Source organism: Phocoena phocoena, chromosome 4 (genome assembly GCF_963924675.1).
Source record: "Phocoena phocoena chromosome 4, mPhoPho1.1, whole genome shotgun sequence".
In the NCBI taxonomy this organism is placed as follows: Eukaryota; Metazoa; Chordata; class Mammalia; order Artiodactyla; family Phocoenidae; genus Phocoena; species Phocoena phocoena.
Window position 1 is genome coordinate 73,017,231 of NC_089222.1, and position 71,765 is coordinate 73,088,995.

At 47.7% G+C, this 71,765-nt stretch overlaps 1 protein-coding gene across 1 annotated transcript; it reads left to right on the forward strand.

Moving 5' to 3' along the window:
- Nucleotides 1-19,658: 19,658 nt before the first annotated feature.
- BDH1 (3-hydroxybutyrate dehydrogenase 1) lies at nt 19,659-54,440 on the forward strand. Its single transcript, XM_065875839.1, is given in 10 exon segments — nt 19,659-19,717; nt 20,272-20,621; nt 26,394-26,520; nt 35,165-35,219; nt 35,222-35,239; nt 35,917-36,027; nt 52,452-52,484; nt 52,486-52,601; nt 53,950-54,331; nt 54,333-54,440. Coding segments are annotated over 10 exon segments (1,359 nt in total).
- Nucleotides 54,441-71,765: the final 17,325 nt, after the last annotated feature.

Below are 71,765 nucleotides of genomic sequence, written 5' to 3' on the forward strand. Positions count from 1 at the left end.
GGGCACTTCTACAGATAACTCTAGATGATTCATTACTAGAAATGGAACTGCCAGGTTGAATTTTAGAGGATACTGCCAAATTACTCTCTCCCTCAAATTTAACTGAAACAACTATTGTATGAATCTGCCTATTTCCCTATATCTAGCACCTCCCTAGGACCAGGGCCAGAGGATCCCTGCCATGGGCCCCAAGCTGTAGAAAGCTCCATTCTGGCTCTCCTCTGGTGGTGACCTTCGCACAGGGCATGGGCTCTATTGGGTCAAGGGGGTGTGCCCACCTAAAGCCTGCACCCCTCCCCCTTCTTGACCATGCTCTGGGTATCTGAGACCCTAGAATTTCTTTCCCAAAGAGCCCTAAGCCTACCTCTGGGGACTGCATAGGCCTCTTCCCAGATCCATCTTCCAGAATGCATATGGCTGATACACTCATCCTTAGGCCCTAAGGTGGCCAAGGGGTAACCATATATGGAGTGTAGAGGGAGCTTGGATGTGTGGGCTGGATGTACGTACACACACACACACACACACACACACACACACACAGCGTAAGGCATCTCACAGTGGAGGATGGAGCTGGGGTGGGAAAAGAAGGGGCAGCTATGAACTAGGGGCTGGGTGCCATCTTTGGTGCAGAAGTCTGAGGAGTGTAAGGAGTCTAAACTTGAACCTGGCCTTTCAGATTATGAATGAGATATATTAGTTAAGGTAAGAGAAAAAAAATATTTGATGGTTTACTTGTAGTTTGTTTGTTGCATTTGTATTGTTGCTTTAACCCTGCAAATGTTAAGGGTGGGTCACTTCCAAGTTTTTAATCTCTGCTAAGCTTTTGGGGTGGGGCAGGGGGGAATGGTATATACGATGGGCATGTCTTTAAAATTAGTAATGATGAGCACATTTACATGTTTCTCAGCCATTTTTCTCTGTGAACTACTGTTTTATATCTTTGCTCCTTTCTTCTTTTCTTTCTTTCTTCCTTTTTCTTTCTATCTTTATCTTATCTATTTGTAAATGTTCTCTTGTGTATTAAGGTAATTAGCTCTTTGTTACCTGTGTTGCATATGTGTTCTCTCTTTTTGTCATTTATCTTTTGATTTTGTTTAGGGTATTTTCTTTTTTTTTTTTTTGCCAGTGTTTAAACATTTTCTGCTTTCATATGTATCTATCATTTTTCTTCTTTTCTCCTCTCTTTTTAATGGCTGCTGTTTACATGTTATTTATATGTTTTTCCAAAACCTATCTTACTCTAAGATCTTTTTTCCACAAAATGCTTTATTTACAAAACATATATACTGAATATTATACATCAGGCCCTATCACCATGAAAACAACTCCAAAGCAAAGGCAGGGAGGGCTAGCGAAAGTGATGCCCGTAGAAAGGGCAGAGCTCTGTCTCTTGGCCAGCCTTCCACTTCAGAAGGAAAACTTCCCATTAGCGCCTGGGAGCGTGTGGTGGGCTTAGAGTCCACAAAGACTGAAGGCCTAGAGGGGAGTGAGGTGAAGGGGGGGACTGGCTGCTCTGCTGGGGCTCACGAAGCAGATGCTGCTGGGAACGGGTGGGAGGAGGAATGGACACCCAGTATCCGGCAGGGGGCGCTGGATGAGTGCAAGCTGGAGGGGGAAGCAGCAGCTCACAGGGTCTTCCAGGCCCAGAAAGTTATGAAGATCAGGGTAAGGGGGTCAGGTCGTCTCTTGACACCAGCAAGAGCATTTGCTTGAGCTGGTAGCCACTCTGCCAGCCATGTACCACCTTTCCCACGCCAGAGAGGAGCTCCTGCTCAACCTTGTGTAGCTTCTCAGCAGGGCTGTAGCTGCACACGGCGAGCAGGTGATGATGAAGCCGATCCACCTGCTTTTTCTTCTGGACGTACATTACCACAGCCCCTACTGCCCCAACCAGGGTGATGAGGAAGAAAGGCTCCCACACACGGCCCCCCATGGAGTCACTGTTGACCTGGGGAGGCATTGGGACTGCGGTGTTACTTATGACATCAACAGCCAGAGGACTGGGTAGTCAGCGTGGGAAATAGTGCCTTGGGAGGGCGCCCCCACTGGGCTCCCTTCTGCCATTGCAGCCCCAACAAGAATGCCCTGGGTTGGCTCCTGGACCTAAGATAAACAAAACAAAAAAACTACATATGCTTTTTCCCCCAGCAAATTTGGACACATACACTGCCTCCTGAGCCAGTCAAAGATCAGCTTCAGAGAGAAGAGATGGAAGGCAGAACAGAGAAAAGTATTTGAAGAAATAATGGCCAAAATTTTCCCAAATTTGATAAAAACTATAATCTCACAGATCCAATAAGTTCAATCAACTCCAAACCATAAGAAACATGAAGAAAACTACACCAAGGAACATCATAATCAAATTGCTCAGAATCAATGACAGAGAAAATCTTAAAAGTGGCCAAAGGGAGAATGAATACAGGATGACAGCAGACTTCCCACCGAAAAAAAATGCAAGCAAGACAGCAGGAGAGCATCTTTAAAGCACTGCATGAAAAAAAATCAAATCTGTTAACTAGAATTCCATAACCAGCACAAGTATCCTTCTAAACAGAGGTGAAGTAAAGGTTTTGTTTTCAGACATACGAAAGCTTCAGGAATTCATTACCAGCAGACCTGCACTACAGGAAAGGTTAAGAGATCCTTTAGGCAGAAGGAAAATGATACCAGGTGGAAATACAGATCGACACAGAGAAATGAAGAGCACCACATGGGTAAATATCGAAAATCTTTTTCCTTATTATCTAAATATCTTTAAAAGACAATCGAGTGTTTAAATAAAAATAAGAACAATGTAGTGTAGGTTTTACAGCGTATGTAGAGGAAAATGTAAATAACACAGCAGAAAGTTCAGGAGGAGAGAAATTAAAATAGACTACTGTATGGTTCTTATATGTGTATTATATCACTTGAAGGTAAATCGTGCTAAGTTAAAGATATATACTATCAACCTTAAAGCAGCCTCTCCTTAGCCTTTCAGTTTACTTTCTACAAACTAGGCACGTTAATTTAGTGATCACCTATTTTTACTTGGAAAAAAAAAGAACTTTTGTAAACAGGTAAATGTAATGTTTGAGCTATCTTCCCACCAACTTGCACTGTCATTGGCTTCATCGATACAGTCCTGTAACAGCTAACTCACAATGTAAAGGCAGTGCTTATTTACTGACATCAGGAACTAAAAATGGGCAACTCACTTTGCTTCAGGTTTAATTCTTTTTATCTCCTTGTTTCTCTTGTTTTTTTTCTGTCTGTTTTTCCCACATAGGGGATTATAGAATCTCAGCCCTCTGGGAGATGAGTGGCTTCCAGTAGGTGAAGTGTTGGCTCAGGTGTCTTGAGTTCTATTTGTGGGGTTGGAGAGACCCTGGAGGCAGGAACAGCCTGAAAGTCATGGGTGAAGGTAGAAGGTCCCAGGGAACAGACCAGGTGGTGTGAACTGCTCACTGGGGCTAATGGCAGAACAGCCAGACATATCAGGCTGAAGATTTAATTGTGGTTTGGATTCTCACTAATATGCCTCCTGCTCTTGTCAAGATCACCAAGGATCTCCAGGTGTTACATTCAGTGGTCAACGCCCAGCCTCATGTTTTGACCTATCAGCAGCCTTGGAAGGCTGATCACTTCTGCCTCTTTAACACATTTCGTTCACCTGGCTTGCAGGGGATCGCTCTTTCCTGGCTCTTCTCCTACCTCCTGCCTGCTCTTTCTTCGTCGGTTCCTTCTCTCCTCCCTGACTTTTAAATATCAGAGGGTCTCAGGGTTCACATCTAGGGCCACTTCTTTTCTCTTTCCACATTCACTCCCTTAGTGATCTAACCCAGCTTCAGAAATTTATTTTTTTCCAGCCCAGATTTCTTCCAGACTGCATTCCACACTCCACCTCTCCCTTTGGGTATGTAAGCATCTCGATATTCACATGTTCAAAACTGAACTCTAATCTTCCACTTAAAATCTGCTCTCAAATTTCCCCCCTCATCTCAGTTAATGAAACTACATCCTTCCAGTTATCCAGGACAAAATCCTCAGTCATCTTTGACATCTTTCTCTCTCTTACCCTTACATCCCATCTGGTAGCAAATCCTGCAGACTTTATATTCAAAACATTCAGGATCAGGCCACTCCTCACACCTCTGCCGCTACCAGCCTGGTCCGAGCCACCATCATCTCTCTCCTAAATCATTCCAACTGGCTCCTAACTGGTCTCCCTGCTTCCATCCTTGACGGACTTCAGTCTATTCTCAAATGGCAGTCAGGAATTCTTTCAAAATCCAGGATAAGTCATGTTACTCCTCTTCTCAAGATCTTCCAGTGGCTCACATCCCACCCAATAAAGCCAAAGTGCAACGTCCCCTGTAATCTGGCCCCAGCTCCCTCTGACTGCAACCCTACCCCCTTCTCTTCCTCTCATCGGCTCTGCTCCAGCTACCCCGGCCTCCTCGACATCCCTGTGCGCCCCGAACTCACTGCACATTCTCACGCCTCTCTTGCCCTTGCTGTTCTCTCTGTGCAGTTGCTATTCCCCCAGCAAGGCAGAGTTACTCTTGAGCTAATGGAGTGGAAGCTTCCCGCCCTTCACTTCCACAGGCCTCTCTAAGGCCTGCACCTACTTTTATACTGATAATTTGATGTTGTTTTTCTTAAAAAGGGTCTCAAAATTGTATAAACATCAGGTCCACAAACCTTGGATCTACTCCTGTTCCCCAGACATCTGCATGGATTGCTACTTTACCTACTTCAAGTCTTCGTTCAAATATCACCTTTGGAATGAAACTATTTAAATTGTACCTCCCTCTTTTCCTGTCTGGCAACTACACATCCTCTTTTCCTACTTTATGTTTTTCCTTAGCACTTATCACCCTTGGCAATACTAAAATTTATTTATCTTGTTTATTATCTGCGTCCCTTACTAGGATTTAAGCTCCATGAGAGCAGGGATTTTTATGTGCTTTGTTCCCAAGCATATCCCTGGTGCCTAGAGCAAATGGTAAGCACTCAGAATTTTTTTTGTTGAATGAGTAAAGCTCAATTTTTGGAGTGAGGGGGTGGAATAAGCTAATTTGTATTTGTGGACTCAGAAAGAAAGGCAGCAGCACCCTGGAAGGAGGACAGAGGTAGGAGGAATGGAAAGACAGGTGGCTCTGCATTCATCCAGGGCCTGACCCTACAAGGTTGGTGTTTGGTCTGGATGTGCTGAGGCCAATAGGGTGTGGATACTCTGTGAGGGGCAGATACCTAAAGGCAGGAAGAGGTTTGAGGGCCCATTTCTGCTCCATTGCCTCTAAGGCACCTCCCCCATGGAAAGATGCTCCACTTCTGAGTCCCTCTGCTTCAGAGACTTCTCCCATGATAAGAAGTCCCTCTTCCCCACTAATGCCCCAGGGGCACTTGCTAGCCCCAGGGGATCACTAAACACCTAAAAGGAATGGGGTTGAATAGAAGAAAAGATAAAGAAAGGGTGTCAGCTTTAGATATAAAGGATAGGTAAGATTATCCTGAAGATAGGAAAATAAGACACAGAGGGGAAGTCCAAGACAGGTCAGAGTGGACTTGGTCATGGGTCAAGGTGCATGGCTCTGGACAAATGCCGTGAACCGTGCAAGAGTGCTCAAGGCTCAGCAGAGAGTGGTACAGGCTGTGTGGTGCAGGAGCCAGGAGGCCTGGTGGTGGCAGGAAGCACAGGTGCATCTTGCAGGAGATGCCAAGGCCTAAATCTTCTGCCAGTTGTCCCTGCCACGAAGGACCCATCATCAGCTGACCTGGACCTTTGAGAAGATCACTGCCTTTCTAAGGCAGTCATTTGGCCTGGGTCTGAATCGCTGGCAGAGTCTTACTGATATTTGAGGGAGTATTTATTTACCTAAAATGTTCAGGGATACACTGTTGGATGATAATATTTAATTAACCATCAACTCAACATACAGTTTAATTCTTTCTCAGTTAAGTAGAGAGCTCCACCTCTAGCCAGTCTGGTTCATTGCAGTTTCTCATAAGTGCTGGAACCACTGTTGGGAAGGGTGCTGGACTCTTTCCTGGCTCTCGGGCTTGTGTGCCCTGAATCACAGGTCTTGGGAGCTTAAAAGGGCAGTGAAGGAGTCAGGAGGGCATCACACTGGATAAAAATGTTGGAATATGAGAGCTCTAAGCAATCTTCAGTATTACCCAAGCCTGCCTTATCATTCTATTATGCAGAGATGGAGGTCCAGGGAGGAGAGGTTGTAAAGTCACATGGCAAGATAGTGGTAGAAACTGGAGGCTGGTGTTTTGACTGTAAGGTGTTCAGACCTGCTACCTTGCTAATTTCTTATAAAATTGGAGTTCCGGGACTTCCCTGGTTGTCTAGTAGTTAAGAATCCGAGTTCCAATGCCAGGGACACGGGTTCAATCCCTGGTTGGGGAACTAAGATCCCACATGCCGTGGAGCAACTAAGCCCGTGTGCCACAACTACTGAGCTCGCACACCTCAACTAGAGAGCCCGCATGCTGCAAACTACAGAGCCCACGTGCTCTGGAACCCGTGCGCCACAACTACAGAGCCCAGCACCCTGGAGCCCGAGGGCCACAACTAGAGAGAAACCCAGGCACCACAAGGAAGAGCCCGCGTGCCGCAACGAAGATCCCACATGCTGCAACTAAGACCTGACACAGCCAAAAATAAATAAATAAATAAATGCTCTTTAAAAAAAAAAGTAGCCTTAAAAAAAGTTTCAGTGGATTCATGATATACACATTGTTCTGTACTCTGATCTTTTTCATACTACAATATATCCTGGATCTCTTTCCTTGTCTTTACATATATTTGATGTCAGTCTTTTTAATGGTTGCACAGTGTTCCATGGTGGAAAATCATAGTAGTAAGTGCTTGTTTGGTTGTAAGTGACTGAATGCCAGCCGGAATTAGTTTAAGCAAGAAGGAGAATTGAGCATAATACCAGCCTGTCTCCGGAAATACATGAGAAAGAGGGACAACTGGAGACAGGGCAGGACTCTCTCACCTTCTCTGTTTTTAGGTCTTCTCTGTGTTTCAGCTTCACTACTCTGTTCATACTTCCTGTGGCCCGACCAGTGTATTTGTTGGGTTCACGGGGCAGAAATGCAGCTTCTGGGAGAACTCCCCAACTACCTCCTGAGGTTAATATTTTACATCTTTAGACTGGCTCTCCTTCTTACTTCCAGTTCCAAAATTTCAGAGAAGGGCTCCGATTGGCCTGCCATGGATCAGGTGAGCACCATAAATCAATCAGCTGTGGCCAGGAAAGCAGACTTGTTCTAGCAAGAATCATGTTTCAGGGGATGGAGAAGGCCAGGACATGAGGAAGCATGATCCCAGAAAAGCAGCCATTTGGGGTAGACAATATTTTGGGAATAGGTGGACCATAATTTATTTAAAATTCCATTTTTAGGTTATTTCCCATTTTTGTTTTTCTGTTACAAATAATGTTGCATCAAATACTCATGTACGCACATCTTTGTGAAGTATGTTAGTGTTTTTGTAGAATAGAGTCCTAGAATGGAATTGCTGAGTCAAGGGGCATCATGCATGCTGCCAAATTATTTTCAAAAATGATTGCAACTTTCATACCTGCTAGCAGTGTATGAGGGTGCTGCCTCCATGTGTCTTTCCAATCTTTTAATTTTCACCAATGTGATTGATTAAAAATATATTTATTTTTGACTTGTATTTTAAGTATTGATTATCATACCTGAGTATATATTCTTATGTTTATTAGCCATTTGATTTTCTTTATTGTGATTTATTTACCCTTTGTGTATTTTTTCAACAAGATTATTTATCTTTTTCTTGTTCATATGTAGGAGTACTTTATATGTTGTGGATTTTTAGCCCTTATCTGTTATATATGTTGCAAGTGTTTTCTCTAAGCCAGTGATTTGAATGGTGGCTATCCTTGTATAAAAGTTTAAAATTTTAAGTTTCTAATCTTTTAGTCTTTTCCTTTATGTCTCCTGGGCAACATGTTGGGTTTAGGAAATCCTTTTCCAACCTCAAGATTATAGAAATAGTCTCATATTTCCTTCCAGTATTTTTATAGTTTCAGTTTTCATTTTTAGATATTTAATCTACTTTCATTTTTGTGTGTGTGGTATATACATACATAATTGTCCCTATACCATTAAATAATTCATCTTTTTTGATTGACAGTGCTACTCTTATTGTATATTAAACTTCCATTAATTTGTGGTTCTGTTTCTGGACTGCTTATTTGTTCCATTGATCTGCTTTTTCAATTCATGCATCAGCACCATACTTTTCTAACCAGCTTAGCTTTGTAGTATGTTTTGATCTTATGAGGCATTTTTCAAAATTTTCCTGATTAATTCAGAATCAGTTGGTCAAGTTCTCCCTCCCCACCTCTGCCTTCCCTTGAACCAAAACAGTATTGAATTCTAGATAAATGTGGGGGAAAGATCCATCTTTATGATATTGCCTTCCTAACTGGAAACATGGTCTGTCCCCTCATTTTTCTGTCCATCTTTCATCATTCTCAGTAAAGACATACGGTTGTTTTTTTATAAAGACTGCATTTTCCTGTTGTCTACAAGTAATCACAGTTTTTATTGTATTGTGATTCTCAGGATTTTTTTTTTAACATTACATTTTCTAAATGGGAAAGCTTTTAATTTTCTTCCTATATTTGTCTTATATTCAGCCAAGTTACTGAACCTGTTATTATTTTCATAATATCCTAAATATTCTAGATTAATAATTATAGTGCCTGGAGTAATGGTAGTTTTGACTCCTTTTATTTAAATTTTTTCTTTTTCTTGCCTTTCAGCCTCACCTTTGAGGTATCTGGACGTGGTTTCTCTCTTTGGGACCTGATGCTGAGACTCTGCCTTTCAGCTGCAACCCCTCAAGCATGGGTGGAGTTCTATTATTATTTGTGTGTGGTGGGGGGGACTCATCCCCTGAGTCAGCCTCTACTAATCAGAATACACCCTCTCTGCAAGCACGGCTTTCACCCTTCTCTGTTGTGGCTGCCGCAGCCTCACATCATGCAGAAAAATGAGCAGCCATTCAAGTAAAAACCTCTAAGGATGACCTGGTTGCCCTGAAGGCCAGTAAACAACTGGGCCGCATCACAGCTCACTTCTTTTCACACTGCCAGTTCTGCCTTTCCTTCTAGCTTGGTCAAAACTGGAAGGCTTGGCTGTTCCGTCTGCTGTTCCTTTGTTTCCAGCTCACCCCATATGCCTTTGTGCATCCTCTCATGTCCCGTGCTTTCCTTGGCTCTTCTCTAATTGACCCACTAGGACCCCAACATGTGTCTTCCTTCCTGCACCACCCCAGACTCGATCCAGTGATGGGAGAGAAGAACTAGCATGCTGGGGCCAGTAAACTGAATTCCTCCTGCATAGGAGGCTGGCTGCAGAACCTGGTGAAATGGGAGGGATGAAGAAGCAAGGACAGAAACACTTGGTCTACCTCAAGTAGTCTCCAGCTATGAGGAAACATTGTCCTAGGATCACCCAGAGATACCCCAGCTGGCCAGGGTCCCCTGAAAAAAGACATGTTGCTGCGTTAGTTGTGTAACCTTAAGAACACACCTCTCATCACCCAGCCAATCTTCCATGAATCAGAGGGATGCTGCAAACACCATGAAATTCAAGAATGAAGCTTCCTAGTGTCCACTTCCTCACCCTGCCCCCAGCCATTCTTCAGCCTCACCTCTTCAGACTGTCTTCATTTTTTAAAAAAATTGAAGTATAGTTGATATAGAGTGTTTAGTTTCTGGTGTACAACAAAGTGATTCGGTTAGTGATTCAGTTCTATTCTTTTTCAGATTCTTTTCCATTTAGGTTATTACTATATTGAATATAGTTCCCTGTGCTATACAGTAGGATCTTTTTTTTTTAATCTATTTTATATAAAGTAGTGTTTATCTGTTTATCCCAAGCTTCTAATTTATCCCTCCCTGTTCCCTTTCCACTCTGGTAACGATAAGTTTGTTTTCGATGTCTGTGAGTCTGCTTCTGTTTTGTAAATAAGTTCATTTGTATCATTTTTCAGATTCCACATATAAGTGATATCATATGATATTTGTTTTTCTGTCTGACTTACTTCCCTTAGTATGATAATCTCTAGGTCCAGCCATGTTACTGCAAATGGCATTATTTCATTCCTTTTATGGCTGAGTAGTATTCCATATTGTGTGTGTGTGTGTTTGTGCGTGTATCACATCTTCTTTATCCATTCATTTGTCGATGGACATTTAGGTTGCTTCCATGTCTTGGCTTTTGTGAATCGTGATGCTATGAATATTGGGGTGCATGTATTTTTTGAATTAGCAGACTCTCTTCATTTCTACAAGCTCCTCCTCCAGTTTGGCCACTGGCTTGGGCCACAGCTTACTTCCTGTCCAATTCTGTATCCCCATCCTGAGTCAGGGCCTTTCGAAGTGATCTGCCTTTGGGCATATCCCAGGGCCCCTAGCTGGGGCTGCCCTAGAGGGCAGTCTGATAGCCAGTACCTGACAACCTGGTCCTTCTCTGACTTCTCCCACAGTCTCCTGCAGCACCGGCCACAGGTGGCTGGACCAAGCAGGCTGGATGTGAGGGGTGAAGGGGAGGACATCTGGGGGAATCTCGGGTTTTTGGCCTGGGTGACTGGGAAGGAGAGAGAAGGGAGAGGAAAGAATGTGAGGGGCTGAAGGAAACAGGTCTGAGGAAACACCTCTGAGGAAAATGGCTAATGACAGAACTGTAGAAAATAGTGAAAGAAGAGGAATCACACGAAAAGTAATTGTGCTCCTTTTTATTTGAGATTTTCTCTTTTTTCCAATTAATAATATGTTGTATACTGGGGGGTGCTTGGGAAGGCCCCATTGTTCACAGTCTCTTCCGAGGCTAACACCCTACAGTTTGAGACTCATTTGTTTGGGTCTTGAAGGCTTTTTGGTCTTTGAGACTCTTTTATGAAAAGCTAATATGCCTCCAGAGGCTGTGATTACCCAGTGCCCTCTGAACAGAGGCCAGTGAATATGGACCAAACTTCCCTGACTGTCCCAACGCTTATCCTTCTCCTGCCTACTGCCCACATGCCCCATGCCACAGTGCAACTCCCTGTGGCCACAGCTATTCCCAGACATGCTTGCCTTTTTCACACCTAAGGGACAAAATATTTGCTCTTCCTTATGTCTGGTGTATCCTTCCCCGTCTCAGTCTGTCCAAATTCCACCTATGTAGTAGGTAGAATCACCTATATAGTATGCCTACCAAGAATGTTTAGCCTGGATCCAATCACGAGGAAATGATCAAAGAAATCCAGATTTGGGATATTTTACAAAACAACTAGCCTGAACTCATCAAACTGTCAATGTGATGAAAGATCCTCCCCTCCAAAAAAGAAAAGGCAGGGTATTGTTTTAGATTAAAGGAAACTAAAGAGACATGATAGCTAAATGTAAGCCATGGTCCTTGATTAAGGGAAAAAACTATAAAACTATAAAGGACATTATTGGGATAATTGAAGGAATTTGAGTATAGATTAATTAAATCATATTATTGTTATCAATATTAAATTTCTTGAATGTGACAATAGTGTCATGACTGTGTGGGAGAATTGCCTTGTTCTTTTGAGATACATGCTGAAATATTTGGGAGTGATGTGTTATGATGTCTGCAGTGTATATTCAAATGACTCAGCAAAGTGTATATGTGTATGTGTATGTGGATATATAGAGAGAAGAAGGAAATGTGACAAACTGTTAACAGTTGGTGAATCTAGATTATCGCTATATGGGTGTTCATCATACTCTTCCTTCATCTTTTTTGTGTGTTTAAACTTTTTCAAAATAAAAAATTGGAGGAAATAATATCCTACCTATTTTATAATCTGAGATCCAAGGCAGTCACTTCCTCCATGAAGCCTGTTCATTGGCCCCAATCTGAAGGAATAGCTCCCTCTTCCATCCTTCCAGAGCCTCATGGTTTTGCCTGTTATAGCACCTGGCCCAAGCCACCCTGGAGTGGAGTAAGCTGAGGAAGTGTCTGTCTGTCCACCCCGCAGAGATCTCAGGGGATGGAGAGGGTGAAAAGCAAGCTTTGCCATGTCCCGACTTGGCCTGGGACCAACCCTCCTACTTCTGGCCTGTGCTCCAGGCCCCTGAGCAAGGCCCCTCCCTGCTCCTGTTGACTTCTGCCCTCCCAAACAGAAAGAGGGACCAATCCCAGAATAAAGGGATCTATTTCAATAATGTATCAGGGTCCAATCAGGGAAGCAGACCACTCTGAGTGGCTGTATTAGTCAGGATTCTCCTGAGGAACAAACCAACAGGCTGTATAGGGATGTTAAGAGAGAAAGAGGGCTTCTCTGGTGGCTCAGTGGTTGAGAGTCCGCCTGCCGATGCAGGGGACACGGGTTCGTGCCGCGGTCCGGGAAGATCCCACATGCCGTGGAGCGGCTGGGCCCGTGAGACGTGGCCGCTGAGCCTGCGTGTCACCTGCGCGTCCGGAGCCTGTGCTCCGCAACGGGAGAGGCCACAACAGTGAGAGGCCCGCGTACCGCCAAAAAAAAAAAAAAGAGAGAGACACACACACACACACACAGAGAGATTGATTTTAAGGAGTTGTCTCACGTGTAGAGACTTGGCAAGTCCAAAATCTAGGTTATGCTGGCAAGGTAGAGACACAGGGAGGAGTTGCAATTTGAGCCAGAGGTAGTCTGCCAGCAGAATTCCTTCTCCTTCTGAGGAGGTCAGTCTTTTTCTAAGGCCTTCATTTGGTTGGATGAGGCCCACCCACATTATGGACGGTAATTTGCTTTACTCAAAGTCCACCAATTTAAATGTTAATCTCATTCAAAAACAATTTCACAGAGACATTTGGGATAATGTTTGACCAAATATATGGGCACTGTGGCCTAGCCAAGTTGACACATAAAAGTAACCATCACAGGGCTTCCCTGGTGGTGCAGTGGTTAAGAATCTGCCTGCCAATGCAGGGGACACGTTCGATCCCTGGTCTGGGAAGATCCCACATGCTGCGGAGCAACTAATCCCATGCGCCACAACTACTGAGCCTGCGCTCTAGAGCCTGTGGGCCACAATTACTGAGCCCGCGTGCCACAGCTACTGAAGCCCATGTGCCTAGAGCCCGTGCTCCGCAACAAGAGAAGCCACTGCAATGAGAAGCCTGCGTACCGCAACAGAGAGTAGCCCCGGCTCGCCGCAACTAGAGAAAGCCTGTGCGCAGCAATGGAGACCCAACACAGCGATAAATTTTTTTTTAATTAAGTAATTAATTTTAAAAAATAAAATTAACCATCACAGTTCACTCCCTGTCAACTTGGCACCCATATACATCTCCTTAGACCATACTTATTCTCCAGATAAAGACAATAACAAGGTCATAATTCAAACTACATGATACAACTCTCCTGTATACAGCTAAAAATGCACTAACACTTTCCCCGAAAGAGGACACAGAGTCCTTGGGTGATGTTCACTCTTCTTGATGTCCCATAACTTAAATACTATGATGTGAAGTTAACAATAGTATGATATATGAGTCAAAGTATCTCATGTTACATGATAAGGTGATAAGAGAGAAAAGAAAGGAAAGATATTACACACACACATATTCATAACAAAATAAGAAATACTCATGACAATTACAGTCCTTGTTCTGCAACTGGTCACATGGTTGTACCTGGTATTTATAATTACTTTTTGCCACTGCCCATTCCATATTCCCTTTGCCCTCGGCAGGTCATGGTTCTTTACCATGTATGGGTGGGGTGACCCAAGAGTCTAGACCATTAGTAGTACTGCCTGAATTCAGCTGTTGTAATTTTCCATTGACTTTAATTACAAGGTATGGTAATACTAAGAAACACCCTGAAGGGATCGCCTGTATTGCATACATACTCTTCCTCACCTGATTGTGATGTTTAAGAGGTATGTTTTGGCCCTACCTTCTTGCAGCTGACCCTGTCCAAAGCAATCTTACAATCTTTCTCAGGTCCCGAGTCTGGGTTATGCTCAGGGCACTCTCTGGATAGTTCTCATTCTGTTCAGGCCAGTTCCTATGCTCATTTATGCCCACACATCCTGGCAGGGAGAGCTCACTATGGAGTCAGCTGGAGCTGCCCTTTGGCATCATTTTTTCTTATGCATCCCTAGGCAGTGGCATCCACCCTTGACCCTCCACTTGTCAGAGGACCGAACTCACAGACATTTTAAGCTCAAAACAAAGTTATGAAGCTGAACTTTGCCTATTCAGCGACAAACACACAAACATCAGAACTCTAAATATTGTATTTTATCATTAGTTGGCCTTTCTTATCATATGAATGTGAGAGTTTCCCTTCCCAGCTAAAGATAAGCATTGAAATAATACACGTAAAGCCTGGAGGAGGTTTCCAGGGGTGTCTATTACATCTTATCAACTGAGAATTAAGAGGATTCCAGGTGTATCTGGCTTGTATCTTGCCTGGACCTGCATGCTGATACTGCTGAGGGAGCCTTGCTACAGCTGCCCAAAGTGAGCAAATGCTGAGCGTGCAGACTATCGGCAAAAGGAAAACCTTCCAGTCTTGGGAGGAGCCTGGTGTGAGGGGAGGGCGTTGGGGAGGAACAGATAGGCCTTTTTTTTTTTTTTTGGTGAGCTTTTAAAATTAATTTATTTCAGAACAAAGGTAATTATAAAGTGAAATCCTCTAGCGAGCAACATAGAAACATTGTTCTGCGCTCATTAATTTCTAGATATTAGATATTGGTCTTGTCTCGCAATTTACTGTTAGAGAAATTGCTAGCAAGAGAATATCCTTGTGCCATTTGTGTTGAAAAGAAAATAAGACTAGCAAAGTGAATCTGAAGTATAACCTTCTCAACAAATAGGCCTTTGGAAAGAGGTACTGGCAACCCAAAAATGGGAAGCAGCAGCTTTGTAATTTGATTTCCCTTTTGAAATAATAGGCTCTGTCCCTGGTAGCAACAAGCAGAAAATATAAATAATACACATTCATTGGGGAAAAAAATGAAAAGATATTAATCAAAATAAGCATATGGTTTTAAAACCATTTATATTAACTATACATATTAACTATTATTTAAAAAATAGATTTGAAGTTCAGAAAATTAAATCAGCTTTAAGGGTTGAGAATTTTGTCCCATATTTTTGTCTTTCAAAGTTTATATGTTCAATTAGGACCTATAATTTCTTTCCCTAGTTGAGTGCATCAGATCTTGGCTTCTGTACTGTACTTACTGAAAGGAACTTCAACGTAACAAAGCAATTCCAGCTTCTGTTAGGATTACTCACAAAACAATGCCCAACTGGTTATAAAAATTTCTGTACTCTAAATAGTCTTATAAACTGGGATTTTTATCCGTTTTGTCAAAGCAAGAACCTTAGAACAGTTGGTGGTGTGCTAAAAGAAAGCCTTTGGAGTGGGACAGACTTGTGTGCACTCTGTCTCTGTCACTTCCTAGCTGTGTTGCTGTGGGCAATTATTTGACTTCTCTGGGCCTCAACTTCCTCAGATGGGAAATGGGGATAATCTTAGGTCACTTTTAGGACTGCTGCAGAGATTAAGTGAAAAAATGCACACAAAGCACTTGGCATAGTGTTTGGTACGCAGCGATCAGTCATCAGCTGCTAAATTGTATTACTTGAAGACAGAGACCCCGCACTGGGTTATCACTGCATCCTCAACACAAAGCACAATGCCTGGGATCTACGGTCTTGATCAAGCTAAGCTGCATGAAGGAAGGGGTTTCATGCAGTGCTGTAGCTTGGGGTGGATGGGCAGAGGTGGGGACACAGTTGTTTTTTTTATTTCCTCATACTTTTCCCTCTTCAAAGGTCCCAATTACCTCAAAATAACTTTGGTTAAATTTCCAAACTACTCCCCCCTCTGCAATACACACACAAAAAGAAAAAAACCCACAACTCTGTGGCTTAAACAAACAATCATTTTAGTTAAATACATTAGAGTCGAGAAACAGAAAGGGAGTGGGGATGTGGGTGTCCGATACACCCCTTTTTTTCCCCATAAGGTCCAAGCCCTTGTTCTACTTGCTCAATCACTGCAGGGAGAAGGTTGGGCCTCCACTTCTCATCCATGGGCAAAATTCAGTGTTATAGTCATGTTAGGATCCAGGGCTCTTCAGTACACAAGATTCTGAGCATCACAGTTTGTTTAGAATAGTACATTGGGGCTTTTTCGTTCCTTCACTGTAAATTATAAAAAAAAGCTACTTGACAATTCTAAAATTCTGCAGATTAAGGACATGATTTCTAGCCAAAAAAAAAAAAAAACTTTTTTTTAAAAGAAAATTCAGTTGCATTAAACAAACGGAAGACCTGTAGTGTTTGGGATGGTAAATGGTGTTGTGATTCTCTACCCCCCAGTAGAACTCAGCACAGAGCACTGCACTCGTGGGCTCCTGGAGGGTTCCCACGTGGCTGGCTAAGGGCAGGATTTAACTTGCACCATCTGGTGTTGGACACAACACTGAAGACAGAGAATAGCAGGGGTATTCAGAGATGGGGCAGGGCCAGATCTAGCAGGGGAGGGCTGGGGCCTAGTAAGATGAATGATTAGTCTGAGCTGGGATTCAAGAAGGGTGTGAGCTAGGAGGCAATTAGGAGCTGATAGAGGGACAGGAGCAAACACTGTGGCTCTCTGGACAGGGGTCTGTTTCAAGGGGGAATCCAGACTAAGCCAATGGTTAATCCAAAAGAGGCATCTCAACCCACCTTTCAAGGTCCTTCTCAGCAAACCTTTCCCAAGTTTGCTAATGAGTAATCCATTAGGAGGGGGATCTTTTGAGGGGACTTCATTCTGAGAGTCTTTCAGGATGCTACCTTTCTACGGATCCTGTCCTGAAGCCTCACCAGAACTCCCACTACACTTACAAGTCCCTCTTTTAGAAGACTTACAGGGCTTCTAAGGATTCATTTAGCTTATGTACATGTCTCATTTCCCTTCTTGAAGGCTGGGACAAAGGGCTCTTTCCTCCCAAACCTAGCTTAGTAATTTGCAACAGCATCCTCTTAGTATTGAAATGAGATGAAGTGTGCTAGGTGCCAAAGACCCTGGCCTGAGACCTTGTATCTGGACAGAGGAACTGCTTTTACAGCAGGGGCAAGGGGGAAAGGGAGGGCAAAAAAGAGACGTATTCTGGGCACATGCTGTGTTGGGAGTGACCCGGGTCCCACCCTGTCTCTGCTTCCATATTCAACCCCAGAGCTGAAAGTTTCTCGTTTCAAGGTCAGCAAACAGGACCTACCTTGGAAGGAGGGAAAATGTTTAAGGTAAGGCCAAGAATGGCTTTGTCCAATGCTAACCTAGACCCAGCCCTTCAGCTGGCCCTGTCTCCTGGGAGTCTCTGATACTTCCTGCCTGCCTCTGAGAGTTTATTAATGATGCCCTAAAGGGCAGGGCAGCAGGGCAATTAAAAGAGCAACAGCTCAAACAGAACAAATGGATTCCTCATTAGCAGACTTGGGAAAGGTCTGCTGAGAATGACCCCGAAAGTTGGGCTGAGATGCCTCTTTGGGGTTTTTTTGGGTCTTCTTTGTGTGTGTGTGTTTTTTAATTTATTTTATTCAAGTATAGTTGATTTACAATGTTAATTTCTACTGTTTAGCAAAGTGTTTCAGTTGTACATATATATACATTCTTTTTCATATTCTTTTCCATTATGGTTTATCACAGAATATTGAATATAGTTCCCTGTTGAGATGACTCTTTTGGATTAACCATTGGCTTAGTCTGGGTTCCCCCCTCACCCCAAAACAAACTCTGAACAAGAACTTGTTCAGAGTGCATCCTACCTTCATGATACAGGTAGTTTATTTTGGGAACGAATCCCGAGGAACAGGAGTGGAGGAGATGGAAGAGTCAAACAGTCAAGGCAGGAAAGAGAAAGGCGATCCAAGGGTGCATTATTGAGCTGATCAAGTTGGGCACTACTGTGGGCAGCCAGGGGTCTATCTTAGGTGCTGTACAAAACGTACCTTGGAACTGCCCACTGGAAGAACGAAAAGAGTGGCATAGTTCTCCACCAGCTCCTGTCTGCCTTGGTCAAACGTTGTCCTAGGACGTGTTAATTCCTTTGCACTTCCAAATTTATGCATGTGTCAAAATGGGCTTCGGCTTCCTGTAGGGGGCCCAGGCTACAGTGACAGAAAAGCCCCAAGTGGGGAAGATACCAGGTACAGCTGAGGCAAGGTGCTCTCAGGTTTCACCTGTATGCAGCTGGTTGCCAGAGCAAAACTGGAATAAAAAGTGGGGCTGGGAAGGTGTGAGGTCAGCCACAGGTGGAGTCGGATATAACCGTAGACAGATCAACTGTCCTGTCCTTGTCTTTCATGAATAGAACTTTATTTCCATTAATTCTCAGTCCAAAGTCAGGATCTATGGTTCTCCTAGTGGAAATATTAACTCTTCCTTTAGTTAACTGCTTTTCTAGCAATGCATAACCCTCAAAGTGTAACCTGGTGACCCAATATAAGGATTTATGTTATGGCTATGGCATGCTGTAACAGTGACTATTCTGAAACACAGCGCTGATGCAAGCTTGAGTCGGTCTGTGAAATGGGTACAGAGAACCAAGTGCATCCTACCTTCATGATTCTCCTGGTCTTCAAAGCTCTACATGCCAGGAGCCAGAGATAAGGAAGATACAGCCTCAGCCCTCAAGAAGCTCATGTAACGGAGCTGACAGGTTTCTTTAAAGCCCCACCAGGCCTTTCCTTCCTTCTTGTTTTCATCTGCCTGGTCCCTTTCCAATCAGCCCTTCTCTATAATTTGACCTAAACATAGCTCTGCCACTAATTTTCCCTGATAGGTTCCTTCTCCTCAGCCGGTTTCTCATCCTGGAAACTTGGCAGGGGAGCCTGATCCGTGACAGATTGGCCTCCGATGTTCCGTTGTTGAAACTCTGGGAAGCTGTGCTATTCTTAAATTATTTTTTAAAATCGTAGGAAGAAAATTTTAAATAAATTTCATCTGACCAAAAGACAAATTTAAAAACAAACCAACAAACCAACCCACCCCAATAAGCTCCAAAGACAGCAAGCAGGCGTAGGACCTGGAAAGGCGCCTCAACCTCACCAGGTTTTCTCACTTCCTGGAGCGGCACCTCCACCTCCCTACCCGCAACCCGCGGGGTGATCTCGTTCCCCGCTCGTTCCAGAACCAGGATGGCGGTGGAGGAGATCAAAATGGGCGGCAGTGGGTTAATCCCGGGCCGGGCGCCTAGCGAATAGGAATACCCTCTGCAGGAGGAGGGCCAGGCCTGACGCCGCAAGGCGAAGGAGGCGGCGCAGAGGCTCCCCGCCCCTGCGCGCCCGCCGTCGGGCTCCGCCCCGCGCAGCCCTACGGAGCAAAGCCCCTGTGCGCAGGCGCACCCCGGCAGCTGAGGCTGGAGGCCGCAGGAGTGGGAGCCAGTAAGGCGCTTTGAGAAGGAAACGGCGGTAGCGCCCGGTGGTACAAGAGGCGAGCGCGGGTACCAGCGAACGCACCAGCTGAGCCCTCGGCAGCTGGAGACCCCGCGCCAGTTTGGTTTGGGGTAAGAGGAGGGGTCCGCATCTCTGAAGCTCGGGCGTGATGAGCCGGCGCCCCTAAACCGGCGTGATGCTCGGTTTGGTTTGGACTTGCGCTGCCCTTTACTTGGGTCGCGGGGATGCGAGTGGAAAAGCGGGCACCAAGTCCTGTAGGCTGGGTCCTGCGGCCGCGGCCGAAGTAACGGTGTAAAGATGGACTGATCCCGCCCAGAGCCTTCTCAACCCCAGGTGATCCTTATCCTCCGCCCTCCCAGGCCTTCCGTCCGTGCTCTGGGAGCCCAGCCTGACGTTTGTTATTCAGAAAATGTGCTTGTCAGGGGGAGGCCTAGGTTGAACACGCGCCCCCGAGTCTCCCAGGTGAAACCCTCGACACTTATCCTTCTCTGCCGCCGCATTTTACAGAAGACGAGCCCAGCCCCGAGAAGGGAAGAAACTGGCCCAAGGTCACATCGTAGTCAGAGGCAGAGCCAGGACCGAAGCCAGTAGCCCTGCCTTCTAGCCTGAGATCTAGGCACTGCTCCCTTACCGCATCTCTCTGGGTGTTCCCGCATCCCTCGTCCTCCTGCCGCGTCCTCCACGAGGCTCTGTTTTCGGGGACTTGGTTGGGGGGGGGAGGGGGAGTGCTTCCTCCCCTCATGCTGCGCCCTCGGGAAGGATGCTGGACATTATTCAGGCCGCCTGTCCAGTTTCCTTGAGCACGAGCTGAGCCGGCTGTTAACTGGAGGACCGCAGAGGCCGCAGGACCGGGGGAGGAGGAGGACCGAGCAAGTTGGAGGCGCCGCGGGAGCAGGCCGGAGATGCTGGGTTGGTGGTGGGCCCGCGGCCGGGGAAGGCCCGGAACCTCTACCGCTCACAGGTGCGGGAACAGCTCAACTTGGTCTGGGCGGTGCGGTCTCAGCCAATGGGAGCGTGGCTCGGGCCGAGCCCCCTCGGCTCCCAGCCTCTGGTCAGCCGGAAGGGGCTGCGGGGCTGCCGGCGCGCTTGGCGAGTTGGCGCCGGCGAGTCTCTGGCGTCCCCCGTCTCTGACAGGGCGTCCCTGTCAGAGACAGGGACCCTGGCGGTCTGCGCCCTGCTGGGGGAGGGTTTGGAGCCGCGCAGGACGTGGAGCTCATTTGAGCTCTGCGTGGTGTTTTCCAACCAGTCTGCCAAAATCTGCCCAGAGTCATCTGATACAAAGTCCCCGTCTAACCCTGCCAGGGGTTACAGAGGCACACGTTTCGTTACGGTGGGCTTCCGGCTGCCAGGATCCTTTATGATGCATCAAATATCCTAGCACTTTCTACCAGAGCGTTGCAGCCCGGCCGTGCCCAGGGCATATACCCGTGGCGGGCGAGGAAGCTGAACTTTGAAATGAGTGTAGCTCGCATAGTCTCTCAATACACATTTACAGAGTGGCTGCTTCCTGTCAGACACCAGAGTAGTCAGTTTGGATGAGCCGGAGGTCAATGAAACAATCCAGGTTGAGACTGGTGGTCAGATGGCGGAACAGGGTGCTGTGAATGGTTATAAGCAGAAATACCTCTAATACCACCCGGCCTAGGTTAAGTGCTATTTTAGAGGCACATAAGGAAGCAGTGAAAATGCAAATATGGAGCGCGGCGTCTTAACCACTGACCTGCTAGGGAAGTCCCGCAACAAGAGATTGATTTTTGATTTAGGGGATCGGGAAAGCGTTCTAGAAGGAGGTTATTTGAATCAGTTAGGGCTTAGTGGATGAAGGAGACCTCAGATTTGGTATGGGATGAGCAAGGCACAAAAATTGGAAAGTACAGACAGGGCTTATTGAGTGATGGTGGCAAATGGTATAATGAGTAGATGAGAGAAGTATAGTTGGAGATATGACTTGGAGGGGCCCGCTGAGGACCAGGATGCTGGGCTTGTACGCTCTGATTTGAAATGTGGTAAGTGCTTATGAATAGGATGGCTCCTTAAACTGTCAGTTGTACTAATGTCATTTTTTTACATCTGCATGAAAAATGTTGGAAATATCTTTGATTCTTCCTTCTTTCATAGCCTACATTTAATTGGTCAGTATATCACAGTGGGCTTTACCTTCAAAACACAGCCAGACTCTGACCACGTCTAATTAGCTCCATGGTTTCCACCGGGACTGGCAGCCCTTTTATATATGTCCAGGGAGTACCTCTTCACATTTTGCTCGAGTTCTGCAGTACACAACCTGCATGGCTGTACATTATGGTCCTGGGTTACTGCCATAGCTTCTAAATGGTCTCCCTGCTTCTGCCCTTGTCCATCCTCAGTCGAATCTTAACCCAGTGAGAGTTATCATTTTAAAATATAAGCCTGATACGGTATTCCTCTGCTGAAAACTCTCTTAAGTTATTCAAATATTATGTGCCTCCTGTGTACAGGTCTGACGTGAATTTGGTAGGCAAGCCCTGTTCTCCTAGGGATGGAATGCCTGCTTAACCTGGTGGTTGTAATTATGGCCATTTTGATAGCTCTGGTAACACTTTCTCTTGGGGAAGGACAGATGTTTCCTTGACAGAAGTGGAGAGGGAGAGGCTCCTGTTCCCGTTATCATTATGAGGTCTACAGTGTGGCATTCTCAGAATATCAGGCAAGCTTAAGAATTAATAATGATCTGCAGAAAGAACCTGCTTTCAGTGTGTTTTCACCAATATTGTTTTGGCCGCAACTAACAGAAACAATAAACATGCTTAAATCAACACAGAGAATAAAGACATCACATGCCTTACAGAGCTGAAGACAGGAGGGCAGCTGGGTCTCAGGAGCAGGAGGCTCTGTTGTTGTTTTTTTCTCTCTTCACTTCCATCTCTGCTTCTTTCTACATGTGTGCCTGACTCCTTTCTGTCTTTGCAGATTGGCTTTCTCCATCTCTCTCTCTGGCTTCAGGTTCAAGTATCGCATAGCTGCCCACCCCCCTCCCCCCAACTCCAGCAACCAGATCACATGTCTCTGCCCCACAGAGGCTGCTTTGCATTCTTTCACAGTGCCAGGGGACAGAATGATGGATTCATCTGGGGTCAGGTGTCTCTCCGTGACCCACTCTTCCATGGCCAGAGGGTGGGGGGGAGGGTCTCACTGTACAACTACAGCTGCAGAGGCCAAATCCTGTGGGCAACAGGCAAGTCTGAAAGGGACAGGGATCAGCTGAGCAAGACAGACACCCGAAAGATGGCAACTGCTGAGTGTGGTGTGTTCTCTGAAGAGAAATGGCCATCACCTAAGTCTAGTCTGGTGGCTAGTGTCTGTCAGACTAATCCAAGTGTCTGCATTAGGTTTGCCTTCGCTGAACTGGGCTATAAAGTTAAATCCTTGGCTTTTATTGAAGGTCCCTGTTAGAGGCAGCTATATAAAAGTCACTTCTGCATTTACGATAAAATGGTAGTGGGAACGTCACCTACAATATCATTTGGTGTTCCTGTATAATGTCTTTAGACTTTCATTTCAGAATAGTTAATCTCTCTAAGGGATAATAGGCATCTTATTTGAATAAGGATTTAAAACTTGTCAGGTTTCCTTTTTGCATGGCCTCGAGGAAGCCTCCAATAACTGTAGTTAACACGTATAGCTGAGCTGAGCTGAGCTGGAACGTCTAGGCAAGATTATGCTAAGTGATCAGAAGGGAAATAGCCAAAGGATAATAGACATCTATTTGGTAAGAGATCTCAAACTCTAATGCCCACAATGTCCAGGCAGTTAACAGAGGTGGTGGGTAGGCTTGAGATAGTAAGTGACAACTTTTTGCTATTGAGTTCAAGCATAACATAGCTGCCTCGTTACGTTGCCTTTTAAAACACTAGGCAGGCCAAACAAAATAGCCAAGTAGAGTATGTTGGAAACTGGCTGCCAGTTGTCAGACCTTGGAGTCTCTCACACAGGTTACGGGCTTTGAGCGCCTCAGTGTGGCGTCCCTACACAGGATGGTTCTTAGCTTAAACCCAGCTCACCCTCCCCAGTGAAACAGGACCTCCCTCTCCCACTTGGTAGTACCAAGGCCCTTCCAGACTTCATGTCCAGAAACTTGAATTCTCTTTCCTGCCTAAGTCCTGCCTCCTGAATTCCTATTTGCTGCTGATGCCCTGCCTCTTCTGAGGATGTCAGTACTGGGAGTGTTTGCCACTTGCTGGGGAGACCTTGACCCTGACCCACAGGAATGCAGCCAGCTGTGTCTTCTGCAAGATAGTCCTGTCAGAATGCAGCAAGTGAGCCCAGCATCAAGACAAGGATGCACACAGGTTTTTTTTTTTTCTTTTGGAGAGGGGGTGCTTTCCGCGGGCTACATGTGGGTTTTGCATTGACAATGGAAAGGAGGTGCCCTTGAGAGCAGACCTAAGTGTTCTTAGAATTAGAAAAGTTTCTCCCAGATTCCAGAATAATACATGAACATCTTGATTTTGCGACAGTATCATATAAATTTGGTCACCCTGGAGCAGCTAATTGAATCCAAAGCTAAAGAGGTGGTTCCCGCCCTCACAGGGGCTCTGCCTGTCCCCTTGCAGCGCCCGCCTCCCACGGCCATTTCTGTTTCCAAACCAAAAGGCAACCGAGTGGCATTTCAAGTTTGAGAAACTAATGTTTACAGAGACTAAAGCCCAGCACAAGACATTAAGATGACAAACAGCCCTGAAGAGTACAGGAATTCCACTGCCTATAGCATTGTGTTTGGGGTGAAAATAGCAACATATTTAAGGAATGTAAAAAAGTAGTAGAAGAAAAAGATATCTAAAATTCTAGCATTTTGTATATGAGAGATTACATTGTGAATAGTGCATTAGTAAAGGGGCTGAGTTTTCATGCAATTTAAGCTATTTTGACGCCAGTGCTTTTAGATATTGCTGACTCAAAAGAAAATAAAATTAAAAGCAGCTCTCTGTTTGGAGAGACATTGAGGCAAACACTGAGGCATTCTGTGCCACAAGCATTGAGCAGAAGGGATGGAAAACGCTTGAATTACAGACGACTGGATTTTAAATCACCCAGTGGTGGTGACCTCAGACTCCAGTCCTGGAGGGAGGAGACAGAGATGTCTGTGCTCAGCCAGCCGGTCAGTACTTGGGAGGGGTGCGGGGCACCCACAGCATGGGCCTGTGCCTTCCATGAAGGGCCAGTCTTTGTGTGGGGATGGGGGTGAGGTTCGAGCACACAGCTCACCCCACTCAGCAGGGACTCACTGAGTGCCTCCTTTGTGTCAGGTTCTTCCAGGCATGGGGGATTCAGTGGTGACTAAGATGGACAAGGTGCCTGGCCTCACTGAGCTTATGATCTAGAAGGGGGAGATAAATAAAGAAACAAGGGAATCTTGGATTGAAGGGCAATCTTATGGAGAGCAACCCCTGTGTGTTGCATGGGGGGTTGGGCAGCCACTCTGAAGTCAGAAGTGTCCGAAGGACTCAGCCCTCTATAGAGAGGAAAGGCAAGGTCCACGGCCCTGAGGCGAGAAAGAGCTCCGTGTATGTTCAGAAGGTCAGCGTGGCTACAGAGCAGTGAGCACAGGGGAGGGGGTACCGGATAGGAAGGGAGGCAGAGGCCAGCTCCAAAAAGGCATGGAGAGGAGGCTTTTAGTCAAGGGAGTCACGTACGTACCTGACTGGTGTTGGAAAGACCTTTCTGGCTGCAGTGCTGAGACTGGGGCGTGGCGAGTCGGGGCCGGAGCAGGAGCAAGAGCCTACTGCACAGTCCAGGAAGGATCACGCAAGACAAAAGAGCCCTATTTGTTTTCCTCTCCTGAAGATTAAACAGATGAAACACCGCCACCTACCTTCTGCAGTAAATACTGTGGTTGTTAGCTAGTTAGTGAACTTATCACAGACTCACTGGTGCAGGTGACAGGTGATCAGATTAGGGACCGCAGCAAAATGGCAGGGGAGGAGCTGCCTCTCAGGCAGAACCTTGTTACTGTTAAGGGCAGTAGAACAAACCACAGGCAGGTGTGCAAAGAGAGACTAGGACTGCTCCCCAGGAAAAGAGCAACAGCTCCCAGGGCTGGGATTGCCTTGCTCAGCTCCCTCCCTACCTCCCTTTCCTTCCCTTAGGCCAGGAGGGATCACTAGAGGGGAATTAACCAGAACAGGAGGACAACTAATGCACACACCCATCTACAACTCATGATGCGAAGCTAGGCACTGTGCAGAGTAGCCTTACTGACACATGGCCTTGCTGCAACAAGTTTGATTTAATGTGGAAAGGGAGTGGTAGGGTGGTGGGAGAGACAGTGTGTGTGTGTGTGTGTGTGTGTGTGTGTGTGTGTGTGTGTGTTAATTTAGGTTGATTAGAGTGTGTCTCATTTTGTAGGTTCAGTCTCCATGCTATGATGATTACTGATGAATTCAGCCCCAGAGCTGGACCCTGTGCATGGTGGGGTGGAGAAAGGTGGAGAGCTGAATCAAAAGGTACCTGGCCCAGGGCTGAAAAAGCTGCCTGGAGGCATGTGGGCGAATTGAGATGGATGTTTTGCTGGATATGGGGAACACTGAGAATGGGACTCATGGAGCTGGAATCCCTGAGGGGCTGGGACCCTGGATGCCCCAGTGGTTGCTGCACAGCCTAGTTTGAGGGTCACTGGTCACTTGTGCTACACCCTCCTCATGCTACAAAAGCGTGATGACTCACCCAGGGTTACCCTATGAGTTGGTGGCACAGCTGGAACCAGAACCCAGGTTTCTAGATGTCCCAGCCTCCTGACTCTTTTCATCACATGAGGCTGTAGCTTGAGAGGAGGGTGGCAGGTGGGGACTGCCTGGTGCCTTGACTGAACCTGGGTCAAACAGAGCCTACTTTAACTTTCACAACCTGAAAAGAAAATGGCCCCTTCTGCCTAAACTCCTGAAGGCAGCAACGCGATGCTGAGGACACATTTTGTGTTTCAGAACCCACCCGGAGGAGCCTGGCCATTCTGCCTCTCGTGGCCACTGTGCTGACTGCCCGCTTCTCCAGACCCCTGTCACAGCCCCTGAGGAAAACCCTGAATTTCTCTGATAGAGTAAATGGAACAAGGTAAGAAAATGAAGGGTGGAGGTGACCTTGAGGGTTACACTTTCTGGGCAAAGCAGAGCTCTTCACACATAATAAGGCTTGACTCTCAAAGGTGTCCCTCAATACCCGCTGTCCACCAGCAAAGGACACTCAGAGGTGTTGTCGGAAGACAGAGACCTTCCCATGTCACACAAGGCACCGAAGAATATCTTTCATCAGATTTTTGTTTTAAACTTTTTATTTTGAAGTAACTCTACACTTATACAAAAGTTGTAAAAATAGTACAAAAGTTTCCCGTAACCCCTTCGCCTAAATTCCCCAAGTGTTAACATCTTACAAAACCATAGTGCAGTTATCCAAACCAGGAAATTACCACTGATATAATACTATTAACTAATCTGCAGACTTGATTCAAATTTCACCAGATGGCCCACGAATGGACATTTTCCTAGTCCAGGATACAAACCGGGGTTCCCAGTACATTTAGTTGTCATGTCTCCTTACTCTCTTCCTGTCAGGGGCAGTTCCTCAGTCCTGTTGTTCATGACCTTAATACCTTGGAAGAATGTCTCTCAGTGTGGGCTGTGGGATGTCCTCGTGTTTAGATTCAGGTTTGTGTGTTTGGAAGAAACCCACTCAGGTGAGGTGGTGCCCTTCTTAGTGCATCACATCAGGAGGCACAGATCTCATTACTTTAATCACCTGGTTAATGGCTCTTTTAAAATCCCGCACATGAAACTATAGTTAACTAAAATGTCGTGAGACTTCACTGAACTGGGTGATTTAGAGAAAGCATTAAGTACAAAGTAAACAAGCAGCTCTTCTTCTTTTTTTTTTGCTGTACGCGGGCCTCTCACCGTTGCGGCCTCTCCCGTTGCGGAGCACAGGCTCCGGACGAGCAGGCTCAGCGGCCATGGCTCACGGGCCCAGCTGCTCCGCGGCATGTGGGATCTTCCCGGACCGGGGCACGAACTCGCGTCCCCCGCATCGGCAGGCGGACTCCCAACCACTGCGCCACCAGAGAAGCCCAGCTCTTCTTCTTTGAGAGCTTCTGGAAATTGCCTTTTCCAAGGGAATTTAGTGTGCTCTGCTACCTCATTTTCTTCTTTTGCAGCTAGAGCAAGGAAAAACATAATGCCCTTTCTTTCATATTTGAGAGGAGTGAAATCAAGTGGCAGGTTAAATTCAAAGACCCAGCAGCTAGAAAATTGATGGTTATTTTCTGTGCCAATAAATATATCTAGAAGAACATGCATTGAGATTTTTAGCAGCATTTGCTTAAAAGCATTTCCATAGGATACAGAAGCTTGGTTGGAGGTGAGGCTTCAACTACTGGAGGACATCATATAAGAAGAGTTGATATCCCATCAAAGAGGGAATGGAGCTTGATTCTGTTAAAGGGCTTTTGAAAGAAGATTTGCTGTAATTTTTTTTCAGAGAATGACTCACAGAAATGATAAAATCTGTCTCAAAAATGGCTTTCAGAGATTTCTGGAGATTTTCTTATGGAGGAGAAAATAATCCCAAAGGAAGTTTAAATACTTTTACAAAGATTTTATCCTCAAATTAAAGGGAGTGATACAACCATTCTGTACCCATACAAACATTCTTTTTTTCACTTTAGTACAGTATTCAATAAATCACATGAAATATTCAATGCTTTATTATTTTAAAAAATTAAAGGGAAGTAAGGCATTAGTCAAGCTTCTGGCTCATTTGAAGGGAAAGAAAGGCTATCCCAGAAGACTCTGAGTCTTCTGGAAGGATTGTAGAAATCACCTGGTTAGGCTGAGGGGTTGGGCACAGGGTGGTCAGGGGCAGAGCTGAGTCAGAGTGCATTAGCTGTCCTCCAGGAAAAGTTGTCGGCAGAGGTCAGGGAGGGAGACCCAGATGTGTGAGGTGGAAGGAATGGTGGGTGATCACTGTGCCTGGATCAGACAGGAGGTCTTTGGGTGGCCCGATCATTTTGCTTGAATCTCAGTTGGAAGGGGCCTCATGCTCCAGTCCCCACCTGTGGGTGATCCTTTGATCTCATCCTTAACAAGTGACCTTATAGCCTCTATTTGAATATCTCTGGCCATGAGGTAGTCAGTACCTCTCACAGCAGACCTGTCTTTGGACAGTGCTATTATAAAGTCCTTCTTCATACTGGGCACAAATCTTTCCTCTGTAAATGCCACCCCCTGTTCTTGGGTCTGCCTTCTGTATTCATACTGAACAAGTTAATCTCTTATCCCTGGGGATACTGTGCTATCCTAATACCCCTGACTTCTCTTATTGCATCTGCATGTTTTTTTCATTGCTCATCTCCCATGGTTTTCCCACTCAGCATCCAGGTTTCCCACCTGTATGATGCCCATTTGGTCTGAGCTCTTTCTTGAGATGTGGTGCCCCAAACAGAACACGCCCCTCCCCTCCCCTCCCCTACATGGCTCAGAGCAGCAGTCACCCGGTACACAGCACCTGTCCAGATGAAACCTCCCCAGAAGTGGCTGGATGCGGTCCCTGCCCTGACAACCTGCTCTGCTTCCTGGCTCTATACAGCCCTCAGATTTTGGATTTCTCAAGGCTCTGGCTCCGCCCAGGACACTACTTCCCGGATTCTGGTTACACACACCAGTTGGCTCAGCCCCAGTGCTCAGCTCTGCCTGCCCAGGCATGGCGTGTAATACTCCAGGGCAGCCTGACCTGGGCAGAATGGAGAGTGGCCCTTGCCTCCCTATTCCTGTCCAGCCTAGGCTCACATAGCTTCTTTTGGCGGCCACATCACTTGTGATTCGTAGTTGATCAGACTAATTTTTTTTCACAGGTGCTGCTGTGTGAGACCTCCTTCCTCTCCAGCTGCCCTTGCGTCATCCACATTTGTCCTTCCTAAACCCATCTTGTTAGATTCAGGCTGTCAAGCTGACTCCTGACTCCTCTCAGCAGAAAGCTGGGTAACTGGTTATTGTTGCTGATTTGTGACGGAAGGAACAAAAGGGATAGAGACATAGACTGGAAGGAGGGAAGAGAAGCCAGCATTAATGCCTTGGCCAGCACAGGGTGGTGTCTCGAATGTGGCCCGGTGAGTTCCTGGATGCCAGTGCTCCGGGGACCAGCTGGTTCTTCCACAGGCCTGTGGGGAAATGCTGGATTGCAACGTCTCCACCCCATCTGATTGCTCTTCTAGGTTAGGATGGAAATCAGCAAGCTCTCGTCCTCTGAATCTGGAGGCCACCTCTTTGGGATTCACCCCTCAGCAAGTTTACTGACTACCCTGAGTTTAACTTGTACCACCTGTGAGACTGGCCTAGCTATTAGAGTAAGTGGTTTGTGTGACCAGCCGTTTGCTGCCACCACAAGACCCTCCTGGGGAGAGGTGACCCTCCAGGGCAATGCTCACTATTTTATATTATGGGATTCGGACTTAACCCCTCAGGGGCATTCTTAGCCTTGATAAGCCAATGTATCAGGACTGCATCACAATTAGAAGGGCAAAGACTTCCAGAAGGCCAGGGCTGGAGAGGTATCAGTGGACCCAGGCTTCTTGTCTCCTTCTGCTCTGTCATCCTGATGGTGGCCCTCACCTCAGCTGCCGCGATGTTCCTCCACCTCCAGCCTCAGTCCAGGCAGGAAGAAGCAAAGCAACATGGAAGGAGGGAGGAGCTGCCCCCGCATCAGGAGAGCAAAACTCTCCCGGCAATCATTGCAGACTTCTGTTCGCACCTTATGGACCAGGGGTAGGTCACATGATTGCTGGGTAGGCGATAGTCTGGAAAGAATTGGGCACATTGGTACCCCAGACAACATTTTGGTATTGAGACAGATGAGAAGAATAGATATTAGCAGCAAACAGTAGTGTCTGCCTTGGCTGGGCTGTGGCCTAGAGCTGATTTTGTCCCCAGAGATATTAGGACTTGGCAGTCAAGAGGCTTGAAAAGGAAACCCCATGGGGAAAAAGTCCTTTTTCTCTTTTCCTAAGGCAGCAGTTACAAACGCTGATTGCAAGTTAGAATCACCTAGAGCGCAGTGGGGAAAAAAAATCCCCGTGCCCCACCCCTGGGGACTCGGATTTCATTCATTAGGGGTGAGGCCAACCATGGGAATAGTTTAAAAAGCTTCCTTGGTTCCTTAATTCTTCTTCAACTATTTTGGGAAGAATTTCAATCGCATACAAAAGTAGAAAGTAGTAAATTGATCCCTGGTGTACCTGGGCTTCAACAGTTATCAGCTCATGACCAGTCTTGTTTCATCTGTGTTCCCACCCACTTTCCTCCCCCTCCCTCTACTGGATTGTTTCAAAGCAAATCCTGGACATGATGTTGGTGTTTAGGTATCTATTGCTAAATGGTAAGATCTCTTTTTAATAACGTAAGCACATAATCATGATCGTTTTACCAAGTGATTCTAGTAAACAATCAGGGAGGAGAACCTAAGAACAGCTGCTCTGGACCTACATCAACCAGGCCTTTCCCAGTACTGCCTGTACTGGAATCAGGTGTTGGTTTAACATGCAGATTTCCAGGGGCCACCCCATCCTACTGAATCAGAATGTCAATCAGGGACTTGGGAGCCTGCATTTTAACAAGCTTCCCAGGTACTTGTTAACTAAAGTTAAAGAATTGAGGTGCTAAGGCCTTCCTAGCCCCAAGGGCCCTCTGAACTGAGAAGTAGCCCCAAGCCAGGGATCCTGTAGCACCTGCAGGAGCTGCAAAGTGAGAGAAGAAATAAGAGCAGGATGAGGCAGTCCCAGCAGTGGCCAAAGGAAAAGGCTGAGAAACCAAGTGGTGTCCAGGAGGGCACTCCTGTGTCAGCTGGAGCTCTCTAGCAGTGTTCTTGGCCCTCGCCTTATCAGGGTTCTGCCTCTTGGGGATTGGGTGTGGAGGGATGGAGCCTTGTGCTCTCTGGAGAAGTAGAAATATGCCATTGATAGCTGGGTATGAGCAGTAGCGCCTGGTGTAATACACCCAGAGATAATCAAGTTTGAGTGGATATATTTGAATATGGGGAGGTGGGTTAGAGAAAATCTGGCAACAAATCAGTTTGAAATAATTTTTTTTCTTGCTGTGATCTTTTTGTTACTTTTTAAAATATCAAATAGTGCAAAAGGATGGCAGGGGACAAGGACAGTTCTGCCAGGGACACCTTGTTCTTTTTGTATAGCAAATCCTGGGGTTATGGTACAACAGTGATTGATTTTACATAAAGTCATTTAACTAGTTTTGGGTGTAGTGACCATACCACTCTGCTTACTTGTGACCAGTGCCCCCACCAGGGGTAGTGTCAGAGAAAGCCAAGTAGGGGCCAGGACTTACATTCTCACCCAGTAGTAATAAGGAACCTGCCTGCTTGGGGTGGGGTGGAGGAGTGTCAGAGGACACCTAGTAGAGACGGAGAGCTAGGACTTCCTCCACCTCTCAACAATAATGAGACCACACACCCCCATACAGTGGAGAGCAGTAGTGAGGCACTCCGACCCCTCACAGCCAGGGAGGTATTGGTGAAGACCCAATGGGAAGCCGGAACTCCCATCCGTACCCAGCAGTAACTCCTTCCAATTTACTTTATGAAGCTAGTAATAGCTGATTCCAAAACCAGACAAAGACTGTACAAAACAGAGGACTGCAGACCAATAGCCCTCATGAATATAGGTGCCAAAATTCTTAAAATATTAGCCAGTAGAATTCAGCAATATATGAAAAGAGTTGTAAGCCATGAAAAAGTGAATTTGTTCCAGGGCTGCAAAGATGGCTCATTGCTAAAAATCAGTTAATGTAATCCACCAAACTGAAAGCCAAAGAATAAAAATCACATGAATCTATTATAGCAGAAAAAGCAAAATTTAACACTCATTAGTGATAAACACTCTCAGAAAAATAGGCATAGATGGAAACTACCTAAACTTGATAAAGAGCATCTATGAAAACCATGCAGCTAACATATTTCCTGGTGAAAGACTGAATGCCTTCTCCCTAAGATGGGAGCAGGGCAAGAATGTCCGCTGTCACCACTGACTCACCATAGTGCAATAAGGAAGTGCAATAAAGCAAGAAAAGGAAATAAAAGTCATACAGTTTGTAAAAGAAGAAATAAAACTATCCCTATTTGCAGATTACATGATTGACTACATAGAAAATCCCAAGGAATCCACAGAGCACTCCTAGAACTAATAAGTGAGTTCAGCAGGACACAGAATACAAGATAACATGCACAGGTCAGTGTATTTCTATATCCTAGCAATGAACTTGTGGATATCAAAATCTAAAATAATACCATTTACAATTGCTCAAAAGAATGAGTTACTTAGGTATAAATACAACAAATTATACAGGATTTGTACATTGAAAATGATACAATACTGATGAAAGAAATCAAAGATCTAAATAAATGGAGACCCACACTATGTCAGGGATTGAAAGACTCAAAAAAGTAAAGATGTTGACTTTCCCTAAATTGATATACAAGTTTAGCACAATTTCTATCAAAATCCCAGTCAGATTTTTATAGAAAAAGACAAGATTGTTCTAAAATTTATATGAAAAGGCAATGGAAATAGAATAGCAAAAACAATTTTGAAAAAGAAAAATAAGGTGGGAGCGCATAGCTCAATGAAACAGAATCCAGAAATAAAACCACATGGATATGCCCAACCAATATTTGACAAAGGTGCAAAAGCAATTCAATGGAGGAAAGATAACATTTTCAAAAAATGGTGCTGGAGCATGGATATTTATAGGCAAAAACAAAAACAACCAGCTTTGACTTATCTCACATTTTATATAAAAGTTAGCTCACGATGGATCATGGACTTAAATTATAAAACACAAGACTAGGGACTTCCCTGGAGGTCCAGTGGTTAAGACTCCGACCTTCCAATACAAGGGACATGGGTTCGATCCTCGGTTGGGGAACTAAGATCCCACATGCCTCGCGGTATGGCCAAAAAATGAAAAAACAGAAGAAAACAAAAAAACCAAGACTAAATCTTTTAGAAAAAAACAGGAGAAAATCTTTGGGTTGGGGCATAGGCAAAGAGTTCTGAAACTTGACACCAAAATATGATTGATCCATAAAAGGAAAAATTGAATAATCAGACTTCATCAAAATGAAACACTGTTTCTCTACGTAAAGATCCTGTTAAGAGGATGAAAAGACAAGTTAGACTAGGAGAAAATATTTGCATACCACGTATGCAACAAAGGACTAGCATCTAGAACATATAAAGAACTCTCAAAACAATAGTGAAAGAACAAACACTCCAATTACAATAGAATATGCACAAAAGACATAAAGAGACATTTTAATCAAAGGGGATATACTGATGGCAAATAAGCACATGGAAAGATTTTCAACATCATCAGCCATTAGAGAAATGCAAATTAAGACCACAGTGGATATCTTTTTTTTTTTTTTTTTTTTTTTTTTATGCGTTACGCGGGCCTCTCACTGTTGTGGCCTCTCCCGTTGCGGAGGACAGGCTCCGGACGCGCAGGCTCAGCGGCCATGGCTCACGGGCCCAGCCGCTCCGCGGCATGTGGGATCTTCCCAGACCGGGGCACGAACCCGTGTCCCCTGCATCGGAAGGCGGACTCTCAACCACTGCGCCACCAGGGAAGCCCCACAGTGGATATCTTTACACAGTTACCAGCATGGTTAAAATAAAAAATAGTGATACCACCAAACGCTGGCAAGGATATGGGGAAACTGGATCACTGCTGGGAATGTAGAATGCTATAGCCACTCTGGAAAGCAGTTTAAAAGTTTCTTAAAAAACTGAACATGCAACTACCATGTGACCCAGCAATTGCTCTTCTGGGCATTTCCCCAAGAGAAAAACAGGTTCACACAAAACCTGTACAGGAACGTTCCTGGCCGCTTTATTTGTAATAGCCCTAAATTGGAAGCAACCCAGATGGCCTTCAATAGTTGAATGGTTAAACGAACGGTGGTACAGGATACCATAGAATACAATTTAGCAATAAAAAGGAACAAATTATTGATACATGCGACAATAGACAATCAGATGAATCTCTAGGGAATTATGTTGCGTGAAAAAAGCCAATTCCAAAAGGTTAATATTCTATGACTCCATTCTTGAAATGACAGAATTATAGAGGTGGAGAACAGATTAGTGGTTAAAGAGGATGTGGGAGTGGGTGTGGCTATAAAAGGATAACACAAAGGATCCTTGTGGTGGTGGAACTGTTCTGTATTTTCACTGCATATGTCAATATCCTGGTTGTGATATTTTACTAGAGTTTTGCAAGATGTTACCATTAGGGGAAATTGGGTCAAATGTACAGGGCATCTCTCTGTATTCTTAACTTCATGTGAATCTAGAATTATTTCAAAATAAAAAAACTATCAGGAAACCATATAAAACCTAAGGGTTAAGACGTTGCATTTGCAGAAGGCTTTGTTAACAGAGGTCTATCACTGGAGGGCTCTTCCTACACAGTGGCAAAAATGTCCACTGCAACTGCTGGCCCACTTTGTCCCAGACTAGTAACCTGTAGGAAACAGGCCCTCCTCCTAAGTGGTACCAGCAGGTTGTCCTCAGGGGTTTGGGGTGGGAGTAGTGAGTAGGGTGGGTACTGGTGCCTGAGGGCCTGTTGAGTTGCTTCCACCCCAGAACAAGGTCTGATGTGACCACAGCCTCTGCTCATGGCTTTCTTTCCTCTTGCAGAGGCTCGCTGCTGTTTCACTCTGCCTCCTTTGTCCCTGTTGACCGTCGGACTTACACGCTGCTTCGGTGAACCCAGTGAGTGGCAGCCCGGCTACCTGGGAGCCAGCCAGCTGGTCAGAGCCCTTCTCCCTGGGCTCCCACGCCCTGACCCACCCTCAGAGTAAGGGCTTCTGTGCTTTGAGGGCACTCAGAGCCACTCTCTCACTCGCTGAACAACCCCTGCCCCATCAAATGAAGTTAGGGGTTAAGCGTTTAGACTCCGAAATCTCTCAGTCCTTCTTTCAGTTCCAGATCTATCGCTAATTATGTTGGGCATTTTAAAATGTCTATTTCCTCACTTGTAACGTGATATAATAATCATACTTATTGTATGGAGTTACTGTGAGAATTAAAATAATGCATGCACAGTGCCTTGCCCATGGTAGGTACTCAGTGCTTGATGATGAAGATGACAGTGATGATGGTGATGGTGATGATGGTGATTGTAGATGAGGAAACTGAGGTCCAGAAAGAGGAGGTAACTTCCCCAAGCAATATTGCTAGTTGGTGGTAGAGTCTGGGTTAGAACCTGGTCTCTTGATTCTGAGTCCAAGCATTTCTACTATACCAGGGTGCTTCTCCAAACAGCAAGAGACAAGTGGGGAGGGCCAGGCCTGGCCCACTCAGGAAGCCCTAATTTTTACTGCCCAGAGGAGGCCTGGTCATTCAGCCCTCAGGATCCTGGGTTCCTAATGTCTGACCTTTTAAAACAGGTTGCCAGCAAAGCTGTCTTGGTCACAGGCTGTGACTCTGGATTTGGGTTCTCCTTGGCCAAGCATCTGCATTCAAAAGGCTTCCTTGTATTTGCTGGCTACTTGATGAAGGTAAGAGATGGGTCATCTTCATAATCATTGTCCTTTTTTTTTTTGCGGTACGTGGGCCTCTCACTGTTGTGGCCTCTCCCCTTGCGGAGCACAGGCTCCGGACACGCAGGCTCAGTGGCCATGGCTCACGGGCCTAACCACTCTGCGGCATGTGGGATCTTCCCAGACCGGGGCACGAACCTGTGTCCCCTGCATCGGCAGGCGGACTCTCAACCATTGTGCCACCAGGGAAGCCCATCATTGTCCTTTTATACATAGTCATTGTTTGGTAGGGTTTTAAAATTGCAATCAAATACATACAAAATAAAATTTACCATCTTAACCACTTTTAAGCGTACTGTTCAGCAGTGTTAAATATATTCACATTGTTGTACAACCATCACCTCATCCATCCCCATAACACTTTTCATCTTGCAAAACTGAAAGTCTATACCTAATATAAACAATAACTGCCCATTCTCCCCTCCCCTCCAGTCCCTGGCAACTACCATTACAATTTCTGTCTTTATGAATTGACTACTCTAAGTACCTAATATAAGTGGACTCGTGCAGTGTTTGTCTTTTTGTGACTGGCATAATGTCCTCAAGGTTCATCCATGCTGTAGCATATTACAGAATTTCCTTCCTTTTTCAGGCTGAGTAATATTCCACTGTGTGTATATGCCGTATATTGCTTATCCATTCATCTGTCAATGGACATTTGGGTTTCTTCTACATTTTGGCTATTGTGAATAATGCTGTTATGAACATGGGTGTACAAATATCTCTTCAAGATCCTGCTTTCGATTCTTTGGGGTATATACCCACAGGTAGAATTACTGGATCATATGATGATTTTATCTTAAACTGTTTGAGGAACTGCCACACTGTTTTCCACAGTGATTGTACCATTCTACATTCCTACCAACAGTGCACAAGTGTTCCAGTTTCTCTATATCCTTGCCAATACTTGTTGTTTTCTGGGGTTTTTTCCTGATAATAGTCATCATAATGGGTATGAGGTGATATCTCATTGTAGTTTTTGTGTGTGTGTGTGTGTGTGTGTGTGTGTGTTTTCTTTTTTTTGCGGTATGCGGACCTCTCACTGTTGTGGCCTCTCCCGTTGCGGAGCACAGGCTCCGGATGCGCAGGCTCAGTGGCCATGGCTCACGGGCCCAGCCGCTCCGCGGCATGTGGGATCTTCCTGGACTGGGGCACGAACCCGTGTCCCCTGCATCGGCAGGCAGACTCTCAACCACTGCGCCACCAGGGAAGCCCTCACTGTAGTTTTGATTTGCATTTCCCTCATAATTTTTGATGTTGAGAACCTTTTCATGTGCTTACTGGCCATTCATAGATCTTCCTTGGAGAAATGTCTATTGAAGTCCTTTGCCCATTTTTTAATGGTATGTTTTCATTGTTGTTTGTTGAGTTTTAGGAGTTCTCTATATATTCTGGATATTAAATCCTTATCAGATATGTGATTTGCAAATATTTTCTCCCACTCTGTTGGTTGCCTTTTTCCGCTGGGGATAGTGTCTATGATATACAAAATTTAAAAATTTTTATGAAGTCTAATTTGCCTATTTTTGATTTTGTTACTTGCGCCTTTGGTGTCATATCCAAGAAATCATTGCCAAATCCAATGTCATGAAGTTTTGCCCTGTGTTTCTTCTAAGAGTTTTATTGTTTTGGTCTTACATGTAGGTTCTTGATCCATTTTGAGTTAATTTTTGTGTGTGGTATTAGGTAAGGGTCCAACTTCATTCTTTTACATGTGGATATCCACTTTTCCCAGCACCACTTGTTGAAAAGACTGTCCTTTCCCTGGTGAGTGGTCAAGGTACACTTGTCAAGTATCATTTGACCATATATATGAGGGTTTATTTCTGGGCTCTCAGTTCTATTCCATTGGTCTGTCTTTATGCCAGTACTAGACTATTTTGATTACTGTAGCTTTGTAGTAAGTTTTGAAATCAATAAGTCTGAGTCCTCCAGTTTTGTTCTTCTTTTTCAAGTTTGTTTTGGCTATTTGGAGTCCCTTGAGATTCCATATGAATTTTAGGATAGGTTTCTCTTGCTCTAAAAAAACATCATTACGATTTTGACAGGTATTGGATTAAATCTGTGGATTGTTTTGGGTAGTATTGACATTTTAACAGTATTAAGTCATCCGATCCATGAACACAGGATGTGTTTCCATTTATTTCTTTCACCTTTAATTTCTTTCAGAAATGTTTTGTGGTGTTCATTGTGCAAGTCTTTTGCCTTCTTGGTTATGCTAATTCCTAAGTATTTTATTCTTTTTTGATGCTATTGTCAATGGAATTGTTTTTGTCATTTCCTTTTCAGATTGTTCATTGCTTGTGTGTAGAAATGTGCCTAATTTTTGTGTGTTGACTTTTATCCTGCTACTGTGCTGAATTCACTTGTTATTTCTAACAGGGTTTTACTTTTGTGGAAGCTTTAGGGTTTTCTACATGTAAGATCATGTCATCTGCGAGCAGATAGTTTTACTTCTTCCTTTCCAGTTTGGATATCTTTCATTTCTTTTTCTTGCCTAATTGCTCTGGCTACAACTTCCAGTAATATGTTGAATAGAAGTGGTTAGATTGGCCCAAATCAACCACAATTTACTATCCATACAGTCTCCTGGAAGTTGCAAGCCTTCAACAGATTCTAGAATTCCAAAATAGTTACATTAGACAGATTCTGCCAGTGCACTTATTGTCTAGGTGGGGAGACAGATTCCTGGTGTTTCCTAGTCTGCCATCTTCCCAGAATCTTACTTCAAGCTGAGTATTTAATATCAGTACTGCCCAGAACCTGGGCCAGTGTTTGTAGCTGTTTTTTAATTGCCTTCCCAACAACTGGCTCTTCTGTTGCTTACAACAGCTGATATCTTTTCCATTCACTTCAGTGTCACTTGTTCTTCATAGCTTCATTCATTCATTCATTCATTTGTTCATTTGCCAAATGCTAATGATGTTCCTGACACTTTGCTAGGTGCTGAAGAGGAGTAAGACCTGATCCCTGTCCCCAAGGAGCATTGTCCAGTGGTGATGGGACAGCCATGCACAGACACAGCTGGAAGAATTAGAGTGGAGAGTGTTCTCAGGGTTGTGCAAAGAATGTTTAATGAGAATGCACGAAGGAAGGGATTGACTCTGGCATGACAAAAGGGGTGACATTTGTTCTGGACCATGGAGAATGAATAATGCTGTCATAGGTGGAGACTGGGAGGAATGACCTGTCAGACAGAAGGAGTAACCTAACCATAGGCTTGGAAGTATGAGGCTCCACTGGGACTCATAAAGTGGAATTTAGGATGCATGAAAGGAAGCATTGGGACATGAAGCTGCAAAAGTAATTAGGAGACAATTCCCCTAATTTAGCAAGTTCTGCAACATTTACCACAATCCATTTTTAGAACATTTCCAACTTTCAAAAATTTCCCTCTTGATCATTTGCACAACTACCCACACCTACCTCTAGTTCTAGGTAGCCACTGATTTCTGCCTCTTTAGATTTGCCTTTCCGGACTATTCAAATAAATGGAATCATACAATGAGTAGTCTTATGTGCCAGGTTTATTTTACTTAGCATAATGTGTTTGAGATTCATCCATATTGTAGAATGTATCAGTAGTGCATTCCTTTTTACTACTGGTTGGTATTTTATTGTATGGATATGCTACATTTAAAAATTCACTAGTTGATAGATATTTGGATTAAAATGTTTAGATTTTTGGCCATTGTGACTAATGCCACTATGAACATTCACATACATGTCTCTGTGTTTTTACCTGGTTCCTTTTTTTTTTTTTTTTTTTTTTTTGCGGTACGCGGGCCTCTCACTGTTGTGGCCTCTCCCGTTGCGGAGCACAGGCTCTGGATGCGCAGGCTCAGCGGCCATGGCTCACGGGCCCAGCCTCTCTGCGGCATGTGGGATCTTCCCGGACCGGGGCATGAACCCACATCCCCTGCATCGGCAGGCGGACTCTCAACCACTGCGCCACCAGGGAAGCCCCCCTGGTTCCTTTTAATGGAATTTAGACACCAACATCTGGGCATTAGATGTTCTCATTGCTAATGGGACATTGCTGCTCCTTGATCTCCTCAGCGGACGAAGCTAGAAGACGTATATATAATCATACCCACGTATATACATATACCCACACTATATCTATTTATATCTATCTCCTATATACATTTCCTATAAATATCACACACACACACACACACAGTTCATGAGGTTATACTGACCTATTCCAATTCAACACAACAGCATTCTTCCTGCTTCCCTCATTCCATATTTGTTTCTTCTTTTCCTGCAGTTAGCATGCTGATTCCCAACTATATCGATATATTTACTAATTTAGTTAATCCTACAATATATACACAAATGCTTCAGAATTGCTACATTCATACCATTACAAACAGCAAAGCTACTAAGTTGTTGTGTCAGGCCAGATCCTGCAAGAAGCAGGTGCCGAAATAGGATTCGATGTAAAAGAGCTTGATCTAGGGAATGCCTGTAATGGCTAAAGGGCAGAGAGCAGGAGAAGTCAGGGCAATCCTTTAGACTGCAATGCAGGTCTGTGAAAAGAGGAATAGGTAGGCGCAGGTCAGACTGCAGTTCAGTCTGAGAGTCTCGGCTGGGATGATGGGGACGTCCCCAGCAAAGGTTATTTATTAGAGGAGACCTGCCTTGGGCAGGAATGGCCCTGTACTTTTGTCATGCTTGGCCATTGGCTGAGAGTAACTCAGGTACATATGGCCGTGGCCATGGCATTTATGCCGCAGTGGATCTGAAGTTGCGGCAGCTGGAGACCTTCTGTCAGCTGCTCCCACAGCAGGTTGTCCTGAAGGGAAGTCTACTGTGGCCACCACAGTAGAGCTTAAGATTTCTTTAAAGTGTTTTTTATCTGTTGACCAAAGGTATACAAAGCACTGTACTTGGATTAATTATTATTAATTTGAAAAAGTTTGATTCATTTGTTTGTATTTTGTTCCCCCTATTCTTCTTGATTTATTTAATTTTAGAAGATATAAAACATTAACAAGTATCTAAAGTCAAAATTATATAAAAAGGTAAACTCAAAGTAGTGTTACTCTCCCACCTCCTATTTTTTTCTACTCTACTCCATTCTTTCATTTTTCCCTTCTTACACAAATGTTTATACTCTTTTGTACTTAAGAAACTTACCAATATATCTTGGAAACCACTCCATGTGAATTCACAGAGATCTTCCTCACTTTTTTTAAACAGCATCATAGTACTCCATTGTGTGGGTGGACCATAGTTTACTGCACTGGTTTCCTATATACGCATGAGCATTTAGGTTGTTTTCCAATATCTTGCAATTACAAATAATGCCACAATGAATAACCTTGTGAGTATGTATTTTTCACATATTTTTTGGAGGTTTACCTTTAGGGTAAATTCCTAGGAATGAGATTACTCTTAGGTCAAAGGGTTAATGAAATAAGTCATCATTTTAAAAGATATCCCCCAATTTCCTATCATAGGCGTTGTGTAATTTTATATTCCCACCAGTAATGTATGAGAATACCTGTTTCTGCATACTTTCACCAACAGAGTGTACTTCAAACTTTTGATTTTTGCCAATCTGTTAGGTGAGAAATGTATCTCAATATAGTTTTAATTTGTATTTCTCTTACTGTGAGTGCTTCTTTTACTGTTCTTTAAACGCATGATCCAGAAGTTGCACATATAGCACCCATGCTGTCACTCTATTGGCCAGAGCTTAGTCACATGGCCTACCTGACTGCTAGGGATTCTGGGAAATGTAATTGGTATTCTGAAACAATATGTACCCTGCAGGGGTTTTACTGCTATAGAAGAAGGGAAGAATGGGTATTCAGGACAACTTGCTGTTTCTGCTCAGTGGATGAGACATTTTTCTTTATTTTGAAGGCAGTAGGAACCCTGGGAAGGAATTTTTTTTTTTACTAGGTTTAATATCTATAAAACAGTATCTGTTCAATGTAAAAAATTCAAGAATATGAACAAGTATAAATAGTAAAGTAATTTGCATTGTCATGGTCTGAACATATTTCTAGATCAGAGTTTGTCCTTTTAATTTTTACTTATTTTGCATTATGAAAGTAGTACATATTCCTAATAGATTCGAACAATACAGAAATATGTGGTGTAAAAAAGTGAAGTCTTTTCATTTCAGTCTCTTGCCCCAAAGTAACTGCAATTCATCTGTGCACTGTATTTCTTGCTTTCGTTATTATGAACAAAGCCACAGTGAATAGTCTTGCACCTACCTTTCATTAGTAATTCTTAGGAAAAATTTCTAGATGTGAAAGTGCTAGGTGGAAAGGTGTGCAGATTTTAGAATTTATTCAAATCTGCCAGAGTGCTCCCCTCGAAAGCTATACCAGTGCCTACTCCCTCTAATGGTGAAGGGATTTGGGGGGAAATGGGTGTGGCCATGCTTAAGGTTGGGTTCTCTGTATAATGTGGACCTGCCTTAACAGGTCCTGGCAGGAGTCGTGATGCCTCAAAACACTTTGTGCCTTTAAAATTCCTCATTCATATATTCAGCACCTGTGCCATTGTGCTGGCCTGTCCAGGGACAAGGTGGGAGCACACCTGGACCTAATGCTGCAGAGGAGCTTTCGAGAGGGAGTCAGGGCCTTGGGTGCTAGTCCTAGATCAGCCACTAACCTGGGAACTGGGCAAGCACTTCGCCTCCCCAAGCCCCAGTCTGCTCTTACTTATAACGGGAGGGTCCGACTGGGTGATCTTAGGTCCTTCCACTCCTGCAGCGGTGATTTTACGAGTTAGTGACACGTACTTTGAGGAGAATACCAGGCAAATCACTGCCAGGTTATGTCTGGTGGTGTCTGCCTCTTGAGTATTACGGTGTCATGGTCTGTCTGTTCTGGTTAAGAGCTAGAGGGGACAGAAGTCACTAGAGGTCTGAACTAGTTATGCAAACCAGAAAACGGTCAGAGCCATTAGGGGCTATGGGTGAAGTGCTTGCAGGAGTTGAAAATGGGAGCTTAGTCTTCCAAGCTGGTTCTGAGATGCTAAGCCGCATGATAGAGTCTAGCTACGTCTGCCAAACGCTCTGCCTGCTCTTATTGAGTTACCCCTCCTCTAGTGCTTCAGATCTCAGTACCTCAGGTCAGCTCAGGGACTTGGCTCCCCCAGATAGGTGTCTCCGCCCTCCCACATCATTAACCCCTCACTCTCTACCAAATCACTTTGGCACATGTACATGCGTGTGCGCACACACACACCACGACACAACTCCACTTCCTGTGTGTGCTACCACCCCATTTCTCTGCTTTCCTTTATAGAAAAGCACCCCGAGAGGGTTTCTTGTGCTAGATATTTTCATTTACTTTCCATTTTTTCCCCCAACGTAGTTAGATGGGGCTTTTGCTCCTACCACTCTGTTTATTTGTTTATTCACCAAAAGATGTTTATTGAGCACCTGCTATGATCCAACAACATTCTCTGTTGGAGCTACAGCATGTACCAATTCAGTGACAGGTTCTTGCCCTGTGGAGTTTATGTGGGGGGAGGAGCTAGACAAGGAATACAGTAAGTAAGTAAATTGCTTCTCTGTGGGATAATAAAAGCTATGGAGGAAAATAAAGCAGGAAAAGAAGATGGAGGGTGAATGTGGTGGAAGGGTTTTAAAGAGGGAAGAAGGACTTCACTGAGAAGTGAGGGAGCAAGTCATGCAGATGCGTGTGGGAAAAGGGGACGGCCAAGCCAAAACCCCCAAGGAGAGCGTGTGCCTGGGGGGCTAGAGAAACAGCAGGAGGCCTCTGTGGCTGAAGCCCAGTAAGTGAGAGGGGCAGAGTGTGAATGAGCATGGGGGGTGGTAGTGGGAAGATTTGTATCGGAGGAGGAAAAGATTGCCTCTCTGGGAGCGCAGGGAAGGCTTGGTGGGCCAAGATGGCATTTCATCACCATCTGTAAGGACGAACAGGAGTTCCCCGTGATGGATGGAGGTGGCATATCCAGACATCACTGGTACTTTGAGGTAGCTGAAGCCTAGTGCCCTTTGTGGAGGAAGAGGAAGCTGAGAAAGGAAGGCAGGACCAGACCAGGCAGGGCTCTGAATGCCTCTGATATGGCTTTTATCAAGGATGCCAGCAGCCCCTATTTTGTCAGATCCATTGGCTACTTCTCAGACCATTTTCATACGCAACCTGTCAGCAGCTTTGACCAAACAAACCACTCCCGCTTGTAACGCTTTGTTTCTTGACTTTGTGGACACCCTGCACTCTTGGTTTTTCTCCATCTCCTTTGCTGGCTCCTCCTTTGGCTCATCCTGTAATATTACAACACTCCAGACTTGTTCCTCTTGTCACCATGTTTCTGATACGTGTGATAGATGCTCACATATAATATGTGCTGAGTGTCCTCACATTCTGCCTTGAGGTGCTAGACTGCTAACGATAAATGCTGAGAGACTGTGAAACCTTTCTGCTGGGACTAGCCCATGACCTGCCTCGATGTTGTAATAAATTGAGGTAGAAGAGGTTGAAAGGTTGGAAAGGGTAGTTAGGGTGCTGTGCTGTTTTCCCTCTGGTCTCAACTAAAATGAGGTGGGCTTCAAGAGAACTTACTTGGAGAACTTACATTTTGTGCCTTGGAGTTTGGAGGTCACAAAATGGTGTGTTGGTGTTTACCAAAAGAAGTCTAAAAGCCCTCAAATGAGGGTGGAGTGGCTCATCTGGAAGCAGAGCAAAGAGAGCCCCTAGAGAGAGGGCTGTCCTTCTACCCAGGCAGGACACTGCCGCCTGGACCTGATATGCACAATGGGAGAGCTGCCTGGAGTCATCTTAAGGGCACCTGTGCAGTGAGACCTCTAGGAGGGTGCGTGCGACTCAGCCAGAAGGGTGTCCCACTGAAGCGCCCAGGCTGAGGGAGGAGATGCCCAGCTAGAGGAGGGAATGGTCCAGTGGAAGGATCTCTGCGGAAACCACAAAAGTGTCCCAAGAAGGGAGGACCAGTTCTTGAGCACCTGCTGTCCCAGGGCTCCAAGAGCAGACAACAATGGCACCACCCTCAGAAGACTACATCTTGCCCTTTCATTAGCCAGCCCCTGCATCCAGCCCTGGAAGGGTCAGAGATTAAGGAATAGGAGAGGAGGACGAACTTAAAAATAGTGAGAAGGCCAGCTTCCAGCCCTGCTACCTGGCACCCCACTCCCACTTCCCACAGCCCTGCCAGGCCTGGGTCAGGGCAGGCTCTAAACTGGATATAAATTGTTGTGTTTTTTTTGAATTTTATTTTATTTATTTTTTTATACAGCAGGTTCTTATTAGTCATCCATTTTATACATATCAGTGTATACATGTCAATCCCAATCTCCCAATTCATCACACCACCACCACCCACCCCCGCCACTTTCCCCCCTTGGTGTCCATACGTTTGTTCTCTACATCTGTGTCTCTATTTCTGCCCTGCAATCCAGTTCATCTGTACCATTTTTCTAGGTTCCACATATACGCTTTAATATACGATATTTGTTTTTCTCTTTCTGACTTACTTCACTCTGTATGACAGTCTCTAGAGCCAAACTGGATATCTAAACTGGATATAAGTTTGAGAGATTGGGTATTCAAGCCAGACTGGACAGGAGTTATTTGATTAGTAGACTGAACTGGACTCCCTGCCAAAACAAAGAGGTTCTCTGTGATCTGAGAATGAGTGGAAAAGCTACAAGACTTGCCTGAAATTTCATCCAGGGGTGGTAAAGTAGCTTACAGACGAAGTTTAAAGGGATAGTGAAAGAAGTGGGTTTATCAATAAACCGGTTACACAGGCACCAACACAGTCGGACCGAATGCTTGTCCCTGAGCAGCAAGACAGACATGGACAAAGACAGAAACCCTGGAGCCAGGGAGGCAGTGTGGCCCGGGCAGTGCAGCCTGGGCCCCGGGACAGGTGGATCCGGAAGGGGACAGACTGCCATGGTCTGCGGGCTGAGCGGGGTTGGGAAAAGTTTCCTTTGAACAGCTGGAGGCAAACTGACAGCAGGACCTGCAGGCTGCTCAGAGGCAGATGAGGACTCCTGGGAGGAATGTCTGGAGAAGGTAGGAGGGTGGGGTTTCTCTCCTGGGGCCTGAATGCTGAGCCTGAAGCTGTGGGCTGTGAGATTAACCCCCGGTTTCCTCTGTGAGAAGGCTCTTAGCTGCCAAGCTGCCAAGCTAAGTTCCTGCCGGTACCCTGGCCTAGAGTGAGGGGCTTCCCCCGGGAACTGCAGGGGCATTGGCTTGATGCTGGCTAGAAGCACAGGAGAGGTCTGGCGTGGGGCCCGAGAGCTGCTGCCAGATGGCAGCAGGGTTAACGAAGTCCAGAGGAGGAAATGTCACTCAGCTCTCGATAGCAGCTGGAATCCGTGCTATCGGAAGTAGATATCAGCATCCCTCAGAGACTCAGGCCACGCGGGCTCTACCCCAAGGGGCATTTGAGGAACCATGATATGAAGACTGAATTAAAACAAGACATGTGTTTTCCTAATGTCCACGTGCTGTCTGTGGGAAAGAGAGGTGTCTGTGGGCACCAGCCCCTCCAGCCTCTGGACTTGAAGATGGCGTCCAGGGAGCTCTTCTCTGGTGCAGCCCTCTGTGGGGACGGCAGCAGGAGCTCCAGGCTCGTCTGCTCCCCCATAGCTGGAACACCATGTTGTTTGGGAAGACTGGCATACCAGGGGGGTTCAGCGTGGACTGAGCCTCACACCTCGCTGCTCTGTGCAGAGGTGACTCTGGATGTGGCTGGCATTCCTGGTGCTACACCGTGCTGCTGCTTCCCGGGCCACTGGGGAGGCCCCCTGGAGAACCTGGGGTTAGGGTCCTCCTAGTTCAAACCACTGACCCTCAGCCCAACCTGCAGAGAACTTTCCACCGCTGGTGTATGCTGACCATCCTCCTGCTTCCCGCTCTGGCCTTCCTGGGGATGTTTGTTTCAGTACCAGATGTAGCCCAGGCCAGCCCTCGGCTGAGAGTAGGCATTTCTCCATCACTTCATCCTCTGGCAGCTACTCCTTTCCTCTCATAAGATGCATCACTGTTCTGTAGACCACTGAGAAAAGTCACTACCAATTAAATTATGACTGACAGTGTTTAATTTTCACATCGATCGTAGCTCATCCCTATGGTGAAAAAAGTATGTGTCATAGAATACAGGAAATACGGTAATACAACCTGCTTAGGACGTGAGGACTGATGAGATAATGCGTGTCAAGTGCTTAGTACAGTGTGAAGCACAGTCAACAATAAATGATGTCTAGCTTATTCAAATCCTCCAGCAGCTCACCCCGGACCCCAAGCAGACCCCTGCCCACCTCTCCTGCCTCATGTCCCACCACTTCCCCTGCCTCTGCTCTGCCTGCAGTGGCTTACGGCAGGACCGTAGTGCCCCTCCTCCTGAAGTGCCCCATCCCCAGGCCCCCTCTTGTTAATGTCCTCAGCTGGCACTGCCTTTGGAGGCTCTTCCCTGCCCACCCCACCTTCTGTGCAGCCTCCCACCTCCCACGAGCTTTCATACAGCAAAGTCACCCCGTATTCTTTGCTTACCCATCTGCCTCCTTCCCTAAAACCTGACTCTTTGCGAACAGAGGCTGAGTTATTTATTTTTGTGTCTGTGTTCTTAGCACAGTGCTGGAACATGACAGAGGCCCAAGAAATGTTTGCTGAGTGAATGACACTTTTCTCCTGTTTAATAATACCTGAATTTGCATAGAGCTTGTCATATAACAGGTTTTTAAAAAAAAAACAATTTCCTCATTGCACTAACCTGAGCAGGTCAGGACAGGTGGCGATGCCCTTATTTCCAACTGTAGCTGGAACAACTGGGCATCTCTTAAGGGATGCACCTGAGTACACAGACCCTGGTTCTTGTTGTCCTCTGCCACCAGGGCAGAATCACCTCCATTCCCTGTACTAGTCTGGCCAGTTAGCCTAACCGGGAAAGGCGGGGAGGACCCTGGGTTGCAGGGGGAAGCACTCACCCCCTGCCCTTGGATTGGGCTCAAACCCCAGCACCACCCTGACACACAAACCTTTCCCTGCTGCTTTTTTCTGCTCGATGCATTTCAGGAAGGGTTGTTAAACCACTTACCATGACCTTACTTAACCAATACTGCATTTTTTGGAAGAAAGATGTGAAGATTTTTAGGTCTGAAAAAGAAAAAAAATCTGTCAGATACCTGGTTGCACATGTCTCTCTCTCCCTCTTTCTCTCCCTTCCTGCCCCCTCCTCCCAACTGTCTTTTTCCTGGTAAAACAGTGCAAATTCCCGCCTTCTCAGGCAATACTGTCTTTGACCTCCAGGTGGTGCCCTCCCTGAGCTTTCAGACCAGATGCCTTTCCTAAGCTGGTGGCCGCTCTGAATCGTACTCCACCCATCGACCCCAGCAGGAACCTTCCGGGAGACAAGTGCATTCTCCCCACTCCCATTGCCTGCACCGTGGAGGGCACATTTTGATGGCGAGTTTGATGCCTTTCACCCTGGCTCTGTGGAACAGTTGCTGCCAAAGCCAGGGGAGCCAGCCGTGGTGGTGAGATGAAGGGCATTGTCCGATTAGAGCTGGTGAGCCATCTGCCACGAGCCCCTTTGCTCCCCAGCAGGGCTCTGAGGGACTGGACATCCAGAGCCTGTAACCAGCCCTCTCCTCCCCACTGCAGGGAAAGGCCAAGTGAGTAGACCAACCAGCAGGCTGTGGGCCTGGCCTGATCTTGAAACCATCCCTTATCTTGCATTCAGTAAACATTTATTGAGTGCCTACTGTATACTTGGTAGTATGTTGAGCACCCGAAAGGGTATGAGCGGGGAGGAGAAGTTTGTAGTTGGGCACCAGCCAAGTGGATGTCAGTGGCTTCACGGTGGGACCAATGAGGAACAGTTATAGCACTGGAGACATTATGCCACGGACAGGGAAGACCCTACATCTGGGGCACCCTTGGTCTGGGAGTGAGAAGACTGGAGTTACTCCGGGCTTAGCCTCTTACTAGAAGTGTGATCTTGGGCTTGTCCCTTCACCTGTGAGGGTCTCAGCTTGTCCATCTGTGAGGCTCACATGTCAATCTGACCACGGCAGGAGCATTTCAACTAAAGCTGCTCTCAGACTGAGGGGCAGGGGAGCTGAGCAGAGCCAGGAAGCAGCGGAGGCAGGAGGGGCTGCGATGTCAGAGGAGTGGCAGGCTGTTCAGGCTCAGAGAGGGCAGAGTCCTTGGTGGGGAGTGGGTGAGAAGCATGGGAAAGGAGGCCTCGCACGCCCCACTCCGGAAGGGAAGCATAGGAGCAGGAAGTGGTTGACCGAGGAGGAGGGTCTGCCGGAGGGGGTCAGAGCAGGATGGAGGAGGAGGAAAGAGACTGTGACAGGGAGACCTGGGAGGGCTTCTCCAACAACATAGGAGGGAGGCAACAGGGACCCAAACTAATGCTGTAGACACAGGAAAGAAGGCACCGATTCTAAGGACGCAGCAAAGGAAGGCAACAGCAGCACAGGGTTAAGTGCCAGCGCTGTGTCCTCACACAGACCTGGGTCCTAATGCCCTCCTGTCCACTGGTTAGCTGGGTGACACTGAGCAAGGTTCTTAACCTCTCTGAGCCTCAGTTGCCTCATCCAGATATGGAACAATTTAGTATCTATCGTACTCTTTTATAGGTTGGTTGTGAGGATCAGGAGAATGAATGGATGCAAAGTGCTTAGTTCAGGGCCTGGCAGCTGTCCTTTTGATCTTTCTCAGTAATATTAATAGTACTCTTGACTCATTAGATGGGGAAGAGATGAAGGGGCTGGAGGAGTTGAAGATGACAGTGAAACTATTAGCAAGGAAGAGGAGCAGGCTTGGGCCACTGGGCACTTGGTGTGTTGGTTGGTTAGGATGAGTTGGGGACCTGTGGGACATGCAGGTAAGAGCGATGGTCTGGAGGAGGAGGTGGGGTTGGGAGGAGCCATGACTCCCTGGGGGTACATTGGAACAGTTACTCGGAGGTGGCGATGGGGCCGTTGCAGGAGAACAGCTGTCACCCAGACCAGCAGGAATGTCATGAGTTTATTCAGAATGCTGGCTGAGGACTCCAGTGAGCTCCTTCGTCCACAGACCGTTGCTACTTATCATGTCGTCAGAGTTGTGATCCAGGAACAGTGTGCTTCCACAGGTCAAGTTCAGTTAAACTTTTTTCGTTATCGGTGTCAGATGTAATTAAATTTTAGCTGGATAAAAGGACTGTATGTATTTTATGTTGTGTGATACTGTGCCATATGAATCAAACACAAAGCAGCTGGAAATTTCCATGAACATAAAGAAGATGAGGCTGCCTAAGCATTGAGTGTCATTTGAGGGAAGGTGCACTAGGACAGGACATTGAGGGACAGGTGGAAGAAAGGGGCCAGGGAAGATGGAGGAGATGCTTGGGTATCATTAATGCGAAGGGAGGAGTGAGGGTCAGGATCCATAAGTGGTGTAAGCACACCAGGTGTGGAGGGAGAGGTTGAGGCCAGTGAAGATGGCGAGGGTGAGGGATGAGGGAGACGTCCTTAGCATGGGCCGCCCTGGCCACCCTGGAGCAGCACGGGGCCGGGACCCAGGGTGGCAGGGAACTGGGAAACTGGAGAGTGTAGCTTGTGTTCTCAGAAGCCTGGCTGTGGAGGGAAGGAGAGCAAGACGGTGGTGTGAGGGGGTAGCGTTAAGATATGGGACATGGGGACATGGTATTTACAGACAGTCATTCACCTGACAAACATTTATTAAGCATCTGCTGTGTACAATGTTGAAGGGAGGGAGCCGGGGCAAGGGAGGAGTGGAAGTTGCGTAAGAGAGAAAATGGATGGCTGATGGTGTGGAAGGTGGAGGGTGAAGTGGCAGCATTGACAATTGGTGAGAGGCCTCCTGCTTCTCCTGGTGACAGGAGTGGGGCAAAGACTTGCAGGGGAAAGTCTGCGGTGGTGGGGGGCGGGGGGGGGGAGAGGGAGTGGCTGCGTGAGGTCAGCCCTGAGAGCTGAGCGGGGGAGGCTTCGGCTTGGCCGCCATGGGGAGTGGGGGTGAGAGCGTCATGAGCACTTTGTTAACCAGCCATTTCCTTCCTCTAATAAATGACCTTAATTCTCCATAATTGAAGGAGAAGGCACCAGAGGTCAGTTGAGGAAGCTTTAATTTGGGTAACACGAAGGAAAGAAGCTAGAGACCAATTACTCTGTCATTTACACAAACTCATTTCCATGATTAACTAGGGGTGACGCAGGGCCAGAGTTCCCACAGGCAGGGGTCAGCCCCCCAGGAGGCAGCTGTGCCCTGAGGCTACGCCTTGGCAAGGAGCACCTTCATGGCCACGGGAGACTAAATCCTGAGGGATTCCACAAAGAAGAGGCAGGGCCCCGCCGTCCTGAGGCTCCAGCCCATCCAGGCCTTACACCCAAAAGACAGCTCAGAGGGGGCCCTGCAGCTCAAGGCTGCCTCCTCATTGCCCCATCCCCCAGTTCAGCTCTGCCTCTGCCTCAGCCTCACCGGTCACACCAGAGCCAGCCTCCCCCCTTGGGTCCTCTGTTTCCCGAGCTGTGAGAGTAGTAATCAGGCTAAACAGACTCCAGTGACCCTTCTAGCACACAGTTCTCTGAGTCTACTTATCTGGCCCTTAGCTGGCCTTGCAGGAAACAGTCAACCCAAGTACACTCAGAGAGTGTATGTTTGCTCTGACCCTGTACTAAGCCCCATGGGACCACACAAAGCTGAGGGGTATTCGCTACCTGCAAATACTAGGTGTGTCCATTGTTCATGTTGATGAACAGCTTAACAGGTGCCAGGGGCTCACCACATGACACCCAGCCAATAGTGCATGGTTCACAGAGGATGGAGTAGTGGTTAGGAGGGTCTTGGAGTGGAGCTGGACTGGGGGCCCCACCCGACATCAAGGCTTGGCTGAGCCTCTAACTTGCTGTGTGACCTTGGACACCGCGTCCCCTCTCTGGTCCTCCAGAGAGGGCTTGGCCTGGAAGACTCCTGAGGTTCCCCTGGTTTCTGGCAAGAGGGAGAATACAAGTGAAGGCTCAGAGGCAGGAATGAATAAACAGGTGCCCAGGTGCAGGGAGTGGGATGAGACTGGAGGGAATAGGGTAGAAATGAGTGAGGTGAGGTGGGGCTCCAGGCTGGAGGAGGGCTGGGTCATGATGGGTCAGAGAGTCGCTGCAGGCAGAAGTGAGATGAGAATTGGACACGAGACTGAAGGGAGGGTCACAGCCTGCAGTTTAGGCCTCTCCATCTCCTGTCATTCCTGGGTGACTCTAGAACGTGTCCCGAGAGCCTTGGACAAGAAGCTGGCAAGTTATGGGGAAAAGGAATGAAAGTGAGGAGGGGAATGGCATGCAGGCTGATGGGTGATATCCAGAGGCCGAGCCCTGTGATGAGTGCGGTTCTGTCCCCTCCTGTCCAGGCTTGTAGGGCCTGGTTAACAATGCGGGCATCTCAATGTTTGGGGGATGTGGAGTTCACCAGCATGGAGACCTACAAGGAGGTGGTGGAAGTAAACCTCTGGGGCACAGTGCGGGGGACAAAACCCTTTCTCCCCCTCATTTAGAGGGCCACAGCTGAGTTGGAAAGGGACCTTCTTCCTGCCCCCTGGGCCTGCTCTACCTTTTCATCTTTGCTCAGAATGGAAATAGGTCTCAGCAGACTCAACATCCACTGCCCTCACTGGCTGAGTGCATGACCCCCAGGGGCCACACGGGGCCGTGGATGGTGACCAGCGGGGGTGCCCTGGACAGGGGGGGCGGCAGAAAGGGATGTGTGATTTTCAGAAAGCAGAGCAGGTAAGAGGTCAGCAGTCTGCACCAAAGGCTAAAAGATTACAGTTGTAATCCCAGTCTGGGAACCTAATCTAGACAAATAACCACCTTTGTGCACAGAGCTGTGTGTACACATCAGGTATGGAGAGGGGTGTGGTTAAGTAAATGTTGGTATATCCATTCTATGGGTTACTATGCCATAGTTAACCAATGAGACAATTGTAGTAGGTGAAAATAATAATAGTAATAATCAAGATTAGAAATTGCCAAAATAAACCACGTTAGGTGGCCAAATGTAAGCAAACCACCTAAGTCACTGACTCAGATTTTCTCCCAATAGCAGCAAACAATTATGGCAAAAAGGGGAAGATCCATACCATCCATCCCAGTGTCCCAGCAATGACAGGAGGAACCCAGAGAGCAGCTGTAGGGTTTTGGAAGAAAACCCCAATCCTTCAGCAACTTCCAACATAGAGGTTTCTGAAAGGTGTCTCCTCACAGTGCCCAGGTGGGGCTGTGCCTTAACTTCCTGGGTGCACACCCAGGGCGAGTGGGTCTCAAGTCTGCCTGGGCTTACCGGGCAGGCTGGATGGCTCCTTCTCCATCCACTGCCCCACGGCTGGGAGAGGCTGTGGTCAGCTCCTAGCACCCCCAGCCTGGGCCTATGGGAGAGCTTCTCCAGCTCCCCACTCTCTCCTGGTGCCTGAGACTCTGTCCACATGTCTTAGATCTGCAGTCAGGTTCAGAACCCTGCCCCTGCCTTCTTGGCGACAGAGCCCAACCAGGTGATAACAATTTGGGGTTACTGGCAATAGGAGAACATGGCAGGCGAGACAGAGCTTGCTGTGTGTTGCTCATTTTACTGTGCCCTCCCACTATGTAGGCCTGCTTTCCACTCTTTCCTCCTCCCCTGTCCTGCCTGGGAACAGCCAGCTACCCAGGAAATACCAGAGATGCTGACGCTGATGTGTGGGCCTGAGCTGGCCTTCATTATAAACGAGGGGGCCCCCTGACCCTGGCTGGTTCAGAAGGCGGAGCCCCAGCCTGACAGGCCGCAAAATAGCTGTCAGGGGCCAGGAGGCCGGGTTCTGGCCAGATCTCCAGAAACATGCCAGGCCCCAGACCCTCTGCAGGTATTGTTCCGTGAGCAGGAGTTTGCTGTCTTGCTCCGCAGGCTGCGTGGTCAACACCAGCGGCATGCTGGGCCGCATGGCCCACGCGGCCGGCCCCCCCTACTGTATCACCAGGTTTGGGGCGGAGGCTTTCTCCGACTGCCTGCGCTACGAGGTGCACCCACTGGGAGTGAAGGTCGGCGTGGTGGAACCCGGCAACTTCATCGCCACCACCAGCCTCCACATCGCTGAGCGCATCCAGGCCATCGCCAGTAAGATGTGGGACGAGCTGCCTGCGGGGGTGCGCAAGGACTACGGCCGGAAGTACTTTGACGAGAGGGTCACGAAGATGGAGACCTACTGCAACGGCAGCTCCACGGACACGTCCCCCATCATCAGAGCTGTCACGCACACCCTGACCTCTGGCTACCCACTACACTCGCTACCACCCCATGGACTACTGCTGTTGGGTGCGAATGCGGATCACGACCCACTTGCCCGGAGCGATCTCCGACAGGATCTACATACACTGAGGAGTTTCGCACTGGCCTCTGTTGTGGAGCCCTGGGGGGAGGGAAGAGGACGGAGGGAGGGAGGGGGAGGGGCTTGTGTCATTACCTCTTGATTACCCACTTGTGGATTATCCCAGTCCCAGGAGGACCCACTACCAGTCTGAGCGTTAACCAGAGCAGGCAGCCCAGCTCAACTCGTGTGCCCAGTGAATGGCTCGGGCCTTCTCAACTGGGGTGCAGAGTGGTGGGCAGGGCCCACAAACCTCAGGGCAAACATGGTGAATCTGTCTTTCTGGAATTGATTTTATACAACGATTTTAGGTAGACATCTTTATATTAAAAACAGATTTATTATAAAATAGAATCCAAATCCTTTATATTTTAAAGCCAAAGCATCAGTTCAAAAAGTTTATCTCAGGACTCCCCTGGCGGTCCAGTGGTTAAGACTTCGCCTTCCAATTCAGGGGGTGCAGGTTTGATCCCTGGTCAGCTAAGATCCCACATGCATTGGGGCCAAAACACCAAAACATAAAGCAGAAGCAATATTGTAATAAATTTAGTAAAGACTTTAAAGAAATGGTCCACATCAAAAAAATTTATCTCATTTGATCCTTAAACCAGCCTCATGAGTAAAAAGGGCAGTTTTTTTTTTCTTTAGTACATGAAGAATTTTTGGCTCAAAGAGGATACGTGAATTACCCTTTTATTGCTTATAAATCAATTTTCCTTATATTGCTTTATATAAAATATAAAAGTCCAAGTCGTGTGTTCCTGCCACTGCTGTAGAAACATTTCACATTTTATGTTCCGGGGCTGCTCTGGATCCAGTTATCTGAGGATCCTGTGATGAGCTCTGTACCCTCACCTGGGCCATATATACCATGTGCCCACCGTGCACCTCTTTGCATGTCCTTGGTGCTGCTGTGTGCAGCCTGCAGCCAGTGATTCAGAGCTGAGTGGAGGGGGTGGCAACATTCTGGAGATTTCCATTTGAGGTTTCTCCAGCTTATCTTAGGACAAACTTGTGTGGAGGTGCTCACTGGTTAAGAGGTCATTTGTTTCTGGTTTGGGTCCGCTTGGTCTTGCCTGCAGTGGGACCCCTGTTGATGGGACATTCTTGGCAGGAGCTGTGATACATAGGACGGGCACTGTGGCCTCTCCTCCCCCAGGGGTGGGTCCAGGTTCCCTGTCTGTCTCACCTGGTGCTTATACACACACACACACACCTGTTCTATGGTGCTCAGGGTGGCCTTCATTGATGGCTCACCTTCCTTCTATGGACTTATTTTTAATTAAACCAGGTCACTGATCAGTAGAGTCTGTGTTATGACTTCTTGGGTTTGGGTTTTTGTTTTTTTTTAATAAATTTATTTATTTTACTTGTTTTAATTTTTGGCTGCGTTGGGTCTTCGTTGCTGCTCGCAGGCTTTCTCTAGTTATGGCGAGCGGGGGCTACTGTTCATTGCCGTGCACGGGCTTCTCACTGCGGTGGCTTCTCTTGTTGTGGAGCACGGGCTTTAGGCGTGCAGGCTTCAGTAGTTGTGGCTCGCGGGCTCTAGAGCACAGGCTCAGTAGTTGTGGCGCACGGGCTTAGTTGCTCCGTGGCATGTGGGATCTTCCTGGACCAGGGCTTGAACCTGTGTACCCTGCATTGGCAGGCAGATTCTTAACCACTGTGCCACCAGGGAAGCCCTTGGGTTTGGGTTTGAAAGCTAGTATCCCTGCAATTGCCCAGAGCCTGCGTGTTTGGACCAAAACCAGGCAACACCCTCCTCCAGGTATCTGCAGGCCCTGGGACAGGCTCCTGAGTACCAGCCCTTCTGCCTTGCCCTAGAAGGGCCAGGCCTGCCGCTAGAGGGTGCCCTATCTCCTTTGCAGCCGGAGTGGCCTCAGCTCCTGATTTGGGAGCTCCCACCCAAGCCTGAGGTCTCAAAGGTTTGGTGATTCCCCACCTTGGAAGTGGTCCAGGCACAAAGACACAAGGCCCCTTTAGAAACAACTCTTCCTTCTCTTCTAGTAGCTGCCTGGCTTAATTGTGGAGCCTGGTGCCAGGAGAAAGCAGAACCTGGAGAGCTGGAACCAGCCATGGGGCTCAGGCGGCGCCAAAGAAGAGAGGGTCTCACAACGAGAAAATTCAGCCTGTCTTTTGGGATTTGATCCCCTCTGTCATCAAGCAGGGTTGCCCTGCCCAGCTCCCTATCTGTACCGTGAGGCCCAGAGGGCCTGTGTGGATGACAGGGTGGGCAGGGAGACTGAAACCCTCCAGAGCCCAGGGAGGGACACTTGATGGTCATTGTCTTTACATAACAAGAAGAGCTTTTTGAATCACAAGGCTTGCCTTTCAGAATCTCATTTTTATATCTCGGGAGATTTTGTTTCCATGCTTAATTTTATTAAAGGAAAATGTATGCAGAACTTGAAGTTACTCTTGTGCATGGATGCCTGGGAACTGGCAGGAAAGGGAGATGGTCATACGCTCTGGGTCAGGATCAGCAGTAAACCGAACACTGGAGAAGACTCATCTGCGTCTGCTGGGACCATCAGGCGTTAAGTCAGGACTGCTAGGCTGGCCTGCAGGCTGCCCTGATTTTTAATTTTTATCCCAGTGATTGGAAAGCCCAGAGCAACTTCCCTCCAGATCATCTCAATGCTAATGAAAACCTCATAATTGCTATTCACCTTTTGGCAGCTGAGAGCCTCCTTGGGGGCAGGTCTCATTTTGATCCTTACAAGAGACAGCTGAGGTGGGCAGAATAGAGGTGGTTATTCCTATTTTGTAAATGACATAACTGAGACCCAGAGAGGGGAAGTGACTCACCCAGCGTCACAGTGGGTCTGAGCAGATCCAGGGCCAGCACGAAAGTCTCCTGAGTGGTGCTGTTCACCATCACCTCACTCTGTGGCCCCAGGAGCCCTGGGAACCAGGTGGATGGCTCAGGGTCGCCTGGTACCTACACCCTCACTGCCTGTCAGCAGAGCTGCCCCTGCCTGTGGGGGTGAGGGGAGGCTGCCACCTGCGCCCACTGTCTGGGGCTGCTGGGGACTAATGGTGTCCACGAGCACCGCCTTGAGTGGCAGCATTGTCTCCAGCACCCTCCCCTTGGAAGGATTCGCTCAGTCGGTGAGCCCTGAGGACCCATCACCTGTTGTCTACTCAGGCCTGCATCTCTGGGCCTGGGCCCCTTGGAGTATAACCCCATCTCCCAAGCAGCAGGTACCGGTCAGCTATGCAGGGCAGGGCACTAGTGAGCAGGCACCTGCACAGGGCCCTGAGCCAGGAACCAGGCATTCACTATACCATTGGATCCTCCTCAAGGCCTCTGAGACGGGGGGGGGGGGGGGGAGAGTCCTACACCCCAATCCCACTCTGTCACCCCATGGTGTAATCTTGAGTAAGTGGCTCTTGTTCCAGGGCCTCCATCGAGGCCTCAGGCAAGAGGAGGGGGAGCGTGCAGACAAAGCCTGGCCCTGCGGGCGGGGGGTGTGGGCTGGACTCGGCTTGCACCTGGGACTTTGCCCAGTGGTACCTCTGTCTGTGGGGACCCGCGGATGGGTGCCTTCAGCCTGCACTGCCCCTCCCTTGATGGCTGGAGGCTGGGTAAGGGCTTTTTGCAACATGCTCCTGACGGTGCCTTGTTACAGAACACGTGCTGTGCTTTACACTCCACCAGGGGCCAAGGGCTGTGCAAGCAGGTGACAAGCCGGCCTGGCCCTCCCTGCTATGAGCTGCTCCGGGTGCCTCCGCTGCCCGGGGCGGTGGGCTCTGCCAGACTCCCCACTCGTGAGGCCTGTTCATTTCCTGTATTTCAAGTGGGAACTGGCTCTGCAAAGCTGCACCAAGTCTTTCTGGTGCAGGTGCAGACATGAGCAAGCAGAGGCTCTCTCAGCTTACGTAGCACCAGGCCCAGGCTGCCAGAGAGCAACCAGACACACCTGTGCAGTGCTGGGCCCAGTCTGCAGCCAGCTCTGCCCCTCCTCTCCTCTGATTCTCACAGCAGCCTTGGGAGCTAGGCAGGGTGGGGTTATTTTCTCATTTTACACAAGAGGAAGCAAACTACCCCAAGTCTCTCACCAAGAGAGGGATAGAACCGGGTGACCAAGTCAGATCTAACCTCCAGCCCGGAGCTAGTGATACATGAAAAGCAGGGCAGATGGCACCCGGATCTAAAATAAGGAGGGGAAAAAATACCTCAATTATGTAACAGTGAGAAAGATCCGTGGGCATACGCATAGTACAACCACGGAGTGCTGCCCCATAAGCCATCTCCTCCTTCCCTCCCCCATCTCCTTCTTCCCTCCCCCAGGCTCTGGGCCCTGCTCCCTGGGAGGGGATGTGCTGGAGGAGCCCATCAGTGACCCTCCAGGAGGAAATCTGCCTGGCCTGGGCTCACACCGCCCCATCCTGGGCATTTCTGAGGGCATGCTCTAAGAGCACCAACACCTAAACCTTGGACAGAAACAGATTCTGGAGCTGTCCTCAGAGAGCTCGAGGGTCGTCAGAGCACAAGACTTGAGAATCCTCAGGTACGGAGGTGGAACAAGGAGGGCTCTGGGGACCCAGTGCTCCGATGTAGAACAAACAAGAAAACCCAGAGCATCTAAGGCCGTCCTGGTGTGTGTAGGCACCAAGGAAGGTGGTTTGTGAGGTTTGTGGCTTCAGAGGTATAGGGTGAGCACATTACTGGTCAGGGCCCAGGGCCCAGGGCCTGGGATTAGGGCTTGGAGGGCTGCCAGGACTCCTGGAACCTCAGAGAAGGAAAAGGGACTCAGCCATCATCAAGCATGACTCCCAACCTCCAGGAAGCTGGCCAGGCTTTGAAGCCCTCCAGTGACAAGGATCTCCTTACTTCCTAAGATGGCATTTCCTTGGTTAGGGAAAATTTACCCAAAGACTGAGCTGAAATCTACCATCTCTGACTTAAGTCCTTTGACACTTGGCTATGACCCAGAGCTGCACAGAACACTAGGTTGGAAATGGGCAAGTCAGGTTCAGAAGCCAAGGTCCCTCATTTGACAAGGTTTCCATACTCCTCACTGTCTGAACAGAAGGTTTCAGCTGTGATTATCCCATCTCTCATTATTGATGACACACATCAGGCTGAATGGTCACCTAAGTCCCCTCAAGCAACAAGAACTTTGAGACAGAGTATAATACACTTGTAGAGATGCTGACGATTTCTTACACACATGTGCCCCCTCACAAGTAAGTGTGCTCCCAAATCATCTCTCATCTGATCCTCATAAATGGCTTATGAGTTAGGCAGGGCTACTGTTCCCACTTGACAGATAAGGAAACTGAGCCTCAGGGAAGTGGAGTCATTTGCCCAAGATCACAGAGCCAGGAAGTGGGAGAGCCAAGACAGAAATCCAGGCCTGGCCTCCATCCCTAGGGCCCCTTCCTTTACCCCAAGTCTGCTTCAGTCTCTCCATCAGGGCCCTGGAGCTGGGCTGGACCAGTCAGTCAGAGGCCGACCATGTAGCCTGTGAAGGAGTGATGGGTGGGAAGCATTAAACTCAACTTTCTTCCAGCCCACAGTTTTACAGAGAACAATGGGGAAAGGGAGGCTGAGCCTTTCCTGCATCTCACTGCAGGTGTGTCCATTGTGTCTGGATCTGCCAGTGGCCTAGGCTCTGTTGGAGGGCCTGAGGTGGAGAGAGCAGGGCCAGGAGGTATTTCCAGGGCTGTGGCTGAGGACGATCCTGGCCTCAGCATCCATGGGCATGCGTTAGAGGGGAGAGAGTGTGAATGTGGACCAACCTCCAGGGATGCTGGGGCCCAGAAACTCCTGTGCTGCTCTCTCAGTGAGAGTTAATTACTCTATAAAATGTGAGGCTGCTCCCACTCATCAAATTATAGATAAGCTTAATTACAGCTCGGCTGAGTAACCACACTGGGCGCCTTCAGAAATAGCAGTGGGCTGATTGCTCTTCTCAGCTTCAGCTGTAGCCACCTGGGTTTCAGGAGGAAATTCTGCTGCTAAACTCCGCTCTCAGGCTGCAGGAGGGACTGCACTGAGCATGCTTCTATCCTGGCCACTTCCTGGCTGGGCCGGTTCTCAGCCAGCAAGTGCCCTGCTGAACCATCTCTGTTGCGTTACTGGGGTATTTACTCTGCTGGGGCCGCTCTCTCCTACTCATGTTGTGTTCTAGCCAAAGGTTTTGGCTCATAATGTCTGACTGAAGGTGTGCAAAGTAGTGCAGGACATGCCTTAAGAGACAAGGAAAGGGGGCTTCCCTGGTGGCCCAGTGGTTGAGAATCCACCTGCCAATGCAGGGGGCACAGGTTTGATCCCTGGTCCGGGAAGATCCCACATGCCGCGGAGCAACTAAGCCTGTGCGCCACAACTACTGAGCCTGCGTTCTAGAGCCCGTGAGCCACAACTACTGAGCCCGTGTGCCGCAACTACTGAAGCCCGTGCGCCTAGAGCCTGTGCTCTGCAACGAAGAGTAGCCCCCGTTCACCACAACTAGAGAAAGCCCGTGCACAGCAACTAAGACCCAACGCAGCCAAAAATAAATAAATAAAATAAATAAAGAGACAAGGAAAGAATATGGTGCTGGATGGGAAAACACACACTTTGTGGAGTCTCAAGAGCCCCTTCAAGGAAACAAGTGAAGAGCAGCAGGCCACTAGGGATTGGTGAGAGGTCTGTGACATTGTGAAGGGCACCATAGGCCTTCCCTGGCGGTCCAGTGGTTAAGACTCCGTGCTTCCACTGCAGGGGGTGCAAGTTCGATCCCTGGTCGGGGAACTAAGATCCCACATGCTGCAAGGTGTAGCCAAAAAATAAAAAAATAAATGAAGGGCACCATAAACATCCCTGCATACTGGCAGGATTGATGGACTTGCTCCAGTGGAAGAAACTGGCAGAAGTTTGATTTCTGGTGTGATTTCAGGGCATTTGGTGGGAATGGAGGAGCAATACTGAGGGTAATACAAGTGCCCTAGGTGTTCCCACATTCGGAGGTGCACCTGGGACCCCTGTGCTTAATAGCATCTTCTCCCTCTCCCTCTGCCCCCTTTATTATTTGAGTCTCTGCTTTGTGCCAGGTGCTGTACTGGGCACAGGGCATCCAGTGGCAGGCAGCTCACTGCTCTCCTAGGAAACTTTAACCCAGGGTGACAGATCCCATGGTTTGGGGGAGGAAGTGAAATGCTTTATTGTACCAGCAATGAATAACAGTAGTCATTTTCAATCTACACACAACCTAAATCGTCTTCTTCCCTTTATAGCCTCAGCGCCCCAGGTCGACCGCAGATGTGAAGGGACAGGAATGGGCAGGGGTCTTTTCCTACTTATGGAGTCACCCGACCTTCTCAAAGGAAAAATAAAAAGTGAGTGTCCCTGGAAAAACACTGCTGCGCCTTGCCCAGATGCCAACAACATGAAGTGGCCATCGAACAGTGCTATGACCACTTGCAGAATGATCAGGCAGGAGCTCTGTGACACCAGGGCTTGGGCACGTGGTCTACGGGCTGAAGGCAGAAGCAGACCATATGCTCAAGCTGAGCACAGACATGGAGGGGTAGACGCTGACTCAAGGAATGCGACAAATTGGAATTTTCGGCATTGGGGGTTGACTTTCTACGAGGTTAAGTGTACAACAAAAGAATGCAACAGAACACTAAAAAGATACTCTTGGGGAAGCTCTTGTTTTCCTGCAGCAGAGAAAGAAGGGGCAAATCTGGGGGTCCCGGAGCAGGCAGCTCCTGGGGAATGGAGCCCACTGGTGATGCCCTGTTAAAGATGGAAGGAGCTCAGAGAGCCTGCAGCCAGAAGGATGGGAAAGAAACAAGACTTGCTGGAAGTTTCATTCTGGAAAAGGTTGGGTAGAAAGAACACAAGTTCTGGAGCTGGACAGACCTGACTTTGAATCCTGTTCTGCAACCTTCCGATTGCCTAATGCTGTCAAATGATCTAGTCTCTCCTAGCCTCAGTTCCTGTATGTCTGAAATGGGGTTAAGGATGGGTACCTTGCAGGGTTCCAGAGGCAGAGACAGAAATCGGGAAACACTCAAAGTTGAACCCTAGCAGCCAGAGGCCACCTTCCTGTTCACCTTGCTCCTTCCAGGGGCCTGGGGCAGAGGAGGTAATTTCTTCCTTCAGGTGCCCCTTTCTGACTGTTAAACACAGAACAAACTCTACAGCCCTACATCACCTCCTTTCTGGAAATCCCTGAAGAGGATGACAGGTGGATTAAGGAATTATCGGCAAAAAGGGCTTCAGCCTCAGAGCCTGGAAAACAAGTGCATCCCAGGCAAAGGAGGTATTTTCTGGAGCACAAATCCTTGAAACTGTCCAGGGGGATCAGCCTGGACAGTTTTGGCTTTGGGGAGGATGGGAAGATGGACCTGTTCCTCCTGCCTCCAGCTCTCTGTGTTTGGTTCTTCCTGTTACCTCTCAGTTATGTCTTAGCTAGGCCTGGCTTCCTCTCTGTCTCTTTTCCTATGTCTCATCCAAGTTCTGAGGCTTAAGTGCTGTCTATAATCAGGCTTCACGGGATCTGCACTAAGATTTTATTCCCAGCCTCTAGGGGTTCCCGGTCCTGTGGGGCAGGTGCGCCGTGTTCCGACCCAGGGGAGCTGGCCATCACTTGGGACATCCTGTATACAGTGGATGTACACTGTTTGTGGGAGCCCAGGGAAGGTAGAAGAGAATTCAGACTGGGCAGATTACAGGTGCTCCCTACAAGGAGATCGTGTTTCAGTGGAGCCTTGATGAGTGAAGAGGATTTTGATAGGTAGAAACAGGATGTGGGGTACTTGGCAGGGTGTTCACACTGAAGGGAACAGTGTGGGACTGGCCCAGCGTCTGGGAAGGACAGAATTCTTGAAGGGAAGGTGCAATAATTTGGCAGAGCTTGAAGACTTCTGGCCCCTGGGAATAAAAGGATGCTGGAAGGAAGGGGTGTGAGATCTTAGAGGGCAGTGTTCAGACAGACCTGACCCTCAGCACCATATCACTACAAGCTGAACCTCAAAGTCATCCAGCCTCTTGGCTCCCAAACTAACTGCATGTGAATCTCTTGGGGATCTGATTAAAAAACAGAACCGGTGCATCTGGGGCAGAGCCTAGGAACCTTATTTCTAAGAGGTGACTCCAAGGTACAGCGAGGAAAGGGACGGTGAAAGAAGAGGGGACACCACACCCTGAGTTAGTGACAGATCTGGGCCTAGAAGCTGGGTGTCCCACCCCTAGTTTGTGCTCCTCCACTGTACACATGAGGGGAGAGCCAGGGCATCTGTGACTGTGGGTTTGCCTGTGCCTTCGTAGTTACTCGCAGGGAAACTCCTGAAGCAGAAAGGGCCTGAGGGCTTGTTTTAGAAGCACCAGGGTAGGGAGATGCTGGTGAACTTTCCTCCATTTTCAGAGACCTTTGTGGGCTGAAGTGAAGGCTAGGAGGGAGAAAGAAAGATATTCCCTGAGCCCTGGCGGAGGCCAGATGGCCTGCCGGAGTGTTACCATTATCAGGAAAAGAAGGGTGGAAGGCCCCAGTGCAGATCTGTCTGTCCAGTTTGGCATTTGGATTGTGGCACTAGTTGGGGGCCCAGCCTCGCCACAATTTTCAGGTGTGCGTCCTACCATGGAAGATTCCATTAAGCTGTGCCAAGCCCACCTGCTGTGTCACTCTGCTCCCCGGAACCCCTGTTTTGCTCGGTGTTCTCTCCTTGGCCGGGAGGGGGCAGTCAGCTGCCTCACCAGTTTTCTTCCTGCCTTTAGAGCTGAGGCCTGGAAGGGCCCAGAGGTGGTTAAACAGGATAGGACTTTCTCTGACCCATGGAAGGAGGCCTGAGTTCCAGTTCCACATTCACATTGCAGACTGAGCCACTGGGGATAGGTGAGGAGAAGCAACATGCTCCCATCCCTGTTTTTTTTTAGTGCTCAGGGACCTGACTCCCGGCTGCCTAGCTCTCCTGCATAAGCCAGAGGCTTGGGGCAGGGCCTGCTACAGGTCTCTGTTATACATTCTCCCCTTCTATAGGAATATATCCACCAGTGTTTAGCTGGGCACATGGCTGCCCATAATAAAGATTACATGTCCCAGCTTCCTTTGCAGCTATAGGCGATCATGTGACTATGTTCTAGCCAATGGCACATAAGCAGACATGGTAGTACAACAGCTTTGAGGAACCTTCCTTAAGAGGTAGTTTATAAGCATCCTTTGGCTCCTTCATTCTGTCACTCTGCTGCCTGGAACTTGGAGACTGCCATCTTAGACCACGAGGTCAAGGCCATGTATGGTGTTATAAGGTAGTGTCTGGATCCCAGACACTAGGGAACTATTTTCCACCCTTAATCACCTATTCAGATTTTATGTGAGAAGAAATAAACTTCTGTCTTTTCTGCATTACCACTAGTTGGGGATTCTTTCTTTGGAGGCAAACCAAATCCCAACTAATGTAGGCCGCAGCTAGAGAGAAGATGCGGGAGCCATCGCACACACATGGGGGCAGGCAGCCATGTTTGATAATAATAGTCATGAGCATTTACTGAGCACTTCCTGGTGCCAGGTTCTGAGTTAAGCACTCTATATGCATTATCCTATTTGATCCTCCTGATAATACCATGAGGCAAGATTCATAATCCCGATTTTATAGATGATCAAACTGAGGCTTACGTTTAAATGCTTGCCCAGTCAGTCAGAAGGTGACAGGATTCCGAGTCAGAATCTCTTTAACTGCTGGGCGCAAGCCCCGATTGTTCCTCAGGCTGTGATGAGGGTCCCTGCCAAGCTGGACTCAGCTTAGATTGAGAGGAGAGATTCAGGAGGCTGTGACTGCATGGAAATTGACCATAAATCAGGCTGAAGACTCTGGGCAACCCAAACTCTAGTCCTTATTCTCCAAACAAAATTCTTAGGCTTTAAATATTTTTGAGGTCTAGTTCCTCCACCTAATGAAGGTATCCCCTCAAAAGCATCTCCGATGTGATCAGATGATATGGTCTGAATGTTTGTGTGCGCCCCCAATTCATATGCTGACATCCTAACCCTCAAAGATGATGGTATTGGGAGGTGGGGCCTTTGGGAGTTGCTTAAGTCATGAGGGTGGAGTCTTCAGGAATGGGGTTAGTGCCTTATAAAAGAGGCTCCAGAGAGCTCCCCAGCCCCTTCCACATGAGGACACTGTGAAAGGCACAAGCTATGAACCAGAAAGAGGGCCCTTCCTCACTAGACCATGTTGGCACCTTGATCTTGGAATTTCCAGCCTCCAGAACTGTGAGAAATAAATTTCTGTTGGTAATAAGCCACCCCATCTGTGTTATCTTGCTATGGCAGCCAGAGCTAAGACATCTCCTATTTAGTGGCTAAGAGGGCTCCAGACACCTCTTCTTCCACCCCCTCCTCCTCTTTTCTCCCTCGTTTTCTCTGCACTCCCCCTCCTGCTTTACTTTCTGAGGATCATGGAGGTTGTTCCAGAGGCTCCTTATACAGTGTGGCCTCCCCCGAATGGGCTTTTGTTTATCTTCAAAGATTTCCATGGAGCATCAACCCCAAAATGTCTAAGACATAAAGAACTCCATCTAGACAGGAAAGCTTGGTACTACTTCCCGCTTTACTACCAAGTTCCCTTGTCACCTGGGCAAGTCCCTTCTCCATTCCAGGCCTCACTCTCCTCATTTAAAAATAATAGTAATGATAACAATAATAACAACCCCTAACACACTGTGACCCAGGCACAATACGTTCTTTCTTTTTTTTCTTTTCTTTTTATGGCTGCGTTGGGTCTTTGCTGCTGCGTGTGGGCTTTCTCCAGTCGCGCTGAGCAGGGGCCACTTTTCGCTGCAGTGTGCGGGCTTCTCACTGTGGTGGCTTCTCTTGTTGCGGAGCATGGGCTCTAGGCGCACAGGCTTCAGTAGTTGTGGCACACGGGCTCAGTAGTTGTGGCTCGTGGGCTCTAGAGCACAGGCTCAGTAGTTGTGGCACACGGGCTCAGTAGTTGTGGCTCGTGGGCTCTAGAGCACAGGCTCAGTAGTTGTGGCGCACGGGCTTAGTTGCTCCGCGGCATGTGGGATCTTCCCGGATCAAGGCTCGAACCCGTGTCCCCTGCATTGGCAGGTGGACTCCCAACCACTGCGCCACCAGGGAAGTCCCAACACAATACGTTCTAAGTGGACTACATGCATTAATTCACTTAATCCTTACAACAACCCTATTAAGGAGGTAGTACTATTCCTATTCCTGTTTTACAGTTGAAGAACCTGAGACACAGAGGTTTTTAAGTTGTCCAAGGTCATGCACAACAAAGTAAAAATGAGAGAACAATAGACTTTAAAGAGGACCTCAAACTTGTGTTCAGTTACAGTCTCTCCTTTAATGATGTCTCCTGCAGTCTCAATGCAGTACAGATGAAAACGGGGGCGGAATGGGGGTGGGGTCTAATCTCTCACCCCCCCGCGGCCTCGCCTGCACTACCCTGCAGGCCTCGCCTTCCATCTAGAACAGTGTGAAAGCCACAAAACTCCTGAGCTCTAGTCTCTAAGGGCCCCTCCCATTGGAACATTCTGACTCTCTCTTGGCCAGGAGTCCCTGGGGTTTGGAAGGCAGGGCGCCCTGCCATCTGCCAGATGACACTAAGATTAAGGGCTCGATAAGAACCTGTCTGCGAGCTCCCCTGCACGGTGATTAACCCCCCAGAATGGCCTGTTTCCCAGGGGAGCAAAATCTCCCCCTAGGAGAGCTGGGGCCTTCTGCTTGACCTCAGCTGCTTTCAGAAAGCATCTCTGCTTTAAACTAGAGGCGACACCCACCCCCGAGAACAGAGGAAGGGAGGCTGCGACGTCCTACGGGCAGAGCTGGAGCAGCCGCGGTCTGTCCCGGCGGTCGATGCGCTCCGGCCGCGGTCTTGGCGGTCCTGGCGTCCGCTCAGCTGCTCCGAGCCACGGGCGGCCAGGGTGACCCCGCCACGTTGGCCCCCGGCGCCCAGGCGGCTGCTCGCGTCTCCTCCCGTCTTGTCCAGATCCCGCCTCCCCCAATCCCCCGCCCCCCACGGGGGGCGCTGGGCTGCGTTCCGCCCTCCTCCGCTGGTGACCCCCTGCTCCAGCTCTGCAGGAGCGACGTGGGACCTTGGTCGAGTCTCGTAAAGCTCTTTGTGATAGAGCCGCGTGCCTGGCCTTCAGCCCCTGCCGGTCCTCTCCCCACTACCCCCCTCGCCCCCCCGCAAGTGTGGATTGTGCCTCTGTTCTAGCACCTGCCCCACATCAACGTGGTGGAGTGATTGGTTCGTCTGACTCTGCCCTCTCCCGCCCCTAGGCTGTCAGCTCCCCGCGGCAGGAAGCCAGCCCCAAAGGTCCACCAAAAAGCCACTCTCTGGTTGATAACTCATGCAAGTGCCGTGTTACCATTGTGAGAAATACCTGGGGCCCTTCTGCGTCTGGGTCGGTCTCCTCGTGGCCGCTGGCAAAGCCTGGCCGCCAGCCCTCGGGGGAGCAATGCAGAAGGCGGAGCTAAGGAAGCTGGAAGGAATTTCCATTTGTCTAGAGTTGCCGGGCCTGCTTCTGCCTTATTTCAGCAAGGGACTCAGTGCCTCAGAAAACAGCCTGCCAAACATTCTTGTTTTCAAAGGAGACCATGAGTTCCCTGCCCTGCAGTAAGATTTGTTTATTACAGCGATGTCAATACATCTCCTTATTTACCTCTCCACACCCACTTTCTGAGCCTCCTCCCTCATGGTATGTAAAGGGCCTGGAAGTGAAGGAAACTTTCCGTTTTTCTTTGATGCCTTACGGAGCTGCAGACACCTGTGCTGAGGGTTAGAGACCTGCTTCCAGGTGGTTTTTGAAATTTGTTTGTTTTAACCACCAGTTTATTGTGTGGCTTTGATAGCATTCCATCCCTGCTTTGAGCTTTGTTTCCTCCATCTGCACAATGAATCAGTGGTGCTTCCCAGGGTTGCAATGATTCTTCAGAAGTAACTGATAAGGGGTTTGTTTTCAGATCTTGTGAAGAATGGGATCTGCTAAAAAAAAAAGGGGGGGGGGGAGGGAATGGTTTGAAAAGCACTTGCCTAGGTGGCTTCACACCTGTGTCAAGGAAGTGTCTGCTTAGGTCTCTGATGGAAAACTTTTCTTTAGGCTTCATCATCACGAGGTCCCTGAATCTGGCATGCCTTCTCCTCTCAGGGCGGCCAGGACCACAGCCCCAGGAGAAGACAGGACTGAAATCATTCCGCTGAGATTTCCTGCCTCCCGGAGCTGAAGGTCATCTCTATGCCTGCCCCATCTCCCTCCCTGTCCAGGCCTCCTCTGTCTGCTTCTCCTACAAGACCATGACAACAAAGCCCTCCCTGACAGTGTTCTCATTTGACACAGCAGACCTATGATGGAGGGAGGGACAGGAATTATTTCCCCCATTTACAGATGAGAAAACAGGCTCAAAGAGGTGAAGGGTTTGAGCAAGGTGACAAGGCAAGTTTTTGGCAGAATGGTGTAAGAATCCTGGCGTCCTGATAACTTAAGGTAAACTGGGACTCCTGCCAGCTGGGGAAACAGTTCTGAGAGGTGTGATTTGGTGAGAAAGAAAAATATACTGTGAATGAGCTAATCCGCCCTCTTGAACCTGCTCTAACAGCCGAAACAGGCATGAAAGAGGCCAAGCTAGCAGCTCCACACTAGCTGTGTCTTCTCTTGGACCCCTGGGGGTCCTCTGAACACTTCCTACTGCTCCTGAGCCAGGACACTTTAAGAAATGGACAGAGGGTCCTGGCAGTACCAGGCCAGCGGCAGGAAGGCCCTGGTCCAGTGACTCCCCTGCCCACAACACACGCACCTGAAAATGAGGGGGTTCCTCAGCCATGGCAGGTTCTGATGCAGAAGTGCCACGTGAGCAGAAGGGCTCTCCCTGCCAGCCAGCCCATAAGGCTCTGAGAATCTACCCTAAGCATCGCCGGCAGCTTCTTAGCTTCCTCTGCTGTTTCCGAGATGGGCCCGGCACATCCTCAAGGGACCCTGAGTGGAAATCAGTATTCCAGTCACATCTCCAAGTGTCTGTAATCCCGCCTGCTTGGGCAGCACTTGGGAGTTTACAAAGCACCCTCACACCAGAGGTCCATGGGGTAGGCAGGTAGATAGCAGATCGCAGATTTATCTCCATTTTATGAACTGGACACAACAGAGACTCGGGGAGGGGAATGACTTGTCCAAGGTCACGCAGGGCATTGAAAGACCCAGAACAGGAACCTGGGCCTGTGACTGAGTCAGGCTGAGTGAGGCCCTTGCTGTATCAATTCCTGGCTTTGCCCACAGGGTTTCCTCCTCAGCTAAGGCCACAGCAGCCTCTCTAGCAAAGACAAGAGTGGGGTATCCATCCTGATTTCCAGCATTTCCCCAGGACAAGCGGCCCCTCTTACAATCAGAAAAGGGAGGGCCCTGTTAGGGGACCAAAATCACGTAAGCAACTTGGGAAAGATGCAGTTTCCATGCCCTGTCTTGGCCGCAGCCAGTCCAGGTGTGTGGGAGTCAGGAGGCCTGGGCTTGGGGTCCAGGTCAACAACTGATTCTCTGGGGGCCTTGGTCAGGTAGACTTTTCTTTTTTTTTTGAGTCTCAGTTTCTTCCTCTGTAAGATGGGGTGAAGGACGAGGATCACCGTTCTCAACCAACTCATGTTAAAATCGCCTGGGAAAGTTTGTACAAAACCCACATCTGGGGGCTTCACCCTAGGTCTAGTAGATCAGCTGTGGGGTTGAAGAACTCTGTGGGAACCCACATTGTTAACCTGGTGATTCTGAGGCCCACTGACGTCTGAGACCACAAGACTGCGTGGTCCCAAGGGCCTTTCCTGCACTGACATCCTATTATCTGAGGCATCAGGAAGTGTGGTAAGTGCACTCTGACTCTCTGCTTATTTCCTCCCATGTTTTGTTCTTTAGAGTAGACTCAGGGTCCTAGAAGTGGAAAATATCTTGAATAGATTCCCAGAGTACAGTCTCTTCAGGAAAAGTACAACAAGTATGAGAAGGCCCAGGAGGGGCCGGATTTTGCATTCCCAAGGGGCCTATGAGCCAACTGTGGGTTTGCTGGGCCTCCAGTCTGCAGTGTACTAGGTGACCCACCCCATGGGCATATCCCAACAATAAGATGATTTCTCTGATGTGGCCTCTACCCACAGATCTGTGGGAACCCTGACTCCATCCAAAGGCTCTATGTGGCTCACAATGGCCACCTTTCCTCCCTGTTCCTCAGAAGGCCCTAACTTGTGGGCTGCCAGGGTAGTCCTGCACCTCTTGGGGTGTCTGCATGCTTGGCAGTCACATACTTGGCTACACAGACAAGCCAGATGTCACTGCCCTGCTGGCACCAGACTATACCGGTTATGGTTGTTGGCTGAAAACAAGAAAAACTAATTCTGGCTGACTTAAGCAAAAAAGGAATTTATTCAGGGATATTGAGAAGCACTGAGACTCATCAGGAAGGCTAGAGAACCAGCCTTGGAAAACAGATAGAAACAAAGCTGGCTGCCTCTCAGAAAGACTCATGCTATGGGTCTAAAGAAGGGATTTAGATGCTGTGCATCCCACAAAATGACAAATTCTCTACTCACCTGACGAAAGACTCTACACCCAGAGAATTGTTGTTGGTGATTTTTGCTGTGGCTGGTGCCAATAATAGCATTTCCTATTCTTCCAACCAAGTTTCAAATCCTGTGTGCCTTCCATCTGAGAAGGTTCCTACCAGGTATCACCTCCTTTGCTCTGCCCTATTTATTCCTCATGTTGCTACACTCATGTTTCACACACAGCTAGTGTGGAGCTGCTAGTTTGGCCTCTGATTCCAGACCAACCCTTGTTCCCCCTGCCCCAACTCATACATAGACGCCCCAACTCATACATAGACACCCTAACCCATGTCTGCCTGGTCTACCCCACTTTCCCAATTTCCTACCCCATTTGATCTCCAGAACCATCTAGTAAGATTGCACCTTTTCCCGCAATAATTTTTCTCCTTCGTCCAGTCAATCAGTAAATATTTACTGGGCATCTACTATGTGTCAGTGACTGTGCTGGGTGATGAGGGATAGGAGAACCCTATCTTTATGGAGCTTAGAGTCTAGTGTGGGACACAGGCACTAACCAAAGAACCATACAATATCTTATTACCAATTGTGATAAATATTATGAAGGAAAAGCTCACCAAAACCTTGAACGTTTTAGTAGGGACACCTGATCTGGTCTGGGATGCTTCCCTGGAAGGGTGATGTTTGAGTTAAGATATGCGAGATGAGGAAGAGTTAGCCAGAGGAAGGGGAAGGAGGGAGGGAGAAAAGAAGGAAGGGCATTTTAGGCAGAGGGAAGAGCATGAGCTAGGGTTCTGAGGCAGAACAAAGCTTGTGCCCTCCCAGAAGTTAAA